Source organism: Medicago sativa, chromosome 3, assembly GCF_051527215.1.
Source record: "Medicago sativa cultivar Bolivia chromosome 3, Bolivia_mono, whole genome shotgun sequence".
Taxonomy (NCBI): domain Eukaryota; kingdom Viridiplantae; phylum Streptophyta; class Magnoliopsida; order Fabales; family Fabaceae; genus Medicago; species Medicago sativa.
Genome location: NC_140751.1, coordinates 22499123 through 22571211, shown reverse-complemented (window position 1 = coordinate 22571211; position 72089 = coordinate 22499123). Strand labels below are relative to the sequence as shown.

Genomic DNA, 72089 nt, shown 5'->3' with positions numbered 1-72089 from the left:
CCCCAAGGAAATTCAGTTGGTATGTATCCCCGTGCTAGAGGAAGAGATGGATCTCGTTAGCGGACTTATGCATGCCTTGACTTAGAGGATCGTTTGCGAGGCGGACTGAGAATGCTGAGACTTTGGGCCAGATAGGCTCGCTTGTCACGAAGCGCTTGTTCTCCCTCAAACGATGTAAGTTCGCCTGTCAATGTGACGGAGTTCGGCATAGGTATGTCCGGCGGTGAGATCAGATGGAAAGATTCCCTCGCCAGGAAGTTTGGTCGGATGTCACTCCGTAATTAATGCCAACGTCTCGAGGAAGAAGTTGAGGGGACATGACCTTTGGTTTCTGAGTGACACGTGTGCAAGCTGTTAGTAGCACTTGAGTGCCTATAGTTTCCAGCGTGTTCTCGGGTTGTATTTCTGAGGTGTCATCATCACCGTTGATTGGATCCTGACGTTTGGAGAAACGTAGTGAAGGATCATAGCCCTTGGATGAAAGGGTATGATTGAATCTGGACTTTCGAAGCAGTGCTTTAGAGGAGGAGTAGCGAGTGAAGGGATGCATCGGATAGACTCTGTGACTTTTGGGTGGTTTGTAACGATTATAAATAGTTCCACTGTTGTTTTGGAGAGTCACTGCATTTTCGAATTTCTCAGAGACTTAGAGATTTCTCACAGTTTCCATAGTCAAAGTTCTTCCGAGTTTTCGCATCCCAACCGCAACTTCAATCTCTTCTTCTTCACAGGTAGAGTTCTGCGACTCGTTTCTTTTACTTCCGTATTTTAGTTTCTGTTCTTCTTTTAGAAACCATAGGAATGCATGCTTCTTAGGGCAGAGGTAGTTTCACTCGGTGGTTTCCGCCGTTGGTTTAGGCGTTTTCCACCGTGCATCAAAGAGTTTTGTAGGTATGCTGTCTGTTTCCTGTTTAGAGTTTAGAAAAACATTGGCGACAGGCTTGGGTTTCTTCCATAAGCTTTAGGTATGTTCGCTGAGGGTAGACCCCCTCGATGCGTGAGTTAAGTTTCTAGACCTCTTAGCTTTTTTATGGTAGCGATTTGATCCCTTCCTTGCCACGACCGACCTGATAGGTGAAGGAAGGGTGGATCTGACTGTTAGATTCACTTTTTCCCTTGCTTTTTCCAGATCTGTCATGGCTGACGAGGGAGTCGTTGCGTCCGTCATTATGAGGCCTGGGGAGGAGCCTTCAGAGACTGAATCGGTGTTTGCCACTGATGGTGTGAACGAAGCACCTTTTGACCTTATTGGTGAAGGTAGAGATTGGGAGCTGATTCTGCCGAGCACGTCCAACCGGGTGTGTTCGGAGTATGAAAATTGCATATTTCCCATGTATGAAGTGATTTTCAAGGACATGGGTTTTCGGCTCCCTTTTTCTAACTTCCAGCGGGAGGTGCTTCGCTGGACCAAGCTGTCACCTACCCAGATTCATCCAAATTCTTATGCCTTTATGAGGGCTTTTAAGCTGTTGTGCGATTATCTTCGTATCCCTGCCTCCAAGAACGTCTTTTTCTCCTTCTTCACCGTACAGCAGGGTACGAACTGGGTTTCTTTTCGCCAGACCCAGAAGATGTTTGAGGCCTTTGTCGGGAAAATCTGGAGTTTTAAAGAGCGCTTCTTTCTGGTTCGGCCTAAGAGTGCGGCCGCCCTGGAAAATCTCTTGGAGGCTGCTAAGGAAGGCGGGCAGGAGCGTCGTCCTTACTTCCATCTATGCTGGTCTCAGGACCATTTTGCCTATGAACCGAAGGACTTCGGTCGAACTGTTCCCACTTTGACCGATGAAGAGAAAAGCCTACGTCAACAACTCTGGGCTTTCATTGAGTCCCTTCCCCAAAGGGTTAAGACTGACCGACGGGGGGACCCTTTGATGAATGCGGACGGGACCCCAGAAACAGAGCCCCGCTTCATCAATACTTATGAGTTGTTGACCTCTGATAATTCTGATGTCTGTCTTGGTAGCTTATTTTCTTGTTTTTATCTTCTTGCTGTCCTTTTGTTTTGTTTCTCCTAACTGACAAACTTCTTTTGTCTTGTGTTTGCAGAGAAAATGAAGAAGGACTTGGGAGCCCTCGTGAATGCGGCCAGCAAGAAGATCTCGGCCAGGAAAAAGTGTAAAAACGTCCAGTCCCAGGAGCATCTGACTTCCGGATCTGGTCCTAGCTCGTCCCCCGGTCCTGTGGTGGATTTGGACAGGGAGGAGCCATCTGAGGAGCTGGTGCAGGACCCTGCCAAGAGGCAGCGGGTGAGAGTGCCTTCTGAAGATCCAATCACGCCGATCAGGGCCGTTCCTGTCCGTTCCGAGAAGGGAGACTTCCTCCAGTTGTCGAGGGTGTGGTCCGAGCCGGAGCAGTGTGGTCCCCAGTCGACCCTTTTCTTGGATGATTCTGAGTTAAGGATTATCCAGGATCTGGGTCCAGCTGGCCGGAGCAAGGAAATAATTGACGGGGTTATTGCCACCATGAAGGCTCTGGAGGTTGCTGCTGCCTTGAACAACGCTTCTCTGGACAGTGAGGTTCGGGTCGATGCTCTGGTGCGGGAGAGGAATGCTTTGACCACCAAGGTTGCTGCCCTTGAGAAGGATCAAAGGAGCAAGAGGTATGTCGCTGAGGATCGTGATCGTTAACTTGCTTCTTTGAAGGAGCAGCTTTCCGAGGCCCAAACTGCTCTCGAGCAGGCAACCGATTCCTCCCGAAAACTGACGGAGGAGAAGGCGTCTTTGGAGGAGGCTCTGAAGAAGGTGGACCTCTCTGGAGAGGATGAGGCGGAAGACCTTGCTGTCCTACGGCGCGCCGGCCTTGTGGACAGGATTGGTGAGCTGGAAGGAAGCTTGGTGGAGGCCCTCCAGCTTGGCTTTGATCGGGCGGTGGCCCAGCTGAAGGTGACGAACCCTGGCCTTGAGCTGAATGTCGAAGGAATTCATCCTCTCAACGAGGTGAAAGACGGGGTGATCGTTCCTCCTCCTGATCCTGAAGATGACTGGCATGTTGATGAAGCCCAGGCCTGATGAGGCTTTGTAATTTATATCTTCTTCAAAATCTTGTAATGACATTGTGCGCCCTTAGTGGTTTTATCACTTTTATAATATGATTGCTTTATTCAATTATACTTGTCTCTGAAGTGTATGATTTCTTTTCAAGTATAATGCTTTGAATTTTGCGTGCTCGTTGCGTGAGGCTTTTTGGTGTTGTTTGAAGTATTTGTTTGAGAGCGAATTATCTATCTATCTTGTATGTTTGATAAATTGCGATAATTCGTATGCCCGCTATCGATAGCGACTTGTCTGCCCGCCTTCTATTTTTGACGGATTGTGATAACTCTGAAGTATTTGTTTGAGAGCGAATTATCTGTTTATCTTGTACGTTTGATAAACTGCAACAATTCGTATGCTCTTTGTTGAGAGCGAATTATCTATCTGCCTTATGTTTGTTTTTGACAGATTGCAATAATTCGTGTGCTCTTTAGTTGTTCAACTTGCGAACTTGTCTGCTTTTGGATTGCAAAGCTCTTTAAGTTGAGTGTAGCAGGATGGGCTACACCCCGTAGTCATTATTTCGACGAGGTGACTTAATGACTGGAGTGTTTGCATGCCCGCCCGACGTTTTGTGGCTTTGACTTGATGAAATCAAAGTTGTGCCTTTTCCTTTCCAGGTAATAAGTGACTTTGCTTGGAAAGTTTTTACCTTTGCGTGGTTTTGCAAGGAAGAGCTCAGGCAAGAAGTTTCCTAACTGTTTACGCGGAGTATTAGTTAGAAGTGTTTGCACATTCAAGAGATCGTTTATCTGAATGTGTGTCCAAAGTTATGGACGTGTAGCAGCGGATGAACGAGAGAAATTTTTTCTAAGTTCCCTCCACTGAGGCGTGAAACACCCATCGCAAGCTGGGGTTCTACCTAACATGCCGAGCAGTGATGTCGCAACGGTAAGCGAACATACTGAGGAGTAGGAGAATTTGTTATGTAAAATCCTCTTATCCTTTTTTCTTTTTGGATTCGGAGTGGCACGACTTTCCTTTTCCGTTTATTTGCTCGACGGGGAGCGATGAGTTCGTCGTATCGAACTAAGTACGTACATTAGAGTGAGTTGGCGTTGTTTGCCGTCTAAGTGCAGTACTTTTTGAGTTTTTCTGCATTCCAAGCCCTTGGAATTGCATTTCGATGGAGGTCTTCGAGTCCGTAAGCTCCTGTCCCGGTCTTCATCCGGATTTGGAAGGGACCGTCCCAGTTAGCGGCGAGCTTCCCTTCTTCGAAATCCTTCTGGTTTCGCCGAAGGACGAGGTCGCCTACTTCGAATTCTCTTTTGATGACTTTCTTGCTGTGGCGAGCAGCTATTTCTGTTTTAGTGTTGCCTCTCGCAAGGTTGCCCCTATCCTGACTTCGTCGACGAATTCGAGCTCTTCACGTAGATTTACCGTGTTGGCCGGGAAGTTAGAGCTGGCGTCCCTACGCCATGTGAGTTCGGTTAGCTTAATGGGTAAGACCGCTTCCGTCCCGTACTGGAGTCGAAAAGGTGACTCGCCAGTTGTGGAATGAGGAGTAGTTCTGTAGGCCCAGAGGACTGCGTGTAATTCCTCCACCCACTGTGTTTTGGCCGCGTCTAGCCTCCTTCGTATTCCTCGCAGAACTACCCTGTTTGCAGCCCCGGCGAGGCCGTTGGCTTGAGGGTGTTTGACGGAGGTGAAGCTTTGCTTGATGCCGATGTTCCTTAGGTAGTCCTGGAACCGTTGGTCCGTGAACTATGTACCATTGTCGGATATCACTAACGCTGGCACTCCGAATCTTGCTAAGATGTTTCTCTTGAAGAAGTGGAGTACATTTTTAGCTGTGATTTTGGCCAATGGTTCTGCTTCGATCCATTTGGTTGAGTAGTCGATAACGACGACCAGATATTTTAGTTGCCCAGCGGCTTTGGGGAATGGTCCCAGAAGGTCGATGCCCCACCATGTGAAAGGCCAAGGTGAGACCAAGGACGTTAGCTCAGCAGGAGGTGCTAGGTGCATGTCTCCGTGTCGCTGGCATTTGTCGCAGAGGTTCACGTAGTCTTGAGCGTCTTTCAGCATGGTAGGCCAGTAGTATCCTGCTCGTAGGGCCTTTTTTGCGAGAGCTTTTGCACCAAGATGTTGTCCGCAGATGCCGTCATGGATGTCGGCGAGGACTTCTTGGGTCTCATTGGGTCCTAGGAACTTGATTAGCGGAGTGTTGAAACCTCTTTTGTACAAGGTTCCTTCCACTAAAGTGAATGAGCAGGCCCTCCTTTTCAACCTTGTCTGTTCTTTCGGATCGGTCGGGAGCTCGCCATTCTCTATGTATCGAGAGACGGGTCCCCTCCAATCTTCCATTCTGATGATCGAGTTGACCTCTTGATGCAGAGTTCCTACGTTCTGGATGCTTGGCTCGCCGAGGACCTCTTGTATTACTGTTTTGTTTCCGTTCGCAGTTCGTGTACTTGCGAGTTTCGAAAGAATGTCTGCCCGAGTATTCTGTTCGCAGGGAACGTGGATTACTTCTACGGCGTCGAATTCTTTCATTTTCTCTAGTACTAACTGGACGTACTTTTGGAGGTGGTCTTCTTTTACGTGGAACTCTCCTGTGACTTGGGAAGCCACTAGTTGCGAGTCGGTAAAGATTTTCACCCTTGCGGCCCCCATGTCTTTGGCGGTTCGCAAGCCAGCTAGGAAGGCTTCGTACTCTGCAGTGTTATTGGTAACATCAAAGGACTGATGAGTCTATATTTAGTCTATTTTTATGCATTATTTAGTTTCGTTTTAATTAGATTTAGTTTTATTTTATTTAAATATTATTTCCTTTTTGAGCTAGTTTACTACAAATTGCATATTTTATATTTTAGGAACGAATATATGATGGAAGGTGTCTTGGAGCAAAAGAAAGGAGTCTGGAGCTGATTTGGAGCAAAAATACGAAAGATTCGGAACAAAAATATAAAGCCCCCAAGTCAGAAGCTTGGCACGGCCCGTGCCAATATGTGGCACGGCCGTGCCACCTCATAGAAGGCCTTTTGCTGCTTTTTCTTCGGGCCCAAGTTACTCTGTTGTAGTTTTACTGATTAGCCCTTATAGTTTCTTAGATTTTAAGTCAATTGTAAAGCTATAAATAGAGTAGCACTCCATCATAAACATTCATCTTTTGTTCTTGGAATAAAAGTTCACTTTTATATTATTGCTCTTTTATATTACTGTTTTCTCTCTTCTTCCCCCATGTCTACAATGAACGTTAGTGAGTAGACTTCTTTGTCTTGGGATTGTTGGAAAAGTCTAATGATATAATCCTAACAAACCAAGCTTTAACCCTAATTCTATGTAGCCGTACTTTCTAATTTAGATTCACGGTTTTAACATGAATTAACAATTATCAAACTGTGGAAGCGAAAGCGGAGGGTTTGATAATTGTTAATCCATTATCCCAAACATCAATTCATAAAGCGAGAGCGGAGCTTTGATGTTGGAACAAGTGAATCTAGACAATAATTGCAAGACAGTGAAATAGTCATTGCAATTATTGAGACACAGGTAGTTTCAATCCTTATAAGCATCTTCTAGTAATCAAGTCAGCGAAATAGGCTTGGTTACTAGAAGTAAACTCTCACCGGAATTTCATCGGAAAGGTGAGGGGCTAAAGGGAAACCAGTCTTAAGAAATTACGGTGTAAACCATGGAATTAGAAGTTAAAGTCTTGTCTAGTGAAAGATTTGTTATTATGACAAACCAATAATCCCAAGGCTCTTTTATTATTATTGTTATTTACCTTCAGCAATTAAACCCCTTTTTATAAGCTTTCTTCTCTTCTAATCATTCTCTAAAAGTTGATTGAATTCACAACTCCCTAGCGGAACGATACTCTTTCTTACTACTATTACTTCGATAGGCCGTGCACTTGCGGTTTGACCCTATCAAGTTTTTGGCGCCGTTGCCGGGGAGTTGTTGTAATTTGATTAACTTTTTAATAGTGGTTAGACCAAAGAAAAAAAAATCTTTTTCCTTGTTTTATTTCTTTTTATATTTCTTTAAAAAAAAAATCTTTTGCTTTATTTTATTTTATTTTATATTTGTATTTCTTTCCAAAAAAAAAAATCTTTTCCTTTATTTTATCTTATTTTATTTCTTTTTCTATTTCTTCTTTTGCCTTTAACTTCTTGGGAAGATAATAACGATATGGCTAAGGAACGCTCTCTCAAAGAGTATGCAATCCCATCTTCAAATGAGTCATACGATGCTATTGTGTACCCAACGGTTGAGGACAATTTTGAAATAGAACCTGCACTTGTTCACTTAGTGCAGCAAAATCAATTTTTCGGATCACCCACTGAGGATCCGAATTTTCATATTTCAACCTTTTTAAGACTCAGTGGAACCTTGAATGCAAACCAAGAGGCCGTAAGGCTGCACCTCTTTCCTTTCTCCTTAGGGGGTAGAGCTAGTGCTTGGTTTCATTCATTGGAAATCGGTTCTATCTTTTCATGGCAACAAATGAAGCAAGTTTTTCTTGCCCGATTCTTTCCCTATTCTAAAACCGTCCAATTAAGGATTCAAATCACACAATTCACTCAAAAAGATGGAGAATCTCTTTACGATGCGTGGGAGCGTTTCAAAGAAATGCTTAGACTTTGTCCCCATCATGGTTTAAAGAATTGGCTTATTATTCATATTTTTTATAATGGTCTTTTGTATACCACAAAAATTTATGTTGATGCAGCTGCAGGTGGAGCTTTAATGAACAAGAATTACACAGAAGCATACGCCTTGATTGAAGACATGGCTCAAAATCATTACAAGTGGACCAACGAGAGAGCCATCACTAATTCTTCACCCTCCAAAAAGGAGGCAGGTATGTATGAAGTTTCTAACTATGATCACCTAGCCGTTAAGATTGATGCATTAACCCAAAAATTTGAAAACAAAAATGTTAGTGTCATCTCTTCTTCTTCTTCTTTTGCATCTCCTTCTTCTGAAATTTGTGGTGTATTTGGCCATATTGGCATTGATTGTGAACTAGGTAGTGTTGTTAGAAGTCCTGAGCAAGTAAACTATGCTCAATATAATCAAGGGTTTAGAAACAACCAAAATTTTTTTCAAACCCCTCAAAATATTTTTGGATGACAAACAACACCACCCAGTTATGCAAATAACCAAAGAGTCCCTCAAAAATCTAGCTTGGAAATCTTTTTAGAAAATTTTATTATAAATCAATCCGAGCAGCTCCAAAAGCTTCAAAATCAAACTGAATTTTTGAGTGACTCTCTTGCCAAACTTACTTCAAAAGAAGACTCCATTTCTACTCACCACAAATTGCTAGAGACTCAAATCTCTCAAGTAGCCCAACAAGCGGCTGCTTCCTCTCCTACCTCCAAAGTCCTTCTAAGCCATATTGAAACCAAACCCAAAGACCATATAAGTGATGTTATTCTTAGGGGTGGTAAACAATTAGAGGACCCAGTTGTGAAAGTTAAGAACAATGAAGGAGAAATAGGGAGTGATGAGCCTCAAGGTGAGAAAGCCATGGGAGAGAATGATAAGTCATTTGTTTCACCATCTCAAGAGCCAGAAATTCCATTAACACAAGGGTTTGATGAGTCCAAGTTAGATGAGCAGTTTATGAATTTTATTGAAATACTTCCAAACAAATTGCCACATAAACTTAAGAATCTAGGAAGCTTTTCCCTACCTTGTGTCATAGGATCTGAAACCATTGAGAAAGTCATGTGTGATTCGGGAGAGAATGTTTGTTTGATGTCATTGTCCCTTTCTGAGAGATTGGGTATAGGATAGATAAACCACATTCTAACCGTCAAGCTAGTGACTCTAAACAAGCGCTTCGTGGGAGGCAACCCATGAATTTTATTGCTTTTATTTTTGTTTTGTGTTATTTTAAATTGTTTTGTAGGTATTTGTCCAAATATGATGCAAAAAAGTGAAAGAAAGTTGAAGCCGTTGACCAAGAAAAAAAATCAAAAAAAAAAATTTTAAAAAAAAAAAAATTTGTTTTCTTACCAGAAGCTTGGTACGGCCCGTGCCAACCTTTCAGCAAAAAAAAAAAAAAATTTCTATTTTTTTTTCCTTATTCAAAATACCATCTTTCATCCTTTCTCCATAACTCTCTAAACCGCATTTAAACCCAAATATCATCACTAAACCAACCATTTTCACCCAAAACAACCAAAAATCAAAACTAAGGTCAATGGCATCCAAGAGGAAAGGTAAGGAGATTGAAGACTCCGGAAGTGGTGCAAGAAGCAATCAACAGCCCGCAATCATAGGATCAAATTCAAGGATCCCGAGCAAAGGAATGGGTATAAATCTCTAATCTCTAGAACTATCTCTCCTTACATGTAACTTGATGTTAATGCTGTGGATAGACTAGAAATAGATGAATATGTGATTAGGTTGTTGAATAACACAACCCTGTGCTTAGGTACCTTCAAAGGGTTATGGCTTGCACCATATAGAGTAGGAAAGAGGTAGGGAATGATGAGAGCTGTTTATGTTGTGGGCTATGCTTTATAACCATCATATTAAAATTTGCTATTATTTGCTAGATTATCTTGTTTCAATTGTTAAAAAGAAACCAGATGATAAGGGTTATATAATGGTAGGTGGAATCATCACTTTTCTTGCTAGTTTGGGTGAGTGTGAATCAAGGGATCAAGAGGGTAGAGGGGAACTATTATCTAGACTTATATACTCTCACTACTTTGTCCTTACTTAGAACCCATGACCCTACTCACAATTACCAATATGAATGAAAAATTATTAGAGCTTATTGTTTGATTATTCTATCTAATCCGGACTTAACTAGTCTTGAGGAGGTGGAAAATTTGCTTTATGTTGGTACTAACCCACAGGTACATAATGATGGTGATGATGATGGTAATGAAGAGGAGGTAGGTGCAAACTTGCACCATGAACAAGAAGCCGGTGGAAGCTATAATGATGAACGGCGGGCATGGATGCAAACCAAAGTTCAAAAAAAAAAAAAAACACCGAGCATCAAAGATAAGGTGTTGAAAGGAACAATGTCCAAAGGAGCAATAGAATAAATGAAGAAAACAATCAAATGCTCCGAAACTTGATGCAACGCCTTCACCTCCAAAGTCCACTATGGACCTCAATAAATTGTGAGCTTTCTCCTTCTCCTTCTCCTTCTCCTTCTCCTTCTCCTTCTCCTTCTCCTTCTCCTTCTCCTTCTCCTCCTTCTCCTTCTCCTTCTTCTCCTTCTCCTTCTCCTTCTCCTTCTCCTTCTTCTTCTCCTTCTTCTTCTCCTTCTTCTTCTTCTTCTCCTTCTTCTTCTTCTTCTTCTTCTTCTTCTTCTTCTTCTTCTTCTTCTTCTTCTTCTTCTTCTTCTTCTTCTTCTTCTTCTTCTTCTTCTTCTTCTTCTTCTTCTTCTTCTTCTTCTTCTTCTTCTTCTTCTTCTTCTTCTTCTTCTTCTTCTTCTTCTTCTTCTTCTTCTTCTTCTTTTTCTTCTTCTTCTTCTTGAATCATTGAGGACAATGCTTCTCCTAAGTGTGGGGGGAGCCTAATAAAGTGTCTAGAGTCGTAGTGTTCCCAAACTCCCTTGAACTTTATTCTTTTGTTTTGCTTTTATGGCGAAAGGCATGATTAGTAGCTTGTTTTTAATGTAAAATATGGCATAATTTTTTTTTTTGTTTTGTCTCTTCTTTAAAGGTTGTTTCTTGTACATGAAAGTGGTTTCTTGTGTTTCTTGTGTTCATGCTATACCCACATCTTGTTTTATTGTGAAAAATCTCCAATGAGAAAAGCACCCAGTTGCAATCTTTGAGCAAATGTATGAATAGATATTTTAAGGAGCACGTTCTATCTTTAGTGTTAACTTAGACCCTTTAAAGTCTTAAGAGTAAAAGTAGTATAAGTTTGTGTGGGAAATTAATCAATTGTGCCTTATTGTTATATTCTTAAATTGTTAAAGTTATAATGGGGCGGGAGAATGGCACCAACATGTGGGGGAAAGGACAATCCCTAACTTCCTAATTGTGGTGGTGACTCCCTAATTTGAACTTAAAGTGAAACAAATTCATCAATGCTAGGAGGAAAGGACAATTACATCCAAAAAGATCTCCTACGCGGAGATGAAATAAAAGAAAATTTTGCAGCACTGCTTAGGGTGATTTTGAATCTAGGGGGAGAGGACAATTACATCCGAGAAGACTTCCTATGAGGATAGATAGCCCCTAAGCATCTGCAGCCCCTTTGTGCTTAATTGTTTATCTAATTTAATTTTAACTTAAATTCCCATCACTCTTATATAAAATGAAGAAAGGACTTTTCTCGGTTACTTTGGCACTAAGGATAGAACCTATTTCTCATAATATCTGTCTTATACAGGAGCAAGAAAAGGGTTGGACTGCACATACACACTCACTTGAGACTTGATGTTGGGTAGAATAGGTTCATGAGGAATGTTTGAAATTGTAATTAGTGTATTTGAAGCAAAACCTTTCTTTTGAGACATGTGTTCTTAATATTGCCATGATCAATCTTTTGTTGCTGCTATGTCTACTGCCTTTTGCTTGAGGACAAGCAAAGATTCAAGTGTGGGGGAGTTTGATGAGTCTATATTTAGTCTATTTTTATGCATTATTTAGTTTCGTTTTAATTAGATTTAGTTTTATTTTATTTAAATATTATTTCCTTTTTGAGCTAGTTTACTACAAATTGCATATTTTATATTTTAGGAACGAATATATGATGGAAGGTGTCTTGGAGCAAAAGAAAGGAGTCTGGAGCTAATTTGGAGCAAAAATACGAAAGATTCGGAACAAAAATATAAAACCCCCAAGTCAGAAGCTTGGCACGGCCCGTGCCAATATGTGGCACGGCCGTGCCACCTCATAGAAGGCCTTTTGCTGCTTTTTCTTCGGGCCCAAGTTACTCTGTTGTAGTTTTACTGATTAGCCCTTATAGTTGCTTAGATTTTAAGTCAATTGTAAAGCTATAAATAGAGTAGCACTCCATCGTAAACATTCATCTTTTGTTCTTGGAATAAAAGTTCACTTTTATATTATTGCTCTTTTATATTACTGTTTTCTCTCTTCTTCCCCCATGTCTACAATGAACGTTAGTGAGTAGACTTCTTTGTCTTGGGATTGTTGGAAAAGTCTAATGATATAATCCTAACAAACCAAGCTTTAACCCTAATTCTATGTAGCCGTACTTTCTAATTTAGATTCACCGTTTTAACATGAATTAACAATTATCAAACTGTGGAAGCGAAAGCGGAGGGTTTGATAATTGTTAATCCATTATCCCAAACATCAATTCATAAAGCGAGAGCGGAGCTTTGATGTTGGAACAAGTGAATCTAGACAATAATTGCAAGACAGTGAAATAATCATTGCAATTATTGAGACACAGGTAGTTTCAATCCTTATAAGCATCTTCTAGTAATCAAGTCAGCGAAATAGGCTTGGTTACTAGAAGTAAACTCTCACCGGACTTTCATCGGAAAGGTGAGGGGCTAAAGGGAAATCGGTCTTAAGAAATTACGGTGTAAACCATGGAATTAGAAGTTAAAGTCTTGTCTAGTGAAAGATTTGTTATTATGACAAACCAATAATCCCAAGGCTCTTTTATTATTATTGTTATTTACCTTCAGCAATTAAACCCCTTTTTATAAGCTTTCTTCTCTTCTAATCATTCTCTAAAAGTTGATTGAATTCACAACTCCCTAGCGGAACGATACTCTTTCTTACTACTATTACTTCGATAGGCCGTGCACTTGCGGTTTGACCCTATCAAGGACAAAGCGAGGGAAATTTCGACAACGATACCTTTGTTGTCTTCGATGATTATTCCGGCTCCGCTTCCCTTGGCGTTAGGTGACCCATCTACGAAGACGGTCCATTCTTCAGGGCTTTCCTCAGCTGGGAAAGTCATTTCGGCGATAAAGTCGGCGAACACCTGAGCCTTTAGTGCCTTTCTGGATTCGTAATGAATGTCGAACTCGGATAGCTCGAGTGACCAGTTCATCATCCGACCAGCCACGTCTGGACGACCCAGGATCTGCCTGATGGGTTGGTTTGTCCGGACTACCACCGTGTGCGCTAGGAAGTACTGCCTTAGTCTCCTGGCTGCGGTGAGGAGTGCGATGGCCACCTTTTCGATCCTTTGGTACCTTGTTTCCAGTCCCAACAATGCTTTCCTGGTGAAGTATACTGGTTTCTGCCCCTCAGCCGTTTCTCTGATGAGGACGGCGCTTACCGCGTCAGAGGAAACAGAGAGATATAGGTACAATACTTCACCTTGATCTGGTCGTGATAGCACTGGTGGTGCAGAAAGCGTTTCTTTGAGGTGTCGTAAGGCCACGAACCTGGAGAGAGCGGTCAGCATTCTGTTGAGTGTTTTGATAGGGCCAAACCGCAAATGCCCGGCCTATCGAAGTAATAGTAGTAAGTAGAGTTATCGTTCCGCTAGGGAGTTGGTCAATCTAATTAATTTTAGAAAATGATTAGAGGAGAAAGAAATAAGAAGTTGGAGAGTGCAGTTTTTGAAAGTAAATAACAATAATATTAAAAAGCCTCGGGACCATTGGTTCATCATAATAACGAATCTTTTCACAAGCAAGCCTTAAACTTATAATTATACGTTAATCTTAATTACTAAGGACAAGTTTCTCTTTAGCATATCACAGCTCCTCTCGAAGTCAGTGAGTGTATCCCTCCAACAACCACACCTATTCTCATGGGTGATTGCCTTTGGGACCCTTGAAGATCGAAACTTTATGTGTCCCAAGGTTTGCTAGACTATTCTCATGTTTCGCAAACCTTGTCTAAATTCACTTGATCGGATATCAAAGCTCCGCGTTCGCTTTATGAATTGATATCTGTGATGATGAATTAACCATTATCAAACCCTTCGCGTTCGCTTCCACAGTTTGATAATAATTAATTCATGTTAAAACGGTGAATTTAGATTAGGAATTAAGGTAACAAATAATTAGGGTTTAAGGCTTGGCTTGATCCGGATTACGTCATTAGACTTATCCAACGATCCCAAGACAAAGAAGTCTACTCACTCATGTTCATCGTAGACATGGGGGAAGAAGAGAGAATGCGATAAAAGTAAATTGCAAAGAAGAAAGTAAATAAAGTAAAGAACTTTTATTGAAATAAAGACTTGAAATATTCAAAGTAAAAGGTGAATGTTTATGGTGGAGAGCTACTCTATTTATAGCTTTACAATCGACTTAGAAACTAAGCAACTAAAAGGGTAAAACAGTAAAGCTGCAACAGGGTAACTTGGGCCCGAAGAAAAAGCAGCAAAAGTGGCTTTTGGAGGTGGCACGGCCGTTCCACATGTTGGCACTGGCCGTGCCAAGCTTCTGACTTGGTGAGAACATATTTTTGTTCCGTATCTTCGTATTTTCGCACTGTATTTGCTCCAGTCCTCTTTCTTTTGCTCCAAGACACCTTCCACCATATATTTGTTCCTAAAATAAAATAAAAGACAATTTAAAGTAAAATATTCTAAAAGGAAATAAAATGCAATATAATTAAATCAAATCTTATTTAAAACTAAACTAAATAAAGCATTAAAATATACTAATCTATGACTCATCATGTTTGGATGCACTTTTTGGAGTGGGGTGTTGGAAGTTCAGTAAATGCGCGGCATTTGTCTGGATTTGCTTCAATTCCTCTTTCTATAAGATAGAAACCGAGGAATTTACCCGTTTGGACTCCGAAAGTGCACTTTTCTGGGTTGAGTCTCATGTTGTATTTCTGAGTTTGCTCGAATACTCTTTTGAGATGAGCGGCATGATCCACCTCTTGTTAAGATTTTACGATCATGTCGTCCATGTAAACCTCTAGAATGTCGCCCAGAAGTGCCTTGTCGTAAACTCTGTTCATCATCCGTTGATAAGTAGCCCCCGCGTTTCGTAGACCGAAGGGCATTACGTTGTAGTAATAGTTCCCTGATTCGGTCATGAAGTCTGTTTTCATTTTATCTTCTTCAGCCATGGGTATCTGATTGTACCCAGAATAGGCGTCCATGAAGGATAAAAGTTTATAGCCAGAGGAATTATCAACGAGTTTGTCGATGTTAGGAAGAGGATATGCGTCTTTAGGGCAGGCCCTATTAAGATCGGTATAGTCAACACACATACACCATTTTCCATTAGATTTTTTGACAAGTACAACATTGGAGAGCCAGGTAGTGTATTTGGCCTTGGAAATAAACTTTGCCTCTAGGAGGTCTTTTACAGCTTTTTCTGCAGCCTCTGACTTTTCAGGAGCCTGCTTCCTACGACGCTGGGCTACAGCGCTAACTCCGGGATCTACCGTAAGTTGATGGCAGCCTCAACGTTTTCCCAGAGGCAGGCGACCAGCTGGTTCTTGACAAGTTCGGGGAGATCCTTGCCAATCTTGAAGTTCTTCGAGGGGTCGTTGCCAAACGGGACCAGCTCGAATTCACCATCAGGAACAGGTCGGAGAAGTTTCGCGTTGATCAGATCCTTCTTCTCCTGTTTTTGTTCCTTCAGGTCTTCCTTGGTGAACCTGGGGTCAAGTTCGACCAAGTTGGCGTCCAAGGTACTCGCAGCAGCTTTCCCTTTGTGCTCAGCAGGTTTGCTGGGTTGGGAAACCGAGTTTTGGGTTTTGTTGGCTTGGAGAAAACATCTTCTCGCAGCTTCGATGTCTCCGCTGAGTGAGGCGATGATGCCGTCATTCGCATGGTATTTCAACTTCAGATGAGCGGTTGAACATGCGGCCCCCAGCTGGGCGAGCCCAGTTCTCCCTGTAATGCAATTGTAGAGAGACCAGCAAAGGGATGCTCGTACCAGCAAAGGGATGGCAGAATTTGAAGCTCCACCAGGTAGTTCGGAGTCATAGAAAGCCAAGGGTGGCCTTCCTCCTCGAATGGATGGGGCCATGGTGTTGACGTCCATGAGCTCCTGGAACTTCCTCTTCATGCTGCCCATGGAAATGTTCAGCGTCCCTCCAGTGATGATGTTGGCGGTAGGAAACTGTTCCTAGGTGCATGAATAGGGGGTGATTTCCACGTTGTATGGGAAATCACCTAGATGTTCCACGGACATGGCGATGGTCCGGCCAGGTTCAGAACTGTCACCGACGAGATCGACCGCTTTCCTTTCTGATTCTGGATTTTTCACGTATTGTTTGAGCCGACCCCTTTGGATGAGGAGTTCAATGGCGTCCTTCAGATGGATGCAGTCGTCGGTTGTGTGTCCGTGGCACTTGTGGAACCGACAATATTTTGTTTTGTCGACTCCCTTCCTCTCCTTAGTTGGAGCCTTTGGTGGCTTGATGTCGACTTCTGCTAGATCGGCTACAGCGATCTCAGCGAGGATTTTCTCCCTTGACATAGCCAGTGGAGTGTACTCGATGAAGTGACCGTTTGGTCTCTTGCTTTCGCGAGCAGCTTTGCCTTCCCTCTTTTCCTCACGGAAGGGCTTTTTGGAGGATTCAGCAGCAGGTTCCTCCTTCCTGACCTTGTTGAGGCTATCTGCGTACAAGGCCTCTTCGTAGGCGATGTAGATCTTGGCGATCGCTAGGAACTCGTTGAGAGTCCTTGGGCGATCCAGCAGGACAGCTTTCTTGACGTCCGTCTCGTCGCGTAGGCCTTTGGCAATGAGGTACAGCTTCATTGTCTCATTTGCGCCCCGGACCTGGACGGCTTCCTTGTTGAACCTCTCGATGTAGTCTTGGAGAGGTTCGCTTCTTCCTTGGACTATGTAGTCTCGGAGAACTGCTTCGATGTTCTTAATGTGCTCATCCGGATCGGTAGTTCCGTCGTACGAGTCCATTTGCGGCGGTTTTTCCAGTCCGCAAGGGATAGGAGCTTCCCGGATACGCCGTGTGAACGGACCGTAAGCATTACGATCGGTTCGGGTATCACGGGTGTCCAGTGAACTGGAAGGTGACCGTGAGAATCTGTTGCGCCTAGGCGGAGACCTCCTGGGTGGAGTGCGGCGCAGGGGGATCTTCGCGATGGGGCCCTTCTGGGAGGGTATCTCCGTGGTGGAGACCGTCGGGGGGACCTTCTTGTTGACCTCCGGGAGTAGGATGGAGATCTGATGCTCGCCGAATGTCGAGGGGATCTGGAACGTGACCGGCTGGGGCTCCCTCCTCTTCTGTTACGCATTGAGGAGAGAGATCGCCGGGTTTGGACTGTCGGACGTGCTTGCTCCAGATCCATCAGTCGGCGGTTCTGCTCCTCGATTAACGACGTTTGTTGTTGAACCGTGCGGATCAATTTGCTGATGAGTACGCCGGTTGATGTGGCGTCTTCTGGCGTCTCTGTAGGGCGGACGGGACCTAGCAGAGGCCTTTGTTGGATAGGAAGTACCTGGGTTGGGTCCTCCCTGGGTGTATCCACAGGTGAAGGTGAAGATGTCACGCCATCCTGTTGAGGAATGCGCACCTCACTTCGTAGATGGGATTTGGCACCGTTGGCAGCCATTGTAGTTTTTTGTGAAAAGCTTTGGTTTTTAGGGATAAAAACTGGGAAGCTTATAGATTTCCCACAGACGGCGCCACTGATCGTACCTGATCAGAAGGAGACTGCCGGTGCTTTGAATGCGGTGGTGGTGACGGTGGTAGAATACGTCAGAATGCTTGGAGCGGATGGGGGGTGTGTACCTGCAGGCACTCCGATGCTCAAGTCAGTAGAGATCAGAGAGTGAGGGTTTAGAGGAAGAAAAGAATTCTACCTTGGGGACTGCGGTGAGTCCCCTATTTTTAGAGGTAGAGGGCTGCATAGCCGTTGAGGAGGCACACCTGGCTCTGGCGGTTACGAAAACATGGGAAGTGTAACAGCCAGAGATTTTATTGCGGGAACGTGCACAACGTGCAAGAGAGACGTTGGGGTTCGTTTGAACCGGTCTCTTTGCTTCGTGCACCCCCCTTCAGGCGAGGGGGTATGTTGTGAGCAATAATGCCAAACGTGGAGTTTGGGCTTTGAATGATATTGGGCCTAAGTAAATGGGCCAAGAATCTCTTTGGCCGGTCCAGAACACTATCAAATGTTTGAAATCAACCTTAAAATAGTTCCAAGTTATCAAAGGATAAACCAACCACATTCCAAATCCAACATGAATAGTCAAATCTGAAAGCAAAAATGAAGTAATTAGGGAAATTAGAGCACAAACAAAACCAGAGTTCAATCTACTCACATACACAGTGGCAAAATATCAAATATATTACCTTTACAACAACTTTTAAGCTTGTGGAAATCACTCCATGTGTCATATCTGAAGTTTACAAAGAGAGAACCTTATTAAACACCTACCTGTAAAATAAGAAATACGATAAAAATAGATGAGGACAATAAGAAGCCTTTAGAACTACAAGAAAGTAAGTACAATTTTAACTGGGCCTCACCATGAATGTCAAAATTCTGAAGGACAACTGCTCTTAGGTCATCGGGCTCCATCGGTGATACCATTTTTGGCCGCCAGAGAATTCTTTTTACTACTGTGCTCTTGTTCTTCTTCCATGATGTGCTGAAAAAAATAAAATAAGGTGAGATGGTGGAAACAAATTGCAATAATTATTTTCAGATAGGCATCTGCGGCTATAAAACTAACTACACATCAACCAAGTGTAAACTAAATACTTGTAAAATGAAAAAACACCATTAAACTCGATATAAAGGCACATATAAAACTACATTTGACATTGATTCTTGCATAATGTGAGACTTTTAGATCTATTAGAAAAATATGCGATGTTTTCATTCGCATATCATGTGATAAGAACTAGAAAATATGGGTGAAGTTATTTGACTCGGAGGATAGTGTGTTATTTTTGGGAAATTCTAATGTTTTCAGCCTATGTTAATAAATTCAATGATGTCGATGATGATACAGTTTTTCTCTGATCTATCATAATTTTTTCAAAGATTAAATTAAGTTTTACAATTTTTTTGAGAGAATAAAAGTGCACTTCACTATTGTCGCGTCATTTTTCGGAGATCAAAGCCATTTGGTTAGCGTTTGACTCACTTTTTATTTCACGACTTTGAAAAAATTTATTTAAATTGGGGGGTCCGGGGGTTGGTTATATTTAGGGAAGGTATTGGCACCCTAAATATTCGTAGTACTCTACGAGAACCTTTTGGTTTTATTTAAAATTTTGTGCTATGAACTTGCTTGCTTTTTTTTAAAAAAGATGAAACTTTGAAATGATTAAAAAAAAAAAGAAGACCTAATTATCTACATTTTATTGATTTGGAAGGACGAGTGTCCTCTGCCTACGTACCCGTGAGGGATCAAAACCTCGTAGTTCGGGGTTAAAAAAATGACGTTTGATTGGTTGAGTGTTTTTTAATGTTTTTGAAAAGGTTTTAAAATGAAAGAAAGCCAAAATGGCGAAGTAAGCTTGTTTGTATTTTTTATATTAAAGAAGAGAGACTCAAAATGAAATTAGATTGATTAACGTTTGATTTAAGAAAATAAAAATAAAAAGACGTCACTTGATTTAAGATCAAGGTTTATTTAAGAAAATATTTTTTTGTGATTTTTTGTTATTTGCATGTTTTTGTTGTTTTTGAATAATAACTAGACTAAAAATAAACTAACGTAGCAATAAAATAAAAGCGTGAGAATTTTATAGTGATGTTGGATCACCGCAAAAATTCCCTAACCTAATTTAATTTTTTTGCATTTTTTGATATATAAAGCAGTAAAAGAAATAAAAAGACACACACACACACACACTTTTTCTCATTTATATTTGTACAATTGACCTAATAACATTCTATTTCCATGCAATAAAATGAATTACGAAAAATAAATATGCATATATAAATAAAAATGCAGAAATAAATCTAAACTAATAAAAATGCATGAGAGAATAAATAAAATGCTAAACAAAATAACATGCGTGAAGGAACCTAAGAAATAAAATGCAGGGGTGCAAAGAATAAACAAAAAAAGATTAGAGGAAATAATCTGGGCCGTTGATTTAATCAACGGCCCTGATCTGATCAGGAATTAAGGAAAGCCAGCCATTGGATTAAAACGAGAGGATGGAGGCGCGTGGGTGCATGGTAAGACCATGCACCCTTGAGCACTGGATCTAAGGGTTATATACATAACCCAACCGCCTCTGTCTCTCTTTCATTTGCTTTCTTCTTTTTTTTCAATTTTTTCTTCTTCGTTCTCGTTTCTCTCTCATCTTCTTTCTCGTTTTCTACTTCTTCTTTCTCCTTCTTATCTTCTTTTTTTGGTTCTTTTCAACACAACCTACAAAATAAATAATAAAAAAAAGGTGACCTTGAACAACAGAAGGTTTATACCTTTGGTTTAGAGATCGGACTGGTTTGTGTGGCTGTTGGTTCCGATCTGTTGCTGTGTGTAATTGTTCGATAAACACCGGTGAAAATTGTGCGGGTTTGCAGGTTTATTGTGGATGAAATTGTGTCTGTGAGATTGTGTTGATTTTGCAGGTTAATTGTGCGGTGATCAATTGGGTTTTTTTGGTGAATTTTGTGTGTGAATTGGCTTTGAAAACTTTGTGATTCTGGATTTTTTCTGTGTATTTCTGTGTCCCTTTGATATGTGATTTTGTTCCTTTTAAACAAATTTGCAAATCTCAATTTGGACAGGAATTAACTCTGATTAAAAGTGCCTTGAATGGTGATTAAAACCTGTTTAAGAGCTGGTACGCGTTTGATGCAAAAAGGAAACAAAACTTCTGACTTTTGTTGATCCAGCCACTGATGGTGGCGTGAAGCCAATTTGGACCATGGACAACTTTTTTGGGACTTATTGGGAATAATTTAAGACAAAATAAAATAAGACACACCTAATAAAATAAAAATTAAAGACAAATTAAAAAACGAAAAAAAAACTAAAATAGGATTAGAATTAAAAGAAATTTTTTTTTTTAATAAAAGATGGAAATTTGAAAAAAAATAAAAGTAGGATAAAATAAAAATAATAATAATAACAGAGAGACGAGGGCCCGACTCGAACCAAAAATGAGGTATTTTAAAATACCTCTCTGCCGAAATTTTAACTGAAACGTCAAAGAATATTCCGGGTCAGAGGACATGTGTCAGTGAGACCTTAGGTCAAAAATTGGGGTATGACAGATGCCCCTATTTAAGTTTCTTCGTCCGGAGACTTGAAGATGAAGTCTTTGATTTGACGGACCGAAGAGACTTAAATACAAAAGTACACCAATTTTGGACCTAAGATGCTGTGAAATGCTCATGATGCAAGTATGAGTGCAGGACGGCGAAGATGATTTGATTGGGGGTGGAAACAATGACGGGATACCCAAATTCGTGACAGAAAGGGATTCGACTCCGCTCGGGAATTACAGTTCCACTGGGGAAGAGATTGTCTACTACCGTATCGGTTTGGAACGATAGCTTAATGAAGACAAAACTTTTTAGTGCTGACGCGTGACGAAAGGTAAGCTCAAGCGGTCCGTTGTTTAGGACTGGCAGCTTAAGACAAGAAAAAAAGGAAACTCAAGCGGTCCGTTGTTTAGGACCGGCAACTTGAACAAAATGAAAAAGTAAACTCAAGCGGTCCGTTGTTTAGGACTAGCAGCTTGAAACAAGATGAAAAGGTAAACTCAAGCGGTCCGTTGTTTAGGACTGGCAGCTTGAAACAAGATGAAAAAGTAAACTCAAGCGGTCCGTTGTTTAGGACTGGCAGCCTGAAACAAAATAAACTCAAGCGGTCCGTTGTTTAGGACTGGCAGCTTGAAACAAAATAAAAAGGTGAACTCAAGTGGTCCATTGTTTAGGACTGGCAGCTTGAAATAAGACAAAAGGGAAACTCAAGCGGTCCGTTGTTTAGGACTAGCAGCTTGAAACAAGACAAAAAGTAGACTCAAGTGGTCCGTTGTTTAGGACTGGCAGCTTGAAACAAGATAAACTCAAGCGGTCCGTTGTTTAGGACTGACAGCTTGGAACAAGATACACTCAAGCGGTCCGTTGTTTAGGACTGGCAACTTGAAACAAAAAGTAGACTCAAGCGGTCCGTTGTTTAGGACTGGCAGCTTGAAACAAGGCAAAAAGTAGACTCAAGCGGTCCGTTGTTTAGGACTGGCAGCTTGAAACAAAAAGTAGACTCAAGCGGTCCGTTGTTTAGGACTGGCAGCTTGAAACAAGGCAAAAAGTAGACTCAAGCGGTCCGTTGTTTAGGACTGGCAGCTTGAAACAAGATAAACTCAAGCGGTCCGTTGTTTAGGGCTCGCAGCTTGAAATAAGACAAAAAGGTAAACTCAAGCGGTCCGTTGTTTTGGACTAGCGGCTTGAAATAAGACAAAAAGGTAAACTCAAGCGGTCCGTTGTTTAGGACTGGCAGCTTGAAACAATTGAAGACTGAAATGAAAGGATACGACCAAACACTGGGTGACTGATGCAACCATGTATGAATTGATATTGTGTATATATTGTGTATGCATGAATGTATGAATATGTGAAAGTATTAATATATGTATGTACGATTGTATAAATGGATGTATGAATGTATGGATGTAACTTGTACGACTATATAAACTGTACGTGACAGGTGAACTCGATGTGACAGGACACGACAGGTAAGATGAGAGGCGGACTGACATCGCAGTACAAACACTCAGCAAACTTCTTTGGAGGTGATATTATCGTGAACAAATCGAGCCGTTGACGGTGTAAAACCCGGCACAAGGTAGCAACTGATGTCTCTTGGGGAGGGAGCCCATTGTCTAACCAAAAGTCTGGAAGAAGTTCCCATTTGTAAACCGACGCAAGGTGCTTTTCCCCTGGCATGCTACAACAGTCATTTTTTTTTTGTATATATTTTTTGTTTTTAAAAATCCCTAACTTTTGCCTGGACCGCCCTATCAGGCTTTCAGTCCACCGGGAGTATATTCCTTTTTTGTGTCCCTAATTTTTGCCTGGACCGCCCTTTCGGGTTTTCAGTCCATCGGGACGCTCTCTATTGCCTAAGCCGCCTTTTCTGGTTTTCAACTTAGCGAGCATTTATTTTTGTATATTTTTTTTGTATTTTTTTTTTGATTGTGAAAGCATCTTGCTCGAAGCAGAGGTCCTCTTCATTGTGCTTAGCCATGTTTCTCTTTCGGAATGTGACCCTTTTCGAGGGTGATGTTGATGTACGCTTCAACTACTCATGAGTTCAAAGAGAGTGTGTTTGTTGTTCACACTTTTCAAAAAATGTAAAAAAAAGTTTTATATTTTGAAAATTTTTGCTTCAAGTATTGTCATCAAAAATAGAAGAAATTTTGCAAATAGAATAAATGAGAGTTCCAAATAAATGGACACAGGCTCAAATTTGATGAATTGAGTGGTGACCTGCCAATGGCATGGCTCCACGGATCTTTGAAAATTTTGGAAAATGGTAATTGTAATTGGGAGGTACATTGAACACAATAACCGCTATACTCCCTAACAACTTTGAATGCCCCAGTTTCGAGTGTTTGATCTGCAGATGCTTAGAATCGGAGGTTCTTTGATAGCAGGTATGCCCCATGCTTCGAACTTGGAGGTTCTTTGATAGCAGGTATGCCCCAAGTGGATTGTGCTGACTGATGCAGTTACTTGTCATGATCCTTAACTTTTGCATAGATCGCCCTTTTCGGGTTTTCAATCTATCAGGATAATCATCATTTTTTTTTGTCTCTAACTTTTGCCTGGACCACCCTTTCGGGTTTTCAATCCACCGAGACACTCATTTTTGCCTAAGTCGCTTTTTTTAAGATTTGCGACTTACCGAGCTGCTATTTTTTGACAGAGTATTTCTTGACTGCACCAGCATTCTTAGAACGTGTGAGTTTGTCACCATCCATGATTGTAAGAGCCATTGCACACAAATCTTCGTAATTAGGCATCCACTTGCCCCTGGATTCTGATTGAAAAGTAGTACAAAGTTCCCTTCTTGAAATTCATGGGGACGAACCTTTTTGTTAGAAGCTTGTTTCAAACTTCTCTTGATATATTTGTACAAGGTCGTCATGAGTTTAGATTCGATCAAGCTTGGACTTTAGTAGAACTCCTATTAACGGGACTTCAACCTCCACGGGAAGCACTATCTCCATGTTGTATATTGGGGAAGGAGGGGGGTTGCCCCTGTTTGAAATGTGTACTGAAGTACGATATCCGTGCGAGGCAACAGTAACATCTCATGCCAGTCTTTGTGAGTGACTGCCATCTTCTGAACAATCTCCTTGATATTTTGTTTGTAGCTTCAATGGCTAAGATGCCCCAATATGTGAGAGATCTCGTCGGGAATCTCTTCATTTTCCTTCTTCAGCTTCGGACACAGGGAACTCAAAGTTGGAAGAGAGTACATGGTTAACGTGTTCAACGGGTTTATTAATGCATGATTTGATTATTGATTTTGACAAGTGTAAGTTATGATTATGCAGATATTTGAGAATGATTATATTTTTTTTGGTTTTTTGTATTACCATTTTTCCAGAACAAAGCACAAAATAAAAAACAAAGTCGGGATCAAAACGACCTTTTTATTAATGATGAAAATGCTTAAAGCAAAAAGCCCTACACCAGTTCACTTTCGTCTCGGGCAGAACGAAAGGGTTTTTTTTTTGAAAAGCAGCAAACAACAAACCAACGAATTATTTGAACAGATAAGTAGTAGAAGGAACATCAAAAACGACCCAAATGTGGCTTGCAAGTCCGAATTCAATCTTCGAAGAGCAATATATTGGCTTCAATTAGCTTCTGGACTTCAATCTTCAAAGAGAGACAGTGCTCAATGTCATGGCCGGGTGCTCCTTGATGAAAGGCACAAGAGAGGTCAGGTTGATACCCAACCGGCAACTCGTCGGGCACTCGGGGAGGCTTTCTAGTTTGGACAAGGTTCTTCATTAGCAAGATGGGAAGCAGCTCCACATACGTCATTGGGATTGGGTCAAACTGCATCTTTGGAGCCTGTTGTCGAGGCTGTTGTTGATGTTGGCGTTCAGGCCCTTGCTGGAACTGCGGCTGATTTTGCGAAGCTACCAGTGAAACCACCAGCGTGCTCAGTCTCTCTGAATCGGCCTGGAGTGTTGTGATCTCTTGTTCAGACTGATATGTTCACTCTTTTTGTTTGCACGAGTGTTGTAGGTGCGAGTTGGCCTTGGACGAGGACAGTCGGACCACTTTTGAGACAGATTGACCTTTTATAGAAAAGAAAGATTTGTGAGACTCGGAATTGAGACTATGAAATGCAAAATGGTGCATGATGCTTATGCAAAAATAGACACTTTTTTTTCCGAAGGACTTATAAAAGCAAGTTTGTAAACATCATAATTGAAAAATTCACTGACTAATTAAAGTACTATAAGATAACTCCCTTTTAACAAAACTGAGCCAAGGGATAGACTCCAAAGTACATCACAAAAAGTTAGGAAATAACATAAAATGGTGAATCAACTAGGAAACTCTTGAGCTCTTGTAGTAGACTATTCCTCGAAATCTGGGTGCACCCCTGCGAAGAAATCCATGCACTCCTTCTTGCTGATAAATTGTGCAAGCCTCGCACTTTGAGCTTGGATCTGAGCGTTTTTCTCGATCAATTGTCGCTCTTTGTTGAGGAGCTCATGCTTGAGCTGCAGTATTTCCACATCTTTATCCCCTACTTCAGACATAGCTTCCTCGTACTTCCTTTTCCAAGTGGTACACACACGGTTTAAGTCAGCCATTTTCTCTTGGTACTTTTCTTGGGTACTAAGGGGTAGGGGTAAAGGTATTGTTGGAGTGGTTGAGGACAAGTACCTCGGTATAGGGTAAGGCATCATATACTCAGCAGCTCTATCGATAACCCATTGGGTATAGGTTTCATAAGTGAGGTCTGACTTATCCCCCAATTGATTGCTGTTTTTTCTGCGGATGGTACGCCAAGCTTTCATGAACTGGTCTCTCATACCCTTGCTATCGGTGAGGTTGAGATAGAATGTGCCCTCTAGTGCAATGTTGCAAGGCTTTTCTTTCATAGGATACCCGAACTGGCGTCTAGCTAGGATAGGGTTGTAGCTGATTCCCCCATGAATACCGAGGAGAGGCACATTACCGAAGTCTCCACATGAGTCAATGATGGTTCCGGTATCGTAAGCTGGGTTGTACCAAACTACATCGGCTGGAGCAAGGGACATGATTTTCTCTGAGTATATAGCTTTGTCTTTGGAGAGGTAGAATTGGGGTAGGTGTGAGATGTACCACCTATAGAGTAAAGGTGCACAACAAAGGATGGTTCCGCCCTGCTTATCGGTTCTATGGTGGATGGAGTGGTAAGTATCAGCAAGGAGAGTTGGGACAGGGTTTTTGGTGAGGAAAATTTGGATGGCATTAACATCGACGAAACCATTAACGTTGGGGAAAAGCACAAGGCCATAGATGAGCAAGGCCAGGATGGACTCGAAAGCAAGGGTATTCTTTGATGCAGCAAAAATGTTGGCTTTACTGATTAGGAATTTGGAAGTTAGCCCCTGGATTTTCTCTTTCCCTTTGGTAGTGAGGTTATCAGTTATGTCGGATATCTTGAGGTGAAGGGCTTTTGCAATATCGGATGCTGTAGGGGGCCCCTCGAGACCACTGAAAGGTATTCTGTCAAGTACTGGTAAGCCGACCAAGTAGGAATACTCTTCAAGGGTGGGGACAAGCTGGTAGTCCGGGAAGGTGAAGCAGTGGAGACGAGGATCGTAGAATTGGACCAGAGTCTTGAGGATCCCTTCGTCGAACTTTGTATTGAGAATCTTGAGCAACTTCCCATGGTGAGATTGAAACCTCGCTTGATTAGTGATGACATCTCCCAAACTCCTCAAGCTTTCCAGATCTTGGCTTTGGAAGCTATACTTCTTAATACTCCTAGTAGTCATATCTACAATGTTTACAAAAAAACTTGTTTAAGTCCTTCGATATTTTTTTTTTTAATGAGAAAAAGAATTTGTTTTATGAATGAATGCATGTATGCATGATTATGCTAACACAAATGGTGAAATTATGGCGAGGTTAAGTCACATGTTGGAGTCAAGGGTAACAACGCCATTAGGTAAGGACTATGGTTTCATTTGTAATTGTAACAAAGGTTCTACCAAGTTCCCAAATTACAACTAACCTTATGAATATATCGGTGTATAGGAATGCTCCTAGTCCAATAACATCCATAAGGTAGTCTAGTTTGAGTGTAGTATCGCGTGACAACTAAAGTCAAGAATGCTCTTGGTTTAGCCACCGCACTACGTCCTAAAAAGGCCAAGATGGGTTAAGGGTTACTAAGGTCCACGGCTTCGACGGACACTCACATTGAAAGTAATAACGTCGACATGAATGCTCATGACAACAAGAGTACTACCTTCTGCGAGGCCTCCACCGAGTAGGGTTATCACATGTGCACATGGTCCAAGAATGCTCTTGGTATGACACTATGATTATACCCCGTCCTATCTTACATTTCTCTCAAGTCCGGGTTAGGACTTATCTCACCACTCACGTTAAAAGAAGGGAGAAAGAAGAAGGAAGAACAAATATATACACGAATTTCCATCTTTTATTTTTGTTTTTTTTAAGCAAGTTATAGCACAAAAATTTAAATAAAGCCAAGTTAGGCTCAACCCTCTTAGGGGGTCCCCAGTGAAGTCGCCATTTCTGTCGCGTCATTTTTCGGAGATCAAAGCCATTTGGTTAGCGTTTGACTCACTTTTTATTTCACGACTTTGAAAAAATTTATTTAAATTGGGGGGTCCGGGGGTTGGTTATATTTAGGGAAGGTATTGGCACCCTAAATATTCGTAGTACTCTACGAGAACCTTTTGGTTTTATTTAAAATTTTGTGCTATGAACTTGCTTGCTTTTTTTTAAAAAAGATGAAACTTTGAAATGATTAAAAAAAAAAGAAGACCTAATTATCTACATTTTATTGATTTGGAAGGACGAGTGTCCTCTGCCTACGTACCCGTGAGGGATCAAAACCTCGTAGTTCGGGGTTAAAAAAATGACGTTTGATTGGTTGAGTGTTTTTTAATGTTTTTGAAAAGGTTTTAAAATGAAAGAAAGCCAAAATGGCGAAGTAAGCTTGTTTGTATTTTTTATATTAAAGAAGAGAGACTCAAAATGAAATTAGATTGATTAACGTTTGATTTAAGAAAATAAAAATAAAAAGACGTCACTTGATTTAAGATCAAGGTTTATTTAAGAAAATATTTTTTTGTGATTTTTTGTTATTTGCATGTTTTTGTTGTTTTTGAATAATAACTAGACTAAAAATAAACTAACGTAGCAATAAAATAAAAGCGTGAGAATTTTATAGTGATGTTGGATCACCGCAAAAATTCCCTAACCTAATTTAATTTTTTTGCATTTTTTGATATATAAAGCAGTAAAAGAAATAAAAAGACACACACACACACTTTTTCTCATTTATATTTGTACAATTGACCTAATAACATTCTATTTCCATGCAATAAAATGAATTACGAAAAATAAATATGCATATATAAATAAAAATGCAGAAATAAATCTAAACTAATAAAAATGCATGAGAGAATAAATAAAATGCTAAACAAAATAACATGCGTGAAGGAACCTAAGAAATAAAATGCAGGGGTGCAAAGAATAAACAAAAAAAGATTAGAGGAAATAATCTGGGCCGTTGATTTAATCAACGGCCCTGATCTGATCAGGAATTAAGGAAAGCCAGCCATTGGATTAAAACGAGAGGATGGAGGCGCGTGGGTGCATGGTAAGACCATGCACCCTTGAGCACTGGATCTAAGGGTTATATACATAACCCAACCGCCTCTGTCTCTCTTTCATTTGCTTTCTTCTTTTTTTTCAATTTTTTCTTCTTCGTTCTCGTTTCTCTCTCATCTTCTTTCTCGTTTTCTACTTCTTCTTTCTCCTTCTTATCTTCTTTTTTTGGTTCTTTTCAACACAACCTACAAAATAAATAATAAAAAAAAGGTGACCTTGAACAACAGAAGGTTTATACCTTTGGTTTAGAGATCGGACTGGTTTGTGTGGCTGTTGGTTCCGATCTGTTGCTGTGTGTAATTGTTCGATAAACACCGGTGAAAATTGTGCGGGTTTGCAGGTTTATTGTGGATGAAATTGTGTCTGTGAGATTGTGTTGATTTTGCAGGTTAATTGTGCGGTGATCAATTGGGTTTTTTTGGTGAATTTTGTGTGTGAATTGGCTTTGAAAACTTTGTGATTCTGGATTTTTTCTGTGTATTTCTGTGTCCCTTTGATATGTGATTTTGTTCCTTTTAAACAAATTTGCAAATCTCAATTTGGACAGGAATTAACTCTGATTAAAAGTGCCTTGAATGGTGATTAAAACCTGTTTAAGAGCTGGTACGCGTTTGATGCAAAAAGGAAACAAAACTTCTGACTTTTGTTGATCCAGCCACTGATGGTGGCGTGAAGCCAATTTGGACCATGGACAACTTTTTTGGGACTTATTGGGAATAATTTAAGACAAAATAAAATAAGACACACCTAATAAAATAAAAATTAAAGACAAATTAAAAAACGAAAAAAAAACTAAAATAGGATTAGAATTAAAAGAAATTTTTTTTTTTAATAAAAGATGGAAATTTGAAAAAAAATAAAAGTAGGATAAAATAAAAATAATAATAATAACAGAGAGACGAGGGCCCGACTCGAACCAAAAATGAGGTATTTTAAAATACCTCTCTGCCGAAATTTTAACTGAAACGTCAAAGAATATTCCGGGTCAGAGGACATGTGTCAGTGAGACCTTAGGTCAAAAATTGGGGTATGACAACTATTAAAAATAAATTATAAAACATAAATATTAAAGTAACAGTATAAAGTGGAAGAAATTGTTAGATGAAAAATCAAACCAATCAGCTAGGGAAAAATTAAACCAATCAATGAGCTAGGGAAAAAACTCAAAAATTTATAAGCCGTATAAAATAAGTAATGATATGATGTGGAAGAATTTGTGAGATGAAATATCAAACCACTCAATGCTCCTATAATATGATAACAATGACTTTGAAGTCAATCTGCATGTACAACCGCAACTTTTTAGCCAATGTAATGATAAAAGATTCAAAAAAGTCATTATCACGTAATGGATGAACAAAAAATGAATGATGCTTATTAGAATGACCTCCCACAATGCATCAACATTAAATCTTAAGAGAAATAGTTTTGTAATCTATTGCGGTCCTATTTAGCTTTGATGATTATTTTTTTTAGTTGAAAGCAAAGGATATCTTTTTTTTTTTACAAGTAAAGCAAAGGATATCTTATTCACATAAAAATCACAACGTAATGTTGAAAGACTTGGAATATTCATCATAAGGTAATGATTGTGCTAGAAAATGAACAATACTTATTAAAATGGCAAATAAAGAGACTCTGACTAGGAGGGAGGGAGGGAGGGAGGGAGGCAGAGAGAGAGAGAGAGAGAGAGAGAGAGAGAGAGAGAGAGTAATTTGGTTCGATTGAAGGACCAAGTTGACACAATCTATTTTTCTTTGATACTAAATTGCTTAATATTTTAGGGATCAAATTACGTTTTACGATTTTTTAACAAATTAAAATTGGACTTCACTCTTAAAAAAAATTATAAATCATAAAAGTTAAAGTAACAATATGAAGGGGAAGAAATTGTGAGATGAAAAATCAAACCAATCAGTTACGAAGAAAAAATTAAACCAACCAATGAGCTAGGAGAGAAAAACTCATAAGTCAATGTGGATGTACAACCACAATTTTTAGCCAATGTAATCTTGAAAGAGTTGGAAAAGTCATTATAATGTAGATGACTTAGAAAACAAATGATTCTTATTAGAGTATTCTCAAAATACATCAATATTAATTTTTTGAGGGAGAAGTTTTCATTCATTACAGTTCTATCCGATTCGATATATTAGTGTTTTTGAAGTTACATGCAGAGGAGATTCAATTTTCACACACATAAAAATGATATTGTAATGTTGAAAGACTCGAAACAGTCTTCATAATGTAACAGATAGGGTAGAAAATAAACAATTCTTATTAGAATGGCAGATAAAGAGACAAGACTATTTGTCCCCAAAAAAAGAGACATGGACTAATTTGTTTTTTTTTGGTTACATAGACAATGACTATATAGAGAGACTAATACGACTCTTTCTATGATTTTGATAAAATTTAAAAATTAATGAATATATGGACCTACTAGGAAAAATCACAACCAACAGACCTTTTTATGAATCGGCTTATTAATTTTTTTTATTGGAATAGTTTTTTCATGATACAAGAAAATTGTTCCTCTTATTCATAACTAGCTAAAAGACCGGTACTCACGTGCCTGTCTTTCCGCTCTTTTTACTGCGTAAATGTTTGAAAATCATTAACGGTAATTTTTTAATGATATTTTGATTTGGATTAAAACTAAAAATATAAATGTTTGTTGCTGTAACAAACGAAACTAATCATGATTATTTATTTAATGACACCAACAATGTAACAAAAAAATTAATTAAATTTGTTTTTTTAATGACATCAACAACGATCTTTATTATAGAAAAAGCTGTTTAAGGGTATTATTGAGATAATTAAAAAGTAAGCATAAATATACTCATCTAGTTTGTTACCCTTTTTAAATGATACAAGGGAAAATAAACCATAAATATATTCATTTTTTTTGATAAATCCTTAAATATATTCATATCGTGTTTGTTACATTTGTTTTAAAATTTAAATTCATTCTTATATGTTTGTTACATGTGTTATTTGTATTGAAAATTAAGGATATTTTTGGAAAGGAAAAATTCAACCCAAAAGTGCTGAAAATGGTAGTTTTTATAGATATTCATCAAATTTTTTTTTGATAAATAATATTCTTCAACCTAAAAAATTGAAATCCAGAAAAAAAATCTTTCAAACTCATTTCAAAAAACAATACTTAGTCTTTCTGCACTCTCTCGTCTTTTCTTTCTTTCCTCTATTCTCTTTAATTTTTAATTTTTTTCAAACCACATTTTTTTTAAACCTCTTGTTTGTTTAGCAGTTGCTTAATGTAAGTAAAAAGAAATAAAAACATTCTTTTATAAACATCTTGTTTTCACGGTTTTTTTTTGACAAAATTGTTTTCACGGTGTTTCATCAAAGACTTTTATGTAAATTTAAAACTACGCATATTTTTCTTAATATTGTTTCCATACATTTTTTTTGAAGAACCAAAATGGAATATAACTCAACAAGAGTGATTCATCTCGCACAAGGTGTGTAAAAGAGAACCACCCAAAAGAAATACAAAGTTAAGTATATGTTGCCAAAATGCACAACGAAAAAAGAACAAGACAGAAGTGAAAGCAGTCAGAAAATGAAAGAAGAAGTGAGCAGAAGTGTAACTGAAAGCATAAGTGAGTAACTTAGCCTTCAACCAAGAAAATGACAGAAACTTGACAGTTTATAATAAATGAGCCAAATCTTGAATTTTGCTGTTGAAGATCTTGTTGTTTCTTTCCTTCCAAATCACCCAAACAGTAGCGTGCCAAATTAATTTGAGGAAGGTATGAGTAAATCGCGGTAAACCCGCTAACTGACCGAAATGATAAAAATGATCGGCCATCGACTCTAGAGAAATAAAAGAAATACCAACCCACTGATAAATAATGTGCCACAAACCACCGAATACGTCGCATCTGAGAAGAAAGTGAGCCGCTGTCTCCTGGCTGCCACACCCTCCAACACAAGAAGTATCGTCACGATGAAGTACTCTCCTACGCACCAGATTATCTGTAATATCCCGTCTGACAGTATCGTTATATTACCCGTTGACGGTGTCAGATGAATTTAATTCATGGAAAGTAAGTTAATAGTTAATATTTTATGACATGTCAGCATAATATGGATAAAGTATCAGTGTCGTATTTAATACGCCTATGGCAAGGGCATTTTGGTAATTTCACGTGGGAAGGATATTTATTTGATTTTGGGGCAAAATATCTCATTTTCCCTTTTTCTTTCTCTCTCTAGGGTTGAAGTTGGAGAACTTCTCTCCCTTCTCTCTTCTCCCTCACGCCCTTTTCTCTCTTCTTCTCCACTAAATCTTCTTCCTTCATATTGCAAGTGAGCTAATATTGCTCTCTCTTGATCTCTTAAGTGTGTGAAGCTTGGTTCTAGCTTGATTTACCCTTCACCTTCTCTTCTTCAATTTTTCCCAATCTCTTACCAAATCAAGAAGCATGGTGAACAAGTTTCTTCCCAATATTTTTATGGTACAAAGAAGCTTGGTATGGGTTTGTTCTCGGGGTTACTCCACCCGGGACTATCCGTAAAATGAACCAAGATAATAATGTTTGTTCAACGCTAACATAATGAATAATGAACTTAGACGCGATTATGTATGATATGTTTATGATCATGTATGTTTATGTTAAGAACAAGTTATGATTAGGACAAGTAAAGAATATGATGCCGATGACGTTCTTAGGTTTCCCTAATCGTCCGGCTTAGGATTGTGTCATGAATATGTTACATGAAGACCTCAATGCGTCTACCGTATCTTGGCATAGTGGTCTTAGGTTCCCTTGACCGCCATGACACGTATGATAGTAAGCCTATAACAAGTAGGATGAATTATGACGGCCCTAGTATGCACCACCGACTAAGCATGCAAGTCCCCACACACGTATAATCAACCGTCAGGTTGTAAAATAGACACGTGGTGACCGTAGGTTTTCCCCCGTGGTTGCCTATAGCCTAGGATTAGGTGGAACTCACTGAGACATTATGTCTCATCCCAATCCTTATTTGTTTCAGATATCAGGTGGATTAGCAAGCTAGTAGCCGAATGGATGATGCGACAAGTGTTCGTTCGTACTCGCAGCTGGATGGTGTGGATTTTAAAGGATGCTTTTATTATGATTTAGAGAAGTTAAGTTGTATTATCATCGTACGAACGCCCTTGTTGTCTTTTATATTCATTCAAAGTTTTATTGTTGTAAATTTTTAATGTATCTAATACTAAATTAACGCACTTGCTAGACTTTCTAGATACGTCTAGTATGGGTGTTACATTTGGTATCAGAGCAGGTCGATTCAGACCGTGCCTTGGGTCATTAAGTTACAACAAGGAAGTGGGACCATTGGGTTCCAGGTAAATGTTTTAATTGTTGATGTTAGTTGAGCCTGATCAACTCAATTTAACACTCGACGGTTAGAGCGGATGCCTGAGAGCTGAATAGGACCAGGAGGAACGAAGTATGTGATGAAGATGATTTGAGAATGTAGGAACTCGGAGTAAGAATAGTAAGAGTCTAATCGTGCCAAATGGTGGCCGGTGAGCTTATCAGTTTGAGTTTGATTTCTCCAGGAATGTAAGGTTTTGTCAAGATGGGTTGATCCGACAACGTTTGGGAAGTTGTTAAAGATATTTTGTATATCCGTAAGTGAATATTTTAGGAATGTTTAAGAGTGACCGGAAGCTTCGGTAAAAGTCGTTGTTGGAGCAAGACTGTGTTATGGAAAGGAAATGAATATTTCTGGAATGTAAGTATGAGGTTACAAGATAAGGAGAAGCCGACACATGTTGATAGAATTTGTATGTTCTCATAGATAGAGGTTTGTGAATGAAGCTAAAGATTGGAATGTCCAGAGAGGATATGGTTCTAATGTTGGAATGTTGCTCGAGTAGACAGAGAACAAGTCAAACCGTTCACAGCACGCGAAGTCAAGGTTTTATGTGAACGCTTTATGTTAATGATATCAGGATTAAGGCATTAATTTCGGATGAGCCGAGAATTGAATCGAATGATGTTGATGTTTGTCATGCATACAATATAAATGTTTTAATGATGTTAAGAATGGATAGTGTGCATTGGGTTGCTTGAGGAATAAGATTTTGTACAATATATATATATATATATATATATATATATATATATATATTTTTGGAGAACTGAGATGAAGAAACTCGCCAATAGCAAAATTTTCGCTAATAGCGAAATTACTTTAGATGATTTTGCTGATAGCAAATATGGGGTGAAATTTTCAGTTTTTCAAAAACTGTCAGTTCGTCTCTAGTGTCCGCAGTGACTATTGGAGAGTTGTCTTCACAACCTTTTTGCAATAACACTTTTTATAACATTAAGTAATGAATGCACATTACATCCTAAAGTTTTCAAAGGAAAAAGAGCATGAACAACCATTAATGGAATCGATTCAGTTTAAGGTAACCTCGGAGATTAATGTGTCAAGAGTTAGAAAGGAGTTTAAACCAAGAGATTAAAGGTTCCGATATACGAAACGGACATGAAGACATGAAGTAAGAAGTTAAGGTGGTGAGGAGTTACGTTAGATCACAAGATTCTCAGGTTTTGTGGAGCATCAATTACCCCTCGGATCTATGATTTGCTTAATTAATTTACTAAGGCACGTTACCATGACAAATTTATAAAATTTTAGAAATGATATACGCATACGGGTGATTGGAATTGGTGTCCATGATTTCAAATGGAATTTCGTAGGTACCGGTCGGTTACAATACATGAAAAATAATTTGAACATTTGGATTAAGATTTGATGACACTGTTGTGTTATCAACTCGTTCCACGAATTTTATGGTAACGACCGAGACCCAAAATTCAATATGTTCTAAATATAATAAAGAAACATCAACACCAATGATCCGTGTGCAACTTTTATGAATTTTTATTCAAGAGGAAATAAACGAGCTAGCATTAGTAAGATTAAGCAAAGCATAACATGCGAGAGACGAAGATGCAAGTAGGATGTTCAAGAAAGATAAGCACGAGGTGCATTATGAGCATGCTATGGGAGTTTGAGATCTGCTCAGGAATAAAAGTTAAGTATGGTATTGATATGGCAGAAGGTAAGTCTAATATTAAGTATGTAAGGTTCAACCATAAGGAAATGTTATGAGAATACGGCGAGTCTATTATGAGATTATATTTAACAAGGCCTTATGGAAAGCAAGTTGCGACATTGGATGCCACATGAAGGGTCTTTAGAGAAGAGTCCAAGAAGATGATGAAGCGTAAGAAAAAGAACGTGAAGTTTCACTCGTCTCTATGATTTTGAGTATTGGTCAAACGCAACCGGTGGGAATCAGAGTAGCGCAACGAAAGTAAATCGGTTAAGATGTTAACAGTAAAGAAGCTTCATGAGAAGTATTATGAGACAAGTGAATAGTTCTTGAAACAGTAATGAAATGATCAGGTTGCTTATTGGTGATGTCGGGCACGTACAAGAAATGTTAAACGGATAGAAAGAATATGTGTCTGAAGCATACATACAGTTAAGAAGGAATAGAAAAGAATTCTCTTCCGAAGTTTAAGAATTTTATCATGTAAAGGATTATGATTCGTGAGCTATGTATGATGAGATTCATACTCTCCGATGCCATGATTGTTAAAGAATTAGTTGATGGATGTCAAATTTAAATTTGCTTCTTCATGTCCAGCTATATGAGATACCTATGAGTTCAGATGAAATGAGAACAGAATATTTTCCTAAGACTCTGAAGAGATAAGAGATTCGTTGAATCGACTAGATAAGTAATGTAAGTCAGGGACATGTGTGTCTCAAGTTAGATAAGAAAGATTATGTATGATCTATGTGTTTACACAATAAGATGTTTATGATGCAATTGAGCACTGCAGGGCAAACCTGGATTCTAGTAAGACTCCAGTTAAAAGGCAAATCCTAAGTGTTCCAGTTAATGATAAGTTATTTATGCAAATGTTTTATGCTAAGTAGATAAGATGTGGATCCGAGATATAGTCCAATATGCCGTAAAGAAAAGTTATGACCATGATGTTTTAAGTTAAGCTAAGATTATGAAAAGGGATGACTCCGACTCTGCAAGGATTATTTCAAGATGTTATGTTGAATTCGTTCCATGATTAAGTGATCTCTAAATTTCGAGGACGAAATTTTTTTTATGGGGGGTAGAATGTAATATCCCGCCTGACAGTATCGTTATATTACCCGTTGACGGTGTCAGATGAATTTAATTCATGGAAAGTAAGTTAATAGTTAATATTTTATGACATGTCAGCATAATATGGATAAAGTATCAGTGTCGTATTTAATATGCCTATGGCAAGGGCATTTTGGTAATTTCACGTGGGAAGGATATTTATTTGATTTTGGGGCAAAATATCTCATTTTCCCTTTTTCTTTCTCTCTCTAGGGTTGAAGTTGGAGAACTTCTCTCCCTTCTCTCTTCTCCCTCACGCCCGTTTCTCTCTTCTTCTCCACTAAATCTTCTTCCTTCATATTGCAAGTGAGCTAATATTGCTCTCTCTTGATCTCTTAAGTGTGTGAAGCTTGGTTCTAGCTTGATTTACCCTTCACCTTCTCTTCTTCAATTTTTCCCAATCTCTTACCAAATCAAGAAGCATGGTGAACAAGTTTCTTCCCAATATTTTTATGGTACAAAGAAGCTTGGTATGGGATTGTTCTCGGTGTTACTCCACCCGGGACTATCCGTAAAATGAACCAAGATAATAATGTTAGTTCAACGCTAACATAATGAATAATGAACTTAGACGCGATTATGTATGATATGTTTATGATCATGTATGTTTATGTTAAGAACAAGTTATGATTAGGACAAGTAAAGAATATGATGCCGATGACGTTCTTAGGTTTCCCTAATCGTCCGGCTTAGGATTGTGTCATGAATATGTTACATGAAGACCTCGATGCGTCTACCGTATCTTGGCATAGTGGTCTTAGGTTCCCTTGACCGCCATGACACGTATGATAGTAAGCCTATAACAAGTAGGATGAATTATGACGGCCCTAGTATGCACCACCGTCTAAGCATGCAAGTCCCCACACACGTATAATCAACCGTCAGGTTGTAAAATAGACATGTGGTGACCGTAGGTTTTCCCCCGTGGTTGCCTATAGCCTAGGATTAGGTGGAACTCACTGAGACATTATGTCTCATCCCAATCCTTATTTGTTTCAGATATCAGGTGGATTAGCAAGCTAGTAGCCGAATGGATGATGCGACAAGTGTTCGTTCTTACTCGCAGCTGGATGGTGTGGATTTTAAAGGATGCTTTTATTATGATTTAGAGAAGTTAAGTTGTATTATCATCGTACGAACGCCCTTGTTGTCTTTTATATTCATTCAAAGTTTTATTGTTGTAAATTTTTAATGTATCCAGTACTAAATTAACGCACTTGCTAGACTTTCTAGATACGTCTAGTATGGGTGTTACATTTGGTATCTGAGCAGGTCGATTCAGACCGTGCCTTGGGTCATTAAGTTACAACAAGGAAGTGGGACCATTGGGTTCCAGGTAAATGTTTTAATTGTTGATGTTAGTTGAGCCTGATCAACTCAATTTAACACTCGACGGTTAGAGCGGATGCCTGAGAGCTGAATAGGACCAGGAGGAACGAAGTATGTGATGAAGATGATTTGAGAATGTAGGAACTCGGAGTAAGAATAGTAAGAGTCTAATCGTGCCAAATGGTGGCCGGTGAGCTTATCAGTTTGAGTTTGATTTCTCCAGGAATGTAAGGTTATGTCAAGATGGGTTGATCCGACAACGTTTGGGAAGTTGTTAAAGATATTTTGTATATCCGTAAGTGAATATTTTAGGAATGTTTAAGAGTGACCGGAAGCTTCGGTAAAAGTCGTTGTTGGAGCAAGACTGTGTTATGGAAAGGAAATGAATATTTCTGGAATGTAAGTATGAGGTTACAAGATAAGGAGAAGCCGACACATGTTGATAGAATTTGTATGTTCTCATAGATAGAGGTTTGTGAATGAAGCTAAAGATTGGAATGTCCAGAGAGGATATGGTTCTAATGTTGGAATGTTGATCGAGTAGACAGAGAACAAGTCAAACCGTTCACAGCACGCGAAGTCAAGGTTTTATGTGAACGCTTTATGTTAATGATATCAGGATTAAGGCATTAATTTCGGATGAGCCGAGAATTGAATCGAATGATGTTGATGTTTGTCATGCATACAATATAAATGTTTTAATGATGTTAAGAATGGATAATGTGCATTGGGTTGCTTGAGGAATAAGATTTTGTACTATATATATATATATATATATATATATATATTTGGAGAACTGAGATGAAGAAACTCGCCAATAGCAAAATTTTCGCTAATAGCGAAATTACTTTAGATGATTTTGCTGATAGCGAATATGGGGCGAAATTTTCAGTTTTTCAAAAACTGTCAGTTCGTCTCTAGTGTCCGCAGTGACTATTGGAGAGTTGTCTTCACAACCTTTTTGCAATAACACTTTTTATAACATTAAGTAATGAATGCACATTACATCCTAAAGTTTTCAAAGGAAAAAGAGCATGAACAACCATTAATGGAATCGATTCAGTTTAAGGTAACCTCGGAGATTAATGTGTCAAGAGTTAGAAAGGAGTTTAAACCAAGAGATTAAAGGTTCCGATATACGAAACGGACATGAAGACATGAAGTAAGAAGTTAAGGTGGTGAGGAGTTACGTTAGATCACAAGATTCTCAGGTTTTGTGGAGCATCAATTACCCCTCGGATCTATGATTTGCTTAATTAATTTACTAAGGCACGTTACCATGACAAATTTATAAAATTTTAGAAATGATATACGCATACGGGTGATTGGAATTGGTGTCCATGATTTCAAATGGAATTTCGTAGGTACCGGTCGGTTACAATACATGAAAAATAATTTGAACATTTGGATCAAGATTTGATGACACTGTTGTGTTATCAACTCGTTCCACGAATTTTATGGTAACGACCGAGACCCAAAATTCAATATGTTATAAATATAATAAAGAAACATCAACACAAATGATCCGTGTGCAACTTTTATGAATTTTTATTCAAGAGGAAATAAACGAGCTAGCATTAGTAAGATTAAGCAAAGCATAACATGCGAGAGACGAAGATGCAAGTAGGATGTTCAAGAAAGATAAGCACGAGGTGAATTATGAGCATGCTATGGGAGTTTGAGATCTGCTCAGGAATAAAAGTTAAGTATGGTATTGATATGGCAGAAGGTAAGTCTAATATTAAGTATGTAAGGTTCAACCATAAGGAAATGTTATGAGAATACGGCGAGTCTATTATGAGATTATATTTAACAAGGCCTTATGGAAAGCAAGTTGCGACATTGGATGCCACATGAAGGGTCTTTAGAGAAGAGTCCAAGAAGATGATGAAGCGTAAGAAAAAGAACGTGAAGTTTCACTCGTCTCTATGATTTTGAGTATTGGTCAAACGCAACCGGTGGGAATCAGAGTAGCGCAACGAAAGTAAATCGGTTAAGATGTTAACAGTAAAGAAGCTTCATGAGAAGTATTATGAGACAAGTGAATAGTTCTTGAAACAGTAATGAAATGATCAGGTTGCTTATTGGTGATGTCGGGCACGTACAAGAAATGTTAAACGGATAGAAAGAATATGTGTCTGAAGCATACATACAGTTAAGAAGGAATAGAAAAGAATTCTCTTCCGAAGTTTAAGAATTTTATCATGTAAAGGATTATGATTCGTGAGCTATGTATGATGAGATTCATACTCTCCGATGCCATGATTGTTAAAGAATTAGTTGATGGATGTCAAATTTAAATTTGCTTCTTCATGTCCAGCTATATGAGATACCTATGAGTTCAGATGAAATGAGAACAGAATATTTTCCTAAGACTCTGAAGAGATAAGAGATTCGTTGAATCGACTAGATAAGTAATGTAAGTCAGGGACATGTGTGTCTCAAGTTAGATAAGAAAGATTATGTATGATCTATGTGTTTACACAATAAGATGTTTATGATGCAATTGAGCACTGCAGGGCAAACCTGGATTCTAGTAAGACTCCAGTTAAAAGGAAAATCCTAAGTGTTCCAGTTAATGATAAGTTATTTATGCAAATGTTTTATGCTAAGTAGATAAGATGTGGATCCGAGATATAGTCCAATATGCCGTAAAGAAAAGTTATGACCATGATGTTTTAAGTTAAGCTAAGATTATGAAAAGGGATGACTCCGACTCTGCAAGGATTATTTCAAGATGTTATGTTGAATTCGTTCCATGATAAAGTGATCTCTAAATTTCGAGGACGAAATTTTTTTTAAGGGGGGTAGAATGTTATATCCCGCCTGACAGTATCGTTATATTACCCGTTGACGGTGTCAGATGAATTTAATTCATGGAAAGTAAGTTAATAGTTAATATTTTATGACATGTCAGCATAATATGGATAAAGTATCAGTGTCGTATTTAATACGCCTATGGCAAGGGCATTTTGGTAATTTCACGTGGGAAGGATATTTATTTGATTTTGGGGAAAAATATCTCATTTTCCCTTTTTCTTTCTCTCTCTAGGGTTGAAGTTGGAGAACTTCTATCCCTTCTCTCTTCTCCCTCACGCCCGTTTCTCTCTTCTTCTCCACTAAATCTTCTTCCTTCATATTGCAAGTGAGCTAATATTGCTCTCTCTTGATCTCTTAAGTGTGTGAAGCTTGGTTCTAGCTTGATTTACCCTTCACCTTCTCTTCTTCAATTTTTCCCAATCTCTTACCAAATCAAGAAGCATGGTGAACAAGTTTCTTCCCAATATTTTTATGGTACAAAGAAGCTTGGTATGGGATTGTTCTCGGGGTTACTCCACCCGGGACTATCCGTAAAATGAACCAAGATAATAATGTTTGTTCAACGCTAACATAATGAATAATGAACTTAGACGCGATTATGTATGATATGTTTATGATCATGTATGTTTATGTTAAGAACAAGTTATGATTAGGACAAGTAAAGAATATGATGCCGATGACGTTCTTAGGTTTCCCTAATCGTCCGGCTTAGGATTGTGTCATGAATATGTTACATGAAGTCCTCGATGCGTCTACCGTATCTTGGCATAGTGGTCTTAGGTTCCCTTGACCGCCATGACACGTATGATAGTAAGCCTATAACAAGTAGGATGAATTATGACGGCCCTAGTATGCACCACCGTCTAAGCATTCAAGTCCCCACACACGTATAATCAACCGTCAGGTTGTAAAATAGACACGTGGTGACCGTAGGTTTTCCCCCGTGGTTGCCTATAGCCTAGGATTAGGTGGAACTCACTGAGACATTATGTCTCATCCCAATCCTTATTTGTTTCAGATATCAGGTGGATTAGCAAGCTAGTAGCCGAATGGATGATGCGACAAGTGTTCGTTCGTACTCGCAGCTGGATGGTGTGGATTTTAAAGGATGCTTTTATTATGATTTAGAGAAGTTAAGTTGTATTATCATCGTACGAACGCCCTTGTTGTCTTTTATATTCATTCAAAGTTTTATTGTTGTAAATTTTTAATGTATCCAGTACTAAATTAACGCACTTGCTAGACTTTCTAGATACGTCTAGTATGGGTGTTACATTATCTTTAGTGGGAAGTCTATTACGTAGGAGCCGCCAAACGAACACTGAAACTTTCAATGGAACTTGCTTCAGCCACACCGCATCAGATAGAACGCACTCCACAGGAGTTGCCGGCGTCTTGAGATACTGGTAAGTCCCTCTGACTGAGTAACCATTGATAGGATCGTGAACCCACCGCCACCTGTCAAGAGTAGTATCCTGCAAAACAATATCAGACAGCAGGGCCGCACACTCCGTAACAGACTCCTTCTCCCAAGCCAACAAACGCCTTCTCCACTCCCAAGCTCTTCCACCAACCGCCCACCCTCTACCCTCCATCTCCCTCACCGTCGCCTGTTTATTTTCAGCCAGATCAAAAAGCCAAGGGAATAATTGCATACGAAATGGTGCTCCCCCCACTTAACTGTCTAGCCAAAAATAGGTACTACTACCTCCACATACCACCCTACGGACACTCTCCTCAAACCAGTTACCCGCCCCCACTCCAACACCAGAACGGATGGCAGACAACATTCTCCACAAAATCGAACTTTCCCTCCCTCCTTCCTTCAACCGCCCCCTTCCTCCCCGTATCTAGCCTTCAAGACTCGATACCACAACCCCTTATTATCTACCAACATACGCCAGCACCACTTTCCTAACAATTCCACATTAAATTCTCGTAATCTCCTGACACCTAACCCACCCTCCTCCTTCAATGAACAGAAAGAATCCCAATCAACCCAGGCAATTTTCCTAATATCCTCACCATCGCCCCCCCCCTGATAAGTGCTAAAAAGTGTTAATTTCATGTTATATTTTAAGCACTTTTTGTTACTTGATCTGCAAGTTATTGTAGGAAAAGCCGAGAAATAAGCGTTAAATGCCTTATTACGCTTTATATATCTTACTCTATCCTTTTGTGCAGGAATTAGCCTCAAGACACTGAGCAAAGACCAAAAGTCATGAAAAAGTGCAAATTAGCAAAAGCTGGTTTTGAAGAATTCGCTATTAGCGTGTTCCACGCTATTGGCGAAATTGGTCCAGAGAGGTACGCCTTTAGCGTACCTGGAGCGAAGCAGAATCTGGGTTTGAAGATATACGCTATTAGCGTAAATGACGCTATTAGCGTAAAGGTTCCAGAGGACTACGCTATTAGCGTACCAAGGGTGAAGAAACAAGGCAAGGACCAACGTGGCACACTGCAATTGGCCAGAACTTAGGCCGACCAACCACGCTAATAGCGTATATTTCGCTATTAGCGTAGGTGTAAAAACTTAGCCCTTTAAAATACTCACTCAAGTGGCCCACTTGCTAGTTATGTAAGATATTTATGTAAGATATTATTTTAGATATTATGTGAGATATTATTTTTAGATATTTTGGGCTTGATATATTATATATTATTAGAATTTCATTAGGGAGATAGTCTTAGAACTTAGTTAGTTTTTCCATAGCTTTTCTCTTAATTTTCATTGTAATATCTTAGAGAGAAAATAGGGTAGATCATATGAAGTGAGAGTGATTTTGGAAGTTGGATCCTTATTCCTTTGTTGAGACATCACAAGTGTAATGGTTCCTTCCTTTTCAATCCATCCTTGCAAGGCTTCCATGATGATGTGTAGCTAAACACTCTTTGTTGGGATGAGAGGTACTTGATTCTTGCTAAACATGTAATCCTTTTGATCTTGCAAAATATGATTCTAGCAATTTATATTCAAATATTGTTGTTATTCTTGTGTTAATGCTTTCCATGAGATTCAAGATGCTTTGGACACAAACTCTTGAATCTAGAGCTAGAGTAGCAATCTATCTTAGGTTATATCATTCTTGACAAGTTTGTTTATCTTTGATAATCACCATAATCAAGAGTTTAATGCTTTCGGATGCTTAATCAGGCTGGACACGGTCGATTAAGTTATCTGATCGACTTTGTTATCGTTTAAGGGATTTGGACACGAATGTTTAAACGATACCTTAGAATTAATTATATCACTTTGGACACGAAGGATAGTTTAGAATTGATTGTGATAATGTTGTTTACAAAGCTAGAATTCGTATGGATCATTAGGTTATGTGCAATGCTTGGTTAAGGAACTCTACTCCTAACAAGTTTCAATCCTTATTTATCTCAACTTTACTTTTTGCAAATTAGTTTAGCTAGTTATAATTCAAACAACTTTGCACTCTTTTAACTTGAAATGATAATTGATGTTGAATTATCCTTGATGTCGCACTAATCCCTGTGGAGACGATACAGATACTTATCTTGTTTGATGCAAAACTACATTCATCAAAATGGCGCCGTTGCCGGGGATTGGTGTTTAGATATCATAGATAGAACGATTGATTTATCGTTTTAAGTATTCGTACATATTCCGTATATATTTTTTTTACTTAATAGTTGTTACCACTAACCCCTCTTTGATAAACAAAGAAAAGTTTCTTGTTAGTTGTTTCCATTTCAGATCATCACCTAGACAAAATCATGGCTGATCATGGTTATAACAACTTCTACACTCCATTCGAGTATGAACCATATCAACAGCATCTGCAATATCCTTTTGAAGATGAACGAATGACCAATGTGGAAAATACTTTGAATATCTTCATGCAACAATCCATGATAAACATGCAAAATACCAACCAAAGATTGATGAATTTATCAATTCAGTTGGAGATGATTCAAGCTAAAATCATGGATAATCAAGTCAACATTCAATCCACTCATGACGGAGAGATTGTTGGAGAAGGTGTTGTTGAACTTGAGGAAGATGCAATAGTAGAGGAATGTGGTCCACCACATGAAATCGAACTTCCTCAAGAAAGGTCATTTACTGAAGAGGACAAAACTGTTGATAGCGGAGAAGTGATAGAGGTGGTAGAGAGAAAGGAACGGTTACTTAGCAAGGAAGAAACATTTGAACAAAAGGGGAAGAAAGTGAGCAAGGCTGAAATTGACCGGGTCATTGATGAAATTTTCGCCTTGTTGAAATCAAAGTTAAGGAGGACATGGACTCCACATCATCTGTACTTAAAGTTCATGGAATTCCTCCCACAGAGAAGGAACACAAAGGATGATGTGTTGTCCGTCTCATTTTGGCCACCCTAACGAAAAAGGCGTCGAGCTAACGACATTAAACAAACGCTTGTTGGGAGGCAACCCAATTCATTTACTGTTTTAATGCATAATAAGTCTCGAAGTCATGTGCATGCATCAAAACAGCAAAAACAGAAGTTAAACAGAGAGCAGAATCCTGAACTGACACAACTCGCTATGGCGAGTAAAAACATCTCGCAACTGCGAGCAAAATGGTCATAACTCGCAACTGCGAGTAGATCAACTCGCAATTGCGAGCAAGCATAGTTTGGTTTTTTGTTTTCTTTCTTGATACCTTTAAACACTAGTTTGCTTCTGTTGTTTGTTTCATTTTGGCACATGGACTCGTATTTTGTTTTATTAGTACTATGTTTTATGTTGAATAATGTGTTAGCATTTTTTGTTGATTAAGTACTTCATTTTGTTTTGAAAATCATGGAAGCTTCATTTGCATCACTCTTGCTTCATTTTTCAAATCTCAGATGATTGGTAATGATACATAATTATGGTTAAAGTGCAAAGCCAAGGTACAAGTTTTCAGTTTTTCTAGGTTTTTACTCGAATATGAAACGAATACTTTGTGCAAATTTCATGTAATTTAGTTTTTCACAATAATTTATTTATTTGTGAACCACTTAGTACTAGTTAAAAGTGAGGAAACCTCAAGTGTTTGTACATATGCAAGGAGACCGGATTCATTGTTTAACTCAATTGTGTTATTTTAAATCCAATATTTGTTTTTAAATTGTGTGAAGGCATGGAAGTGATCAAGGCACATTTTTGTTTATGAGTGAAACTTACTTGACCACAAATAGCCTACCTTGTGAGAAGAGCGAGTACTTGCTAACCCACTTGAGCCAAATGAATCGGAGTCCTCAATTGTGAACTGTCAAGTCATAAGCACCATGCTTGATGAACTTGCCCTTAAATTTAAACCCAGTTCATTTTTGACGCACTTTAGGACTCTGAGTTGTTTTTAATTGTTGAACCCCAAACTTTCAATGTTATTTGTCCCTTTTGCCTTAGAGTAAAGGAACATTCAAATAGGGTGTATTTTGATTCAAGTTGGGGAGAGAAGGTAGATGTAAATCTTATGTCAAGTACAATGGTGTAATTTTATCTTTGATCAAGACAACATGGTGTTGTAAATACAAAAGAAAAGAAAACAATGTGTACATGAAAAGAAAAATAGAAAAAGAGAAAAAGAAAGAAAAATCCAAAAATAGAATAAGTTGTCGAGATCAAAGTGCTTCACATGTTAACACCAAGGGTTTGTAATAATTGGTAGGGAAGATTGGGAATTTTAATGGTTGATACAAGGAATGTTCCTCTTTGTTAGGCTTTTTGATTTCAATTGCCACACATATGACATTTCTTTTGTAGCCAAGCCAAGTTATAACCCTCAAAGACCTTTTGATCCATGTTTTTATGCCTTTTGAAATGATATTTGGATGAACACATAACTTGATTGGAATGTTAACTTGATTGCCGGATGTGTGTTCATAATCCTCATTCATTTGATTTCAATTGTTTATCTACTTTCATAGAAGTGTGTTAGGTGTGGTTCGTAAGTAAATATATTATTGTTTTGAAATATTTGACATGAACTTTGTACTTAGGACTCAACTCATGTTGGTAGTAGAATTTTAGATTAGTTGGAAACTTAGACTTGCCCGCGCATTCACTTTTAAATCATTCATCTGAAAATATTTTCAAAGCCTTTTGTACTTGTGTCTTGTTATTAACTTGTTTGATTTTCAATCTTTTGTTTGAGGACAAACAAAGAGTTAAGTTGGGGAGAGTTTGATAAGTGCTAAAAATTCATGTTATATTTTAAGCACTTTTTGTTACTTGTTCTGCAAGTTATTGTAAGAAAAGCCGAGAAATAAGCGTTAAATGCCTTATTACGCTTTATATATCTTACTCTATCCTTTTGTGCAGGAATTAGCCTCAAGACACTGAGCAAAGACCAAAAATCATGAAAAAGTGCAAATTAGCAAAAGCTGGTTTTGAAGAATTCGCTATTAGCGTGTTCCACGCTATTGGCAAAATTGGTCCAGAGAGGTACGCCTTTAGCGTACCTGGAGCGAAGCAGAATCTGGGTTTGAAGATATACGCTATTAGCGTAAATGACGCTATTAGCGTAAAGGTTCCAGAGGACTACGCTATTAGCGTACCAAGGGTGAAGAAACAAGGCAAGGACCAACGTGGCACACTGCAATTGGCCAGAACTTAGGCCGACCAACCACGCTAATAGCGTATATTTCGCTATTAGCGTAGGTGTAAAAACTTAGCCCTTTAAAATACTCACTCAAGTGGCCCACTTGCTAGTTATGTAAGATATTTATGTAAGATATTATTTTAGATATTATGTGAGATATTATTTTTAGATATTTTGGGCTTGATATATTATATATTATTAGAATTTCATTAGGGAGATAGTCTTAGAACTTAGTTAGTTTTTCCATAGCTTTTCTCTTAATTTTCATTGTAATATCTTAGAGAGAAAATAGGGTAGATCATATGAAGTGAGAGTGATTTTGGAAGTTGGATCCTTATTCCTTTGTTGAGACATCACAAGTGTAATGGTTCCTTCCTTTTCAATCCATCCTTGCAAGGCTTCCATGATGATGTGTAGCTAAACACTCTTTGTTGGGATGAGAGGTACTTGATTCTTGCTAAACATGTAATCCTTTTGATCTTGCAAAATATGATTCTAGCAATTTATATTCAAATATTGTTGTTATTCTTGTGTTAATGCTTTCCATGAGATTCAAGATGCTTTGGACACAAACTCTTGAATCTAGAGCTAGAGTAGCAATCTATCTTAGGTTATATCATTCTTGACAAGTTTGTTTATCTTTGATAATCACCATAATCAAGAGTTTAATGCTTTCGGATGCTTAATCAGGCTGGACACGGTCGATTAAGTTATCTGATCGACTTTGTTATCGTTTAAGGGATTTGGACACGAATGTTTAAACGATACCTTAGAATTAATTATATCACTTTGGACACGAAGGATAGTTTAGAATTGATTGTGATAATGTTGTTTACAAAGCTAGAATTCGTATGGATCATTAGGTTATGTGCAATGCTTGGTTAAGGAACTCTACTCCTAACAAGTTTCAATCCTTATTTATCTCAACTTTACTTTTTGCAAATTAGTTTAGCTAGTTATAATTCAAACAACTTTGCACTCTTTTAACTTGAAATGATAATTGATGTTGAATTATCCTTGATGTCGCACTAATCCCTGTGGAGACGATACAAATACTTATCTTGTTTGATGCAAAACTACATTCATCACCCCCCCCCCCCCCCCCCCCCCCCAAAAAAATAAATTTAAATATAGATTCCATGGAAGAAATAAAACCTGTGGGGGCCTTGAAGAAGGGAATAAAATAAACTGGTAGGGATGACAGGACATATTTCAGAAGAATTATGCGGCCGCCAAACTAGAGAAATTTGCTTTTTCAATTCGACAATCTAGAATGAATACAATTCAAAATCGGCTTCCAAAAGTCTAGCTTCTGCGGAGCCCCTCCTATAGGCAAACCCAAATACACAAAAGGGAAAGCCCCCACACGACAGTTCAGAGACAAAGTGGCTTCAGACAACCAAGAATCATACATATTAACACCCGTAAGTAAACTCTTGCTGAAATTAACCTTTAAACAAGATAGTTGCTCGAAAATCAACAAAACGGTCCGCATAGAACGTACTTTCAACCAACTTTTTTCACCTATGATCAAAGTATCATCAACGAATTGAAGGTGCGACAAACCCAAGGCATTGTCACACCCCACTCTATACCCATTAAATAGGTCGGCCTCCACTAAAGACATCATAAGGACATTGAAACCTTCAACCGCCAACAAAAAGAGAAACGGAGAAAGTGGGTTGCCCTGACGTAACCCATGTTCCAAAGGGAATTCGTCCGCGGGGCACCCATTAACGAGAACCGACGACGTAGCCATTCCAACACATTCGGACATCCATTTCCTCCAGAGAGTCAGGAAATTCATATTCTTCGTAACCGTATCCAGGTATTTAAAATCCACCGAATCATATGTCTTTTCAAAATTCACCTTAAAAATCAACATTTCCTTTTTAAGACGGTGTGCGTCATCTACCGCCTCATTTGCCACCAAAATACCATCGAAAATCTGCTTGCCTTTAATGAAAGTTGACTGGCAATCCGACACTACGCTTCCGATAATTGCTTGCAAACGGTTTGCAAGAAGTTTAGCTAGCACCTTATACATGCAACCCACCGAGGAGATTGGGCGAAAATCATTCAGGCGTTGAGAACTAACCACCTTTGGAATTAGAGCGATAAAAGTTGCGTTAATCCCCTTAGGCAATTAACCGTGACGATGAAATTCCGTTACAAAACGCATAAAGTCCCCCTTCAATCCCATACTGACGCCATCTGACCCGGGCTCTTATAACTATCACAATCCCATACTACTTGTTTCACCTCCTCCAACAAAAAAGGTCGAATGAGAGAACCCACCTCAACAAAGATAACTGGCAAAACCTCAATTTCTCCACCCCTGGCCGCGCCAATGCTGTTGTTTGAATGTGGGATGAAAAATGATTAAAAACAGCCCCACGAATATTCTGAACACCTTCAATCTGACTACCGTTGACCTGTAACAACTGAATAGAATTACTACGACGCCTTGAAGACATGATATCGTTAAAAAAATTGTATTAGCATCTCCTTCTTGTAACCATTTTAATCTCACTTGTTGCCAACTTTTGCCTGTCTGAACACACAATAAAGAATGCAAACTGATTGAAAGTTCATGAAGCTCTATCTCTTCTTCGTCCTCAAGAGCGCCTATCTCCCCTTAGATGTCGAGAGTCGACATCCGCTCCTTTAACATACCACACCGAGCATCCAAATTCTGACAATGATTTTTAAACATCCTTTTAACATCTTCAACTTCTCCTTTAAAACAAAAGCGCCCTACCCCTCTATGTTGTAGGATGCCCACTTATCACTCACAAATTAGTCATAACTAGGTAAATCCGGCCAACATTTTAACATACAAAAAGGGCGTGGTCCCCAATTGTCTTCGTCAACATACGAAACCAAAGGGACATGGTCGGAGAGGCCCCTTTGGTTCACCAGTTGAATGCAATTCGGCCACGTCGCACATCAGTTAGGAGAAAGTAGGAACCTATCCAAATGACTCATGGAATACCCATCACCACGGTACCAAGTAAAAAGTCTTCCACAAATTGGCAAGTCGACAAAAGAACCATCTGCAATAAATTTATTAAAAATATCGGAATCATGTTGACGAAAAATAGAACCCCTACCCCTTCTTTAAGACACGGACCGAATAGAATTAAAGTTGCCACAAAAACAGAGATTGGCTTCGGCATTGTTACCCACGAAGTGCAGCAGCTGATCCCATAAAATAGATATTGTTTCCTTACATACTGAACTACCAAGTAATAATCATCTAATTTTTTGTAAAAAAAAAAAAATCTTATTTTCTCCTTTCAATTTTTTTTTAACTTATTTTCTATTTATTTTCTTTTCATTTAACTTTATTTTACTACATCTTTCATTTCTTGATCAACCAAACAAACGGTAAAGAAAATAGGGATTAAGTTGACACATTTTTTTTTCTCATAAACTAAAAATAGCTTGAACTTTTTGATGGATTAAATTGAGTTTTGTGATTTTTTTCAGAGACTAAAACTGGACTTCACATTATATATGTTGAGGTCGTGTTTCAAGCCTTAAATTTCTCACTTGTTCATGTTAGAGGTGCCTCAACAAGTGAATTTCTTGTCACTAGGCTAATTGATTTAAAAATAAAAATTTGACTTTACTCTTAAAAATGAATCATAAATCGTATAAAATAAGTAAAGATATGATGTGAAAGAATTTGTGAGATGAAAAATAAAACCAATCAGGTAGGAAAAATAGGAAATGTAACGCCCAAATTGAAAGTGTCTAGAATTTTCAATACAATACAGATACGACATCAGTCGAGAATTCAGATACAAGCCAACTTGAGTCTTATGTTACATTATTTTTCGAAAAGATAGTCGAACGAAACTTGATTACAATATTCATTACAACACATCTCATAATATAACATATGCATCCATTAGTGAGACACAAGATTGGTTCCACAAAAGCACGATCAATCCAAAGCTTTCTCCTTACCTTTGCCACGGGAAACCTGTGAACCTGAACAAAAAGGAGTGGGATGAGACATAATGTCTCAGTGAGTTCTACCTAATCCTAGGCTATAGGTAACCTCGGGAAAACCTATGGTTACCACGTGTCTAAAATACAACCTGACGGTTGATTATACGTGTGTGGGGACTTGCATACTTAGACGGTTGTGCATACTAGGACCGTCATAGATTCGTATAACTCGTTATAGGTCTTATGATTCCTACATGTCATGGCAGTCAAGGGAACCTAAGACCGCAACACCAAGATACGTTAAACGCACTGAGGCTGAATATAAAATATTCATGACACAAACTTAAACCGGACGATTGGGGAAACTTAGTTCGTCACTGGTATAATTTCATAGCTTGCTTTATGCATAATTCATCATGTCTAACAGCGTATCATATAAAATCATATACATTCATTATGTTAGAGGTTAGCGTGGAACAACAATATTATCTAGATTCATTTTACAGATTGCCCCGGGTGGAGTAATCATGAACACAATCCCATACGTAACCGATGAAACCAAAAATTAGGAATTATCGGACTCCCTCAGCAACGTGCGGGCTCCCTTACAAGCTTATCCCATTCCCCTGGCGGGAACCCCTTGAGATCCTAACCTAGCATGGATCGCAAGAGACACGACACCTACGTCTTACTTATTATTCTTAGAAAAAGGTTAATTAGTTGCTTCTCATCTTATCATACATATAATTCATGATAAACGTTCTAGTTCTCGATAAACTATATTGAGGCTCTAGTTTCATTCCCTTTTCCTAAATTCAGTTCTGCCCCATCTCATTTCGTATAATTCTCTCATAAGCCGTTCTTGTTAGTTAAGCTAAGATTGCCATGATTTTCATTTCAAGAATCATTTGATGTTATGTGCATTGCCTAGATGTTGTTTTGGGGTTATAAAGGTGTAAAACGATGAAAGAAAAGCTTCGGAATGCACCACCAACCCTACGTTGAGCCAACACACCAAAAAGCATGCTGGCAAGTCAGAGGATGTCGCTAATAGCGATTTTTTCTGGGCATGGCTCAGTTGAATTTTTCTATTAGCGAAATTATTTCGCTAATAGCGAGTTTCTTCGGGTTTGTGGTGCAGATTTTGCAATTTTGACCCAAAACTCGTCCAAATTGATCTTGCAATGCACCAAAACATCCAGCAACATATAGAAACAATAATAAACATATTTCATGGCAATTTTAGCATATAAACAACAAGAGTTGACTTTGGGTACTAAAGTTCAAATCGTACTATCTTAGCATAAATTCACAATTTTCTCACTAGGATTACTCGATCCAAAGGGAGATTTAGCTAGCTATGAACTCACCTAACAATTTTGTAACAGCAAGCATAAAACCCTAGCTTCTTGATTCTTTCTTTGATGCTCTAGAGTTGGAAATTAAGCTAAAACCAAGCTCCTTTTTGATCTTAGTTCATGCAGGTGCCAAAACCTAAGCTCAATTCATGAAGGAATGAAGTTTTTGGAAGTTGATTGAAGAGAGGAAGAGTGAGTCACGTTTTCTTAGAGAGAAGGAAGAGCAAAACTCTGTTTTTGCTTCAAGAGAGAGAAAGAGCATGAAAAATGAAGGGAAAATGATATGCTATACCACTAAATAGCCCTCGTAGCTATTAACCAATTTGTCTCTTGTCTTAAACGTGTTTGTTCCGACACTAAACTTTACTCGTGCTTGACTAATATCATTTAATAAACATTCTCTGTCATACTCATTTTCTATAAACTTTAGTCCTCTGTCTCGCTAGACTGGTAATATTCCAATAATGACGAGCAGGATATTAGAGAAAACCAATCAATGCTCCTATAATATGATATCAATGTATTTCAAATCAATGTACATGTTCAACCACAACTTTTTAGCCAATTTAATGTTGAAAGATTAAAAAAGTCATTTTAATGTAATGGATGAGCAAAAAATGAATGATGTATGTTAGAATGACCCATCGAAATGCATGAGCCAACTTTAAGTTTGATCTCTTTTCTGAATCGACCTTTTAAGTTTATTTTCATTCGAATAAATTTTTTATGACACATTCTCTTTTTCGATCTAGAAGAGTAGTCTATATATATTTTTTTTTGTCATTACAACTCTGGTTAACTCTAGAGCTTGATATTCTTGCAAAACTATAATAAGTTAAGGTGATTTAACCACTACAAAATCTCAATTGAGTTGGTTCAATGATCATATCAACATATGCATCATCTATAAGTATAATTTAATAAATGTGATTTATTAATCTTTGGCCAATATATATATATATATATATATATATATATATATATATATATATATATATATATTGATGTCCTACGTACAATAATCAATGATCAAGAACAATTTAGATTAATATAATAAAAGACTTTATTGTAATCTCTAATAATAAATCTATAGTTTTAATCAAGGACTTTATCACATTACCCATTTAACAAAAACTGTAAATAACATAATGAAAAACAATACTTTTTTTTAAGTAGCTAAACTACCTCACCCATATTGACATCGGGAAGAACCAAACTTGAGACTTTGAGGAGGAGCATGCTCCAAGGTCTCAAGTCAACACCAATGAAAAACAATACTTTATTAAATCTAAAAATGATTACATCATTGACCGGATATTGGGTGTACTTAGTTGTGAAATTGATTTTTAGATGTTTGATTACAGTCGAGTAATTTTTTTTTCTCTTATTGGTTCTAACTTGAAGATAGAAATTGTAGGTTTTCAATCTAAGCGTACCATAATTAATTATAGCACCATGTATATAAATTTAGAAAAATATTTTATGATTATGAATTTTGTTATGTTTATTTCTTTTTGAAGAAATTAAAATAGAATTATAATAACTAACCTTGTTTACTTACCCCGTACAAGGAATGCTAAGTACGACAAGAATCATTTATTTTTCAAAATGATTTAAATTATAAACGGTATTTTTTAAGGGAAAAAAATTAAACGATTTTATGTATTAAACAAAATAAAAAAATTTATAAGTATCGAACATATTTCTTAATTTTTTTTATAAAAGTCCACTGAGGTATGTATCGAAATGTGTATAACAAAATAAAAAAATTATGACCAGTTAAACAATATTTTATGTGAATAGACATTCTCCAGCCATTAGATCCCAACAGTAATATTAAACAATTATATTGACTGAAAATGACCATTGGTCACCAAGCAAAGACTATCAAAACTAAATATTGTATTTTCAATTTATGTTGTGTTCCACACGCTTTCCAATTTTTGTGCTTTTGTTCTTTTTCCAATTTTTTTAGATCTTAAATGAGTCACACATGGACACATCACTTTTTAATAATTTTTTAATAATAATACTTAATAGGTCCTCAACCACTTCAATAGAGACATTCTAACAAAAGGTCTAATTGGGTCCCACCAATATTATTTGTTTAAAACATTATATCAATTTTATAATATTAAATTGATTAGAAAGCCATGAAATTATTATTTTAATAAAAAGTGATGTGTGTCCCTAAGAATGAGGTCTTGTAACCAAAAAAACAAAAAAGAAGAATGGGGTCTTAACTTAGACCTTTGATCGTTTAAGACCTTAAAAAAAAATTCCACAATGGGGTATCTATTAGGTACCAGGTCTTAAATGGAGAAGACCTCACCATTGTGGATGCTTATCATGATGAGAATTGTGTTTTATCCTTCACTATGCATGGTTGTGGTGAAGGGTTAGTCTCTTTGGAGAGAGGTTTGTCACTCATTACGGTTTGCTTCCATATTCAATATGAATTTTAATCTCTACAATTGCACACGAAAGATATTAGATTTAATTTTTTTTAATGTAATATCAAAAGACTCGGAACAGTCATGGTTATGTAATATATGAGCTTGAAAATGAATGAGGATTATTAGAATAGCAAATAAAGAGACAATGATTTGTTGTATAAAAAAAAAACTTAAATGGTTAAATCGTCCATATAAGTTTACATGTTTTTGGTTTTCATCTCTGTATCTTCTTTTGTTGCAAAACAAACCTAGTAATTTCTAAATATTTTACTTTTGGTCCAGAAATGTGGGTAGGAGATAAGGGTTCATAGGAAATAAAAGTGAATCTATGAATCCGCGCACTGCATAAATCGACAACAACAAATATGTTGATAATTAACAAATGAAAATCAAAAGCAAAATGTTTAGATTTACAGAGTTTTTTTTGCAATAAAAAAATATAGAAAGGAAAACAAAAAACAAACGAATTTACAGGAACAATTTAACTATTTAATCCAAAATAAAAAGAGACAAAGACTAGTACCTTGTCCTCGTGAGCTTAGCTCAGTTGGTATGCACAACGCATAAAATAAAATATGCAAGGTCCGGGGTTCGAACCTCGGCCACCACCAAAAAAAATGACATTTTAATTTAATATATATGTAACCAGAAATAAAAACCTTCCATGCACTTGCATATATATGTAACCAGAAATAAAAACCTTCCATGCACTTGCTCGTCTTCTCTTTCTTATCTCCGTTGCCTTTAATTTTTTATCTCCGTTGCCTTTAATTTTTTCGAAACCATATATTTTTAGAAACATTTGCTTTTGTTTTTTTTGACGTTTTTATTTATTTTGTTTAATGGAAGTAAATAGAATAAAAAGCATCTTAGACTTAGTTTTTAACCTCATGTTTTTTATTTTTATTTTTTTATCAAAATTATTTATATCATTTTATAAATATGTATGTTGTAGCACCCTATTATAAAATATGCAAGGTCCGGGGTTCGAACCTCGGCCACCACCAAAAAAAATGACATTTTAATTTAATATATATGTAACCAGAAATAAAAACCTTCCATGCACTTGCATATATATGTAACCAGAAATAAAAACCTTCCATGCACTTGCTCGTCTTCTCTTTCTTATCTCCGTTGCCTTTAATTTTTTATCTCCGTTGCCTTTAATTTTTTCGAAACCATATATTTTTAGAAACATTTGCTTTTGTTTTTTTTGACGTTTTTATTTATTTTGTTTAATGGAAGTAAATAGAATAAAAAGCATCTTAGACTTAGTTTTTAACCTCATGTTTTTTATTTTTATTTTTTTATCAAAATTATTTATATCATTTTATAAATATGTATGTTGTAGCACCCTATTTCCCAACGATAATTATTAAATAATAAGAATATATTTAATAGTAAGGATGTTACAAAACTCGACATTATGTCATAGAATAATGATAAAATGTTTTCTTTTAAAATAAATTTGTGGGAGAAGAAGAAGATTAATCATTTATCACATTAATAAATTCATACTTGTTGTTCAATATTCATAAATAGGAAAATAACAAAGTTTCTAAGATTCAACTCAAGCTGCTAATTAAAAATTAAATCATCATCATCGGCCCTAATGTTACAATATCAGAGCTCGTAGGGACTACATGCTTATTCAACTACTAATAATAGAACTAAACGGAGGGCATCCCTAATTTCCACCTTCTAAAACGTCCCATAGTTGTTGGAACAAAATGTGTTTAACATTACCACCTTATGCTTTGATGATAACAAAGTATTAAAATGTCAATTGGATATGCTAATATTTGTTCAAGTGTGCAGGACCATAGATAAAAATTTATAAGTCTTAAAGTCAAGCATTGGTTATGAAAGAACAAAAGAGAGCAATAAAATTTACAAAAGAAACTTATGTTGCAAGACAGAGTCTAAATACTAAGAGAGTCTGAAGACTATCAGAAGCTGACTGCCAGAAGCTGCCGTCATAGGAGTGTATGATCATCAGAAGCTAAAGTTCATCAGAGTCTGAAGACCGGAAGCTGCAGTTAGTTAAAGTTTGTTATTCTGAAGATACACCATTGCAGAAGGAATAGAAACCTGGAGCAACGACTATTTCAGAGGAATTAGAAGGCATTAGATGCTTATCCACTGAAGAGTGCAGGAAAAGGACAATAGTACAATTGTACAACCACTACTCCACCACTCCACTCTTCATGTCTGCAATAGTACAAGATAACAGTTGCATCTTCGCTGATTATTCTCTATTCAAGGAATGAATTTGAAATTGTTCCCTCCTAGGAAAATAACCAAATCAAGCAACAGATCATTGGTGATTATCAAGCTTCAACAACAACTCTTTTGATGTGCTGGAATCAGCAACGTCTCTTTCACACCTCTATATAAAGGAGTGAAGACTTGAAGATTGAAAGAGAGACTCACGACAATTTTACAAGTGACAAAACTCTGCTGAAATTTCACATCAAAGTTCACTTAGAATTTCTTAACAACTTTCATATCTTAGAAATTCTAGAGTCTTAAGAGTCTATATCTTATTTGTTTTGTGAACACCATTGATTGTATATCAAGTGTTCAATCTCAAACATTTTCATGTGTAATTGTGTTTGTTTAGAAGTCTCTTGCTTGTGTTTGAGCATATGAAGTCTCTTGCGTGTGCGCTTGAGCATAGGAAACCTCTTGCTTTTGTGCTTGAGTAGTTTGAAGTCTCTTGCTTTTGTGCTTGAGCATTTGTAATCATATATTGATTTTAATGAACTCTCCTTAGAAGTGCAAGGGAGACATGACTACTTCCGAATTGTGGAAGGAACCTATACAAAATTTATTCATATATTTTGTAGCCTGCGCATGTACTAAATTTGATGTTCCTTCGAAATGGTCTTCCCTGCATACTTTTTTACTATAACTCTTTTTGGGTTGGATTGACTTTTCTAGATATTACTTTTTACCTTATATAAAAAAAATCTTGTTTTTTTTTTCTTTCAATATTTTTTTTTCAAGTAGTCTAGTAGCTGAAATTCACACGTTTTAAATGTGGAGAAGTGAGGTGTCACATATTTAAACCCCAACCCTGTATAAATTATTTATTATCTCTACCAACTAAGTTAAGTTTACTATGACTTTTTTTTTTCTTTTCAATTTGACTCTTCACTTAATTTTTTTACTCATTTCATCTATTGTTGCAAATAAACGAGGAAAGACAGACACTTTAGTTTATGTCTTTACTCTTGTAATAATAATGACAATTTCAATCTCAACCTTAGCCATGGAATAAACTAGAGCTAAAAAGGGTCCGAGTCGAATCAAACTCATCCGAACTCGACTTGATAAAAAATGGTTCGGTTCGAAACTCGACTTGAGTTCGAAACGATGAAAATGTTGGTAGCGCTTTACACTAAATATAGCACACAGTACAACCAATATTTTACACACCGATGCACTTCTCTTTTACAGAATTCCTCCTCTCTAATATATGTTGTTAAACTCAACGATGTGGGACAATTTTTAATACATATGTTGCTCTGAATGCATAAACTTGGGAGACTATGCTATATATGCCTCGTTAACACTGTCAAACTATTACTAGCCTTCACTTCTTTTTTCTTTAATCTTTTATTATAATTATGGTTAATTGTCAATTAAATTACAGTTGATTTTTCTAGAAACAAGTACATAAATATAAATATTAGAGGAAACCTTATTCCCCTTACTCCTTGTTTAATTGACTTAACATTGTGTAACACATTATCTATTTAACTTATGAACTAAACAAGTCGAACTATATAAAGCTTAAATTCAGTCCATTTAGTTAACAAATTTATTTTTCAGTTCAAGTTCAACTCATTTGGTTCATGAACCAACTCAACAAGTTAATTGTCGAGTCGAATTCCAAACTATGTTCGAGCTGGCTTGGTTCATCGTCAGTCCTAGTATAGACATTAGTGAGTTTCATACAAGATCTACATAAATTAACAAAGTGATAGTTTTTTTAGAAACCTACCATACCTTGATGAATGCATTCCATGTTAATTATTGAAAAAATTCGTGTAAAAATGCCTTTTTTTAGTAGTAAGTGGTGTAATTATAGTTTGTATCATTAGTTTTGAAGTAATATGATGATAGTGGTGCAATAATATCCGAAGATGTAATAGTATGTAATAGGGTCATGCTAACTTAGTACTCTTAGGGTACATGTTATGCAACCTAAAAAGAGCAATTTTACATTGAAAAACTATATTTCAACTTTTAAGAAATTAAATGCACATACACGTTCTTTAACATGTACGTCACGAAATTTCATATTATTCTTCCCATAATTGAGTATAGTCCTGGAGTTTGCTTGACTTTTCTACCATATATGTCATTTCTTTTCAACAAACTCCAATTTTTCATATTGATAATATATATTACAATAGTTTGCGACAAGAACCCCTTAAGGATAGAAATAATTAAGTATCAGAATGTTGATTCTACACAAGAACTAATTTAATAAATAAGCTACCAGCTAAAATCATAAACTTATACATTTAAAAATAAGAGAAGTAAATTCCCTGTCTAATGGTTAAGATTTTCAAACATTGGTCATAAAAATTAGTTCTTTTAGTTGTAAATATTTAAGTCTCAGATAATAGTTAGTTGCGTATTGTTCTTCTAGTGCATATTCAACTCTTCACCACTCAACATATTTTATCCCTGAAGATGATCTTCTACCATTATCGTCAACTGTTCATGTGAATTAATTGAGATAAGAAAGAATAGATACGATGTATCACCAATAAAATGATAAAAAAGAGGGTTTGTTAAAACCAAGGGACAAAGAGTTAAAATTAACCCGACCCTCAAATGTCTCCTTTGTTGCTAATACATTTGACAAGTACTCGTGTTTTCAAGGTGCACAAATTTCTTCAGTAAAATAAAAGGTGCACAAATTTCTTTTATAAATAAAAAATGTGCAAATTCTTTTATTTCATATTTAATATACAGGAAATAAATGTAAAGTCATATAGTTATATTACCTTGAACTTTTATCAATAAATGGTATGCTGAAACGAGATAAGTGTGTGTAAGGGAGAGAGGTTTACAGAAACACAAAAATGTGATGGTTAGAGACAGAGAGAATTATTCACATGTCGAATGATCTCTCCAAAACTCTCATTGAACTCCTTTGTTCCATCATTTTTGTTTTTCTTAATGTTCTCAAATGTGTGCTTCTCACTTATTTATACTACAACTCATCTAGGTTAAGCTCCATTGTTGATTGAGGAAAATTCCAAATTTTGTATAGTAGGTGAAATGAAAATAAAAATAAAAATGGTGGTACAATCCTGCAGAGTTTGTTACAACGAAAGAGGTGTGGCCATGTGGTTACTGCTTTTCCTTTCACTTTCATATGTACAAGTGTTTGTTAGAGTACATTGAATAAGACGAAAAACTAATGTTTTTTGGTCTACTAAAAAATATTTAGTCAATATAAAAAATAAAGGGAATATTCCAACAGTTGGTTTCAGTATCTCTGATCAACCTTCCCACCAGGTGTTAAATTTCTTAAAGTTTGCAAATCAATGGAAGCATTAAAAGGAAAAATCGACGCAACCAAAATGCGAGCCTCAGAGCTTCAAGAACTAATAGTCTCTCGGTTTCAAGAACGGTTTTATCTCCAATATAAAGTTCATTATCCATCACCACAAAAATATATCTTCGATTTCTCTCATGATATTGTTTTCAAAATTCTGCCAGTATAATTGTTTTAAATATTGCAATTACATTGCGATGTTTTTATATTGCCGAGAATTGCAGTCAAATACCACCAATGCGACCTAGGTTGAGATCTCGTTATTGTTTTAGCTTCATAAAAACCAATACATCATGACATAGTCTTGTATATTTTGACCGTAGACCGTTATTTTAAAATCTTGTGTGTGTTCTGTATCTAATCTAATTATTGTGATTCTTAATGATAGGCTACTTATGAAAATTTCGAAGATTGGTGTAAGGAATATAAGAGAACATACTCTTCAGAGAAAGAGAAGCACTACAGTCAATATCAGAGTAGAGAATAATCTGAAATTCTCTCAATCAGGATTAATTATATGATTTTGAAAAATGAAACAGATTATGTAATCCCCAACAGTAGTGGACCAGTCTTGACTTCCACTGCTGTCTATGCATACATGTTTCAAGAAAGGAGATATTTGAACTATATTCAACAAATGTGTGTAAGATTCGATGACTTTCCATACAATCTATACTTAGCTTTTTAACAAACATAACAAAGAGTAAAGAAAAATGTTATCTGTAATACTTAAAAAGTATTGTATAGAAAATCCTTTCGAAGGAACACCAAATTCATACAGGGCGAAGGCTACAATATATATGAATAAATTCTTCCTAACTAGTTAAATAGTTACGTGGCCATTTATTTTTATGACAGGTATGTGAGCAATGTTGGACCAATGTTCTCCTTTCTCATTTCCATACCTATCTTCTAGCAGAGGACATTCTTTAATGCTCAATAGCTTAAGAGATGAAGGGAGCCTGTCTTCTGGCAGTGACTCGAGTCTTGGACAATTTTCAAATTTTAATGATTTAAGAGCAGAAGGCAATGTGGCTTCTGTCAAATACTCAAGTCTTGAAAAATATCGAAATCGAAGTGTTTCAAGAGAAGAAAGGTGTCGAAGTCCAATTCCTTCAAATGATTTCATTTTCGAAAGATGAGTGATTGTGAGAGACACAAGGGAAATAGGCAGCAACCGCTCACTCAACAAGGTGTTAACAATATCATCGTCACCTCCAATACTCAATTTTGAAAGAGAATTCATGTGTTGGAGACCCCATTCAGTTACAGGCGTTGCTATTCCTACTGATACAATATAAATTGATCGTAGTTTTGGAGGTAGGCAGGCTCCTTCACAAAATGGTAACTTATGTTTTTCTGAAAGATCATAAAGAGATAAATGTTCAAGAGAAGTGAGGGTGTCCATCTGTTGAGGCAGTGCCTTACAACGACTGATTGAAAGTGATTGGATGTTTGAGGAACGAGGGAGAGAACGGTCATATAAAAAAATGGACTCTAGATTCCGGCAGCCGTAAATGTGAACACTTTGGAGTGCAGGGAAACCATCCAATGGGAAGGCGGTAAGTCCTTGACAACTATTCCATAACTCCAATTTCACAAGTGATGTGTAACTGCTCCATGTTTCAGAAGGGAAGAATGTTAAATTCGGACACCGATGAATAACAAGTGACTGTAATGAAAGGGGAAGACCAGCAGTTGGAAATGCAGCAAGAGAAGGAATATCATTGAGTGTCAAGTGTTGAAGACAATTGTTGTTTATTATCATTTTAGGCAGATACAGTAGTGTATGGAAGCACCATATTCTTACGTCATGCAGCAAACACCGAGAATCATTTTGAAGTAACGACCACTGAGTTTGTTCAGTATCCCTAGGAGAACCCATAATAGTTATTTGTTTGATTGAGGAGAGCCAATGAAGATTCGTTGGTGTAGGCAAGAGATTATGACAACCATTTATTTCAATTTCTTGTATGGAAGAAAGGTGGCTAGGCAAATGTCCCTTCAATTCACGACATTGGTTTAGCCGTAAAGTTTTGAGTTGAGGAAAAGGAAATTTGCCACCTTCAAATGGAAGCCATTCCTTCCAACTCGGCATGTACCAAAATTCTAGGCATTCGAGAGATGGAAATGATTGGAATGAAGAATTAGTATTTCCTCCTCTCTGGACAAAATAAAATTCCGAACCAATTGTCTCCAACATTGTCATGCCGCTAATCAATAGGTACTTGAGAGAAGGTAGCTGCCCTAATGGTGGAAGCATTATGCAATATTTGCAATTATTGATGTGCAGGGACACCATATTAGAAAAGAAAGAATCTCCCAACCAACTCGGGAAGCTTGTCCCACCATACAAGCGAATGCTCAGTTTCTTCAAGCTTACTGATGGTTTCAATGCATCCAGCACATCTTTTTGTACTTGTGAATTTTCAGTTTGTTCACCCCATTGTAGCTCCAACTCCTCGATTTGTTCCTTGCTCTTTAGATTGGCATCATATGCCCTCATGGCATCAATGACATTGTGCAGGTTTTTGATGGTAAGTTTTCCATGCAAGTGTGGAAATTTTCGAAGCTCGTTGATACCTAACCCTGTGTGTTGCTTTCCCACTATAAAAAAGGTAAGAGTTCGAAGACTTTCCAGCCCAACAATTTCCATTGGCATCTCCTTTATGTTTGTCCCACATATGTCAAGGTGTCGTAAACTAATCAACTTTCCAATATGCACCGGCAATTCAGTGAGATTCCGGCAATTAGATAAAAGCATGGTTTGCAAATTGTGAAGGTTACATGTTATTTCTGGCAAGCTTTTGATTCCGGTGTGTGAGACATCTAGATAACGCAACTGCACCAAACTACCAAATGAATCTGGTAGCATGGTGATGTTTGTATAGTTTGATAATGATAGCACACGCAACTTTCTAAGTGATGGTAGCAAATCATAAACCACCATTTTAGACAAGTACATTTTTCCCGTCCATGTGCCAGTAGGTAGAAAGCTTCGCAAGCATTTGAAATCATAGAGGATCTCAAACTTCTTGAAAATGTCATACTCTTCTTGGTTATATGAAAAATGGCGTACATTTTTAGAGATTTTATCACATTCAAGTTTGCAACAACTTTTTCCTGATACTAATGTAGCTAAATCATTGACAAGGTCATGCATGACAAATTGATGTCTTCCATATTGCTTAATTAAGGATCTGGATAACAATTCATCAAAGTAGTCATCACCTAGTTCCTCTGCTGCATTTTCACCTTGAGAATGTTCGAGGAAACCTTCTGCCATCCACAACAAAACCAACTGCTTCCTATCAATAATACAATCCTTTGGAAAAATTGAACAATAGGCAAAACATCTTTTCAAATGCGAGGGAAGATCTTGATAACTCAAAAACAAAGCAGGAAGTATATTATCATTTGGTAGGTTCCATATATCACTGTTCAAGATTGCAGTCCACTCTTTTCTACCTACCTTTGAACGTAGAAGTCCTCCGAGTGTTTTAGCAGCTATTGGCAACCCTCCACATTTTCTCGCGATCTTCCTACCAATTACTTCTAGGTCCGTATGTTTGTTTTCATGAAAGTTGACAATTTCGAAAGCATGCTTTGAGAGTAAAGACCAACATTCTTCGTCAGAGAGAGGGTCTAATTTGTGGATAGGAAACGTGTGTACAACATCTGCAACTTTTTGTTGGCGAGTTGTTATGATCACTCGGCTTCCAGTTTTTCCATTAATGAAAGGACTTATTAGCTCGTCCCAATCATTATAACTCTGATTCCACATATCATCAAACACAAACAAAAATCTCTTCTCCCTCAAGTTTTTCTTTAATTCAACTCGAAGGAAATCAAGATCATTGCTTTCCCAAGATCTTGAAGTGATAGATTCAAGAAGAGTTTTGGTTACTCTCAGAATATCAAAATCCTCGGACACACAAGCCCATGCCTTCAAATCAAAATGTTCTTGAACTTCTTTATCATTATAAGCAAGTTGAGCAAGGGTTGTTTTTCCAACACCTCCCATGCCCAAAATTGCGACAACACCTATATTATTGCATGTGTCTCTTTGTGATAACAACATATTCATTAGTTTTTGTTTATCACCAGTCCTACCAACCATAAAAGATTCATTTACTAATGAACTTGAAGGCGTTCTACGAGAAACTCTCCCACTCACAGTTTGCAAACCGAGGATGTCTCTCTGCTGAGCAAAAAGCTGGAGCCTTTCACACATGATCTTCATTTGGGAATTGATCTCTCCATAGAAACTTTTAAAAGGAGACGAAAGAAAGTTTCGCACCTGATTAGTTATATTTTCAGCTTTTGTATTCTCCATCTCGCATCGCAAGGAGTCATAACTGATTTGGTCAAGCAAATCCTCGGCATCCAAGATTGCATCTTTCAACTCATCAAGCCATTGTTTGACAGCAAGATTGTTGATTTGTTTAACCTCTGCATCATCCAACACAGCCTGAAGGGCCAGCAGTGTTGTTTCTAATTGTCTCAAGAGTGTTACATTCAGCTTTTTATTGTTGATATAATCTTGAAACTCTTTTGAAGCTAGTTTGTCCATTAAGGTTTGTACAGAAGCAGAGAGAAACGCTCCTCCAACCAAAGCTACTGCCATCTTTAACAACTGGATAGTTGTTTCTAATTGAGCAAAGAGTGATAAATTTGTAAATAAATGTGACAGATAAAAGTTGAAGAAAAATGACTAAATCAAAATATAGTGTTGTGTTTATATATAGGTACTAAATTACAAAATTTTATGCGATTATATCAAATTTATTTTTTTATATGCCAAAATTATAAAAAAGAGATGGATAGCTCATTTGATTAAACTATGAAATTAAATGAGTTAAATGTTTATGGTTCAATCTAGTCTAGTAAGAAGAAAATACTGTAATATTTGAATATAAGAAGACTACATCAAATATAGTAGATATTATTATGATGTAATATAATTTTTAGTCAAGCCCACTTTCCTGGACTTTACATCTGGTGCATATGCAATTAACATCACGAATAAAAAACTCTCTCCGATTTCTATTATAAGAAAAAATTTATATGAAAGAGTCTCACGTTGGATAATAAATGGTCCGACAATGTGTTTATAAGTAAAGGTAATTTTCACCTCATAAGTCGGTTTTGTAGAGTTGTGTAAGACTCAACCATAATTTTTAAGATGGTATTAAGTTTGTTCAAGATTTTTTAAGATGGTATCAGAACCTATTCAAAATTCATTTGATCATTACTATCATGTTATCATTATCAGACCACCTACCATTTATATCCACACACCAAACCCAATAATGTTGGATAAGATGAGTGTGTTAAAGAGTCACATATCGAATAAGAGATAACCACCATAGAGAGTATAAACTTCGACTTTAACAATACTTGAATCTTTTGACACAAGCCTTGTTGTTCGTGTTCCATTATCATATTACTCACTCCGATCCTATATACAAGAGAATGTTAGATAGCAAACATTGATGTATATTAATTTTCGTTGATCTAACTTTCTCATATATAAGATTAGAGAGTATCATTCTAAGACCCGTTGAATTTTATTATGGGTCCCTTGTTCTACTTTTGTTTAGTTCTAAGGGAGGACGGCATCTACATGCAAGGAAGTGACCCACTAAAAGAAAATGGAATAAAGCAAACACTGTCTAATTAAAAATCAAAGAATACATAGAGAACACTTTTTTTTTTCTTCATATGATTTCATATGTAAAATCATATTCAAGACATGATTAGATAATAAATATGAATATCTCACTTAATCAGAATTTAAATCATAATTCGTCATATTATAGAAGTTTAATCCCTTTTAATTTTTTTTGGCTTTCGCACCGGTTTCCGACCTATCAAAGGTGGGCGACTAATTCGGCTCGTGCGTAGAGGCATGCACACTGGCCAAGCGTTGTTCCCCTGAAAATCGAACTCGGTATTCCCCGGATACGTCCTTGGAAGGAGCTCCTTGTATGGTATTTCAACTTTGTTTAAATGTCGTATTTGTATATACCGGTCAATTCCCCTAAATCATATTTTTATGCCAATTAATTAGACCGGCAATGTTAAATAGAATATTTTGTACAATTATTGGTGTACCAGTCTTGGTGTTAAAAGCTTTTATTTTACATGCTGATGTTACCTACTCAATTCCTATTGCTTTCTTTTAACAAATAATTATTTGTAGCTAGATTTTATAAGCAAAATGCATAGTGACACGAAATAATTCATATATGTCCTCGTAAGCTTAGTTTAGTTGGTTAACACAATGTATAATATATGCAAGGTACAAGGTTTGAACCCCGAACACCACCAAAAAAAAATTCATATATTAAAACTTGGCTTGAGGCCTCTTTAACTATTGAACATTATTGGGTTCTGTCATTGCCAAATTACAGGAAATTTGACCTCACACCCCCTACATTTATACCTTTACCCCAACATTTAAATTAAAATGTCAAATTTACCCTTTATATATAAAAAAACTCAGCAATCACTGTTTCAATTTTTCACCCTACTTTTTCTAGAAAACGATAAAACAATAAGTGCATCACGGGATCCTTCTTTGCCGGAAAACGTTTCAATTTTATTTTTCATGTTTCTGAAATTGTTATTGTTGCTGGAATTGTTGTGATTTTTACGTTTCTGATGATTGTATTTGTTCTGTGAATAATTGATTGAGGGTTTATGGGTTTGACATGGTTATTTAGTTTCATGGAAATTGTTTTCCAGTGTTGTATTCACGATTTCATGAAATTCTTTTCCAGTGTTGTTTTGAATCCCGAAAGGTATGTGTAACAGTCGATTTTCGCTAGATTTATTTTTTAATTATTTTTATGTGTGTTTATATGTGTTCATATGTGATTATTTGCCTCTGTGTGTATTTTGGTTGGGATTCGTAGAATTCGGTGTTAGAAGGGTATTTTAGTCATTTGGACTTAGGGGCATTTTTGTCATTTTGTGAGTAGGGGTAATTTAGTAATTTTGTTGAGAATTATTTTAGTACTTAGTGGGAGTTGTTATTTTACTAAGTTACTAGAGAGTGTGGTAATTTATGTTTTAACCGGTAGGTGACCGTTATTATTGTTACATTTTACCGTTAAGTGGGTTGTAACATTTTAGATTTAGAATAGTAATGAGTTAGGCCCATTAAGACATTGTGAGTTGAGCCCATTTAGGTGGAACCTATATAAACTCTAGTTGGTAGAGAAAATAGGGTTTGCACCATCATTTTTCAATTTTGAGATAAGAGGTAGAGAGAGAAAGACAAGAGAAGAAAGGGTTTGAAGAAGGAAAGCTAGAGAGCTAAAGGGAAGTAGAGATTCAAGCTTTTGGGAGCTAAAGTGAAGCCTTAGTTGGTGATTGTGAAGAATTAAGGTAAGGGGGTTAAACTTTAATCATAATCACTTAGTTGTAGCTTCTACCCTAATTTCTTTCATAAGTGCTTATTTGCATAATTGATTATTGTGGAATTAATTGGTAAAATTCGTGCTTATGTTTTGATGCAAAGTTTGGGTATGTAAATTGAATGTTAATTGAGTTGTTAATGATAAAATTACATGCTCAAGTTATGTATATATGTATACTTGTGTTTTGCTCAAAATTGGTGATATGAGATGTTGTTGTTGATGAATTGTTGATGAATTCATGATTGGTTGCTGTTGTTGATGTTGTGAGATGTTGTTGTTGATGATTGAAACCTTGGGTAATCATAATCCTTGAGCTTGCTATGAATTTGTGTTGTTCTTGAAGGTTTTCATGAAAAAAATGGGTCAATGGTGATTTTTGGTTGAAGGATGTTTTGGTTCAAGATTTATATGGATTTGAGTGTCTTTTCATGTTTAGAAAAGTTTAAACAAACCTTGGGATCAAATTTGAGCATTGGGAAGTCAAAATTGGGATTTTGGTGTGAAAAATGGGTTTTTCCGGTAACTGGACTCTCACAACTCGCCACAGCAAGTTGGAGGCGAGCAGGAGGTGCTCCCTGTGGCCTTAGTCGCCATGGCGAGTGATTTACTCGCTGGGGCGAGTTGCACAGTGGCAGCATCCCCTGTTTCGTGTTCTTGCATCTTTTTCCCTCGTTTCTGTTATGAATTGGCTTTTGGTGTAAACATGAAAATTTTAGATAATTTTGTTAGCTTTCCAATGGTTTTGGTTTGACTTGAAAATTATTTTTGGTTTTTGAGTTATGAGGAAAATACTCCAAGGAGGTCTTAGTGAAATTTTACTAAAATTCCGAATAACTACTCTTAAGTTGACCCAAACCTTATGGATTGTTTCTTAACTTCAAACTTATGTTCTATGAGTTCAATTAAGGTGTTTTAGAGTATTCAACTTATGGTGTGAAGGTTCTAACTTGGTTTTGTTTTATAAATGTATGGTTTTATAAAATGATACCAAGAGACGAATTTGGTGAATCTCATGATTCCGTTATAATTAGCCGGTGAAACGTCAAATATTCTCTACTGCACTTATATGTGGCCCAAGGGTATACTTAGGTGAGGCATTGAATCTTGTTTACTTGGTTTTGATTCAATAGCTTCAATTATTTTGAAATGGGATAATGGGAGACGAACTTGTCGGAAATGGTTCGTTTGAGTCGATTACCTTGTAAATCTTTCATGAATGGTTTTATATGATTAATTAAGGATATGTGGATGATTGTTGATAGTTGAATGTGGTGTTTGCCATAAAATGTTGTATTGTTCCACTTTACTTGATTTATGAAGTATGTGGAATGTCGAGATATATTGTGAGTTGATGTTGATGTATGTTGATAATTATGAAGATGATCATGTTGATGTTGGTTGATAATTATGATGTTCATTATGTTGATGATAATGTGATGATGACTCTTAGTTGAATTATGATTTGATTGATTGTGTGGACGTAAATACTTGATAATGCAATTGTTGTTGAGTTGATTAATGTAAAAGAGGAGGTGTACTTTTACATTGTTGTTGATGGATATATATGTTGGAGTTTTTGCATTATTGGGTCTTTACTTGTATGTCCATGCATCATGATCATATTGAGTCATATGTGAAATGTAAAAGAGGAGGTGTACTTTTACATAGGTGATTTGTAAGAGAGGAGGTGTTCTCTTACATACGATGTTTTTGTTGCATCGAAGGTGACAACCTTGAGGAGATTTGGTACCACATGCATCTAGAAGAGTCTAGAACATTGCATGCATTTGATTAGTTGATGAGTTGTGTCATGATTGAATATGTGACTTGGTGAATTCGTGCATTAGTGGGTTTTGGTGAATGTTGTGATTGTATGGATTAGTGTATATGTACATTTGTGAATGTTGTTGATGGTTGTGAATAATCGAACTATGCTCTAATTGCATGTATTACTTGTTTGTGCTTATACACTTGGTGAATCAATTTGATGATAACTGATTTGATAATAATGATGAGGTGAGAGTTGTATATGTATATACATATAATGTGGTGATTTCTTTGATAAAGATGATTGCTTGCTTATAACTTGAAATGATGGATTATACTTGTTGCATTAAGCATGGTAGTTGAGTAATGAGGTGAGTAATGTTTCATGGATTAATGCTGATAAATGATGAGCTCTTGTCGATGACTTGATGGAAGATTAATATGTCTGTCATGCTATGATAATAATGTGATAGCTTGAGGTGCAAGTAATGGGGGATAATAATCATGTGATGCTAGTATTCTAGGAGGGATGGTTATGTATATGTGATATGTATGAATCCTTAAATGCTTATGTTTTTATATGTCGATTATGATTAATGTAATGCTTACCCTCAGTGGTTTCAACCGCCTGCCTGTCTGTATGGATGGGTAGAGGTTGTGCATGAGTAGTTGCTTTTGGTTAGTGCTTGGATAGCGGGAGCTTTCTCCGTTATCGGTTGGAGTCGTAGGTTTAGGCTCTGATTAGGTTGTAGTGTCTTTATGTTATTGTTGGATTCTGTTTATTTGTTATGATTTTTCCCATTTGTCGGGACTTGGAGGATGTTATATGATGATGTATTGTTGACCTTGGCATGTATATGATTTGTTCCGCTGCGACTGTTGATATATTATATATATGCATTTTGTTTGTTTGGATTTTGTTAGATGTAGCGTCTATTTCTTGAATATTTGTTATATTCGCGTGTTTTATCGCTTTAATATAAATAGGGCGTTACAAGTTGGTATCAGAGCCGTGGTTAGTCTTGTCCGGACTGGCATTCGTTGAATTTCCTGTTTGTATGCGACTTGTACGGAAGTACTGTCGGTACTTGTTGTATTGTTCCATTCTTTATGTGGGTTTGAGTTTAGTGGGGGAGTAGCAGGTTGCTTCAGGGTTGTTGGGTCTGGCAAGGGAGCTATCTTTGGTTGCAGAGGCTCGATTGGTTGTGGTTTGGGTTAAGGTTCCCGTTGATTTTGAGTTGGATCTTGTGTGTCTTCCATTGAAGCATATGGACATGATTTTTGGTTTGGATTGGATGTTGACTTTTGGTGTTAACATTAATTGTTTGACCAAGAGTGTAACGTTTTCTAAGCCGGTAGCTGAGGAAGGTGGGAAGTTCTTAACCGCGGAGCAAGTGAAGAAGTCTTTGGATGGCGAAGCTTGTGTGTTCATGATGTTTGCTTCCCTGAAGGAGAGTAGTGAGAATGGAGTTGGTGATTTGCCGGTAGTGCAGGAGTTTCCAAAAGTTTTTTCGGATGACATTACTGAGTTGCCGCCAGAGAGGGAAGTTGAGTTTGTAATTGATTTGGTACCAGGAACGAGTCCTATTTCGATTGCGCCGTATCGGATGCCTGCATCAGAGTTGGGTGAATTGAAGAAGCAGTTGGAAGAGTTGCTCGAGAAGCAGTTTATCAGGCCAAGTGTTTCTCCGTGGGGTGCTCCTGTGTTGTTGGTTAAGAAGAAGGATGGAAGCATGAGGTTGTGTGTGGATTATCGGTAGTTGAATAAGGTGACGATTAAGAATCGGTATCCGCTTCCGAGGATCGATGATTTGATGGATCAGTTAGTTGGTGCGGAAGTGTTCAGCAAGATTGATTTGAGATCAGGATATCATCAGATTAGAGTAAAGGCAGAAGATA

The 72089-nt window shown here is 37.4% G+C and overlaps 1 protein-coding gene, 1 non-coding gene and 1 pseudogene across 3 annotated transcripts; all 3 read right to left on the bottom strand.

The window, feature by feature from the left end:
- Window positions 1–7529: 7529 nt before the first annotated feature.
- Window positions 7530–7636, bottom strand: LOC146936419 (small nucleolar RNA R71). The gene has a single exon (XR_015033702.1). It is a non-coding gene; the product is annotated as a small nucleolar RNA R71 (small nucleolar RNA).
- Window positions 7637–24452: 16816 nt separating this feature from the next.
- LOC146936418 (uncharacterized) lies at window positions 24453–28162 on the bottom strand. Its single transcript, XM_085751268.1, has one exon. It carries the CDS (start codon window positions 26825–26827, stop codon window positions 25415–25417), a length of 1413 nt encoding a protein of 470 aa, XP_085607394.1. The 5' UTR covers window positions 26828–28162; the 3' UTR covers window positions 24453–25414.
- Window positions 28163–61712: 33550 nt separating this feature from the next.
- LOC146936417 (putative disease resistance RPP13-like protein 1 pseudogene) lies at window positions 61713–65675 on the bottom strand (annotated as a pseudogene). The gene has a single exon (XR_015030592.1). The product of XR_015030592.1 is annotated as a putative disease resistance RPP13-like protein 1 pseudogene (transcript).
- Window positions 65676–72089: the final 6414 nt, after the last annotated feature.

Bases quoted from the DNA above. Each gene is read 5' to 3' on its own strand.
- LOC146936418 (XM_085751268.1), bottom strand. From the start codon at position 26,827: ATGACTACTAGGAGTATTAAGAAGTATAGCTTCCAAAGCCAAGATCTG.